The 71402-nt window shown below is 44.6% G+C and overlaps 1 protein-coding gene and 1 pseudogene across 2 annotated transcripts; one reads left to right on the top strand and one right to left on the bottom strand.

Annotated features, from left to right (window-relative positions):
* Positions 1–42440: 42440 nt before the first annotated feature.
* LOC136496460 (2-methylpropanoate--CoA ligase CCL4-like) lies at positions 42441–44880 on the bottom strand. Of its 2 annotated transcripts, XM_066492142.1 has the most exons (3): positions 44517–44880; positions 42849–44373; positions 42441–42581 (listed from the first exon to the last, which is right to left on the bottom strand). In XM_066492142.1, exons 1-2 carry the CDS (start codon positions 44712–44714, stop codon positions 42886–42888), a joined length of 1686 nt encoding a protein of 561 aa, XP_066348239.1. In that variant the 5' UTR covers positions 44715–44880; the 3' UTR covers positions 42441–42581; positions 42849–42885. The 2 variants fall into 2 exon arrangements, with proteins under 2 accessions (XP_066348239.1, XP_066348238.1); XM_066492141.1 differs by lacking the exon at positions 42441–42581 and having other exon boundaries at positions 42788–44373; positions 44517–44879.
* Positions 44881–54990: 10110 nt separating this feature from the next.
* Positions 54991–55922, top strand: LOC136496239 (uncharacterized; annotated as a pseudogene).
* Positions 55923–71402: the final 15480 nt, after the last annotated feature.

Consider the following 71402-nt stretch of genomic DNA (forward strand, 5'->3'; position numbering starts at 1 on the left):
TACTTCCACTAAATCGTCACGATTTAAGAGATCCAACACTGTTAATTTCACCTGTCAGTCATCATCGTTGAACACTGAATCAAAATTTCAGAAAACCGACAGGGCTTGCCATGGCCGACCGGCTCAGGAGCTGATCGCCGCGTGGCGCGCATGCTCGGCCAGCGCCTCCACATCGCGTGTCCGTGCTCCAGATGAAAGCCAGCTCCTCGCCAGTCTCTCTGCGTCTCGCTAGTTCACTCGCTGCCATCGTCTTCCTCCGTGAGAGCGGCGACCGGGACGCCATGGCAGCCGCCGAGCCAAACACCCACTCAACCGAGCACCATTGACCCATTCATTAGAGCCACAGCACCACCGTGAGCTCCACCACATCTGCGACCACACCGTCATCGCGTTTTCGCCTCAGGTAGAGCTCACCGTGAGCGCGGCTCCACTGGGTCGTCATGACCGCCGCCGGCCAAGCTCGCACGTGGTCGTGCTGCTCGAGCCTCTTCCCGTCCCCTCTCTCCCTTGTGCTAGGTCCTGTGAGTGCTGCTGATGCTCGTAGGGTCATCCACTAGGGCCATGACGCCGTCACCTCGCCGAAGCCAGCCAACCCGTGGCCGTGCGCCGCCATGTCCGATGCCACCCCCTCTAGCTACTGTAATCCCTGCAATAGATGGTATCCCTAGATGCGCATGGGTGAGGCAAACACCGTAGCATCGATGACCTCGCCGGAGCTGTCACCGGCGACGAGCTACGCCGTCGTCTTTCTTCCTCCCCTGCCTGTCTCTCTGTCTTGTAGGGCCTCTGTGTCAGTCGCTGAGCGCAGGCGGGAGCCGGCGTGGGCCGCGCCGTGTCTGGGCTGCGTACGCGTGCGCGTTGTGGGCCGCCGTTTTTCCGGGCTGGCCCAGCAGTAGGGTTAGGGTTTCAAATTCGTTTTGTTTTATTCTTTTCACATATTTGTGTATATATTCAAAAATATGTATCTCCTAGTTGGTAGATTCAAATGATGTGGTTCCAATTTTGTTGAGTTCATGATAATGTCTAATTTATATTAAAAATATAATTTATGCCATGTTCTATTATGAAAAATGGAGTTGCTAATTATCTCTTTTAATCATGAAGGAAATAGGGGTAATTATATCTTTTTCTATGTAGCTCCAAATGGCATGAATTTTTTATGGTGTACTGCTCATATCATGAATAGCTTGTAGTTAAATTTTCATACATTTTGAACACTATATGTAGGAGTTAGAAAATTCTCTTGTTTGCATGGATGGATCTTGTGTGAATTTTCATAATTTTTCTATAGATCCAGTAAAGGTAAAATTTGGTGAGTGCTATTATTATGCTAGAATGATGCTAGGAAAAATGTGAAATCTGTTGCTTGACACTTTTCATTAGGATTTCCTAATTATGCTAGAAATAGATATGCCATCTGTTATTTTAGATACAGCAAGTTCTGCTTGCCCAATTGCTTTGAAATTTTTATGGTAGTCTATGTGAAGCATGAGATAGCTACTGTAATTTTTGTAGATATTTTTAAATAGTTTTACTATATATTGCTTTAATCACCTAATTAACTAAATAAAATAGAAAAGGATGTTAAATAATTTATTTAGAAGTTGGAACTATACTTTCTGATGTTCCTCTGGTATGCACCACAAGTTGGTAAATTTGGTTTGGTCCAATTATGCTTTTGCATCATCACTAAATAATTAATTTAGTAAACCTGTCATTTCTGGACAGATTCTAGGTTTACTTGAATTCGATTTGGTTAACGTAAGAATCATGCTTTGATGTTTACAAATGAATTTTAGAGAATTTCATAAGCTTTTCAGAATGTCCTCATGCAAGTCATTTGGATTTGTAGAACTCTTGTTGTGATTGAATTAAGGAACTACCCGTGTGCATATGAAACTTTAACTGTTGTTTTAAGTATGCCTTTACTATTTCTAAGTTTGTGGTAATGTTCCTAGGTGTTAGGCCTTTAACTAAAGATGAGCATCTTTATCTTATGTTATGCAAGTTAGGTAAGTTGATCTTGTTCTTCAAGTTAAGATAGATACATGTTTTAAAGTGATTTGAATAGAGCTATTCTTAATCGGTAAACGAGTGTCCAGTGATGCTTTCGTTAAACACTTACTGTGATTCATTCATCATGAGCATCATGTCATTCCTTATGCATCCATCATATTTATCTTGTGCATCGGCATGCAATAGGTGTACCGGAGGGTGTGACACTGCTAGAATTCGAGGAACCGAGCGAGCAGCAGCAGCCGACACCGGAGGTTCAGAAGGTGCAGCCCTCGAGAGAAGTGTCAGACGAGGTCGCTGTTGAGTGCCCGGATCACCGTCCATGCAACTTTGTGAAAGGTAAGCCCTGGAGCATATTAAGCCTCCTAATTTCCGAAATGCAGTTAAAGTATTATTGTTACATATATATATATATATATATATATATATATATATATATTGTTGCATTAAGTTTAGATATTGGATGCAAACATTTGCTGCATTGGTTATCCAATCCTTGTCCAGATATTGATACCCTGAATCCTATGTAGCTCAGGTTTGTGTAGTGCTTAGCTCTGCTTAAACGCGGTAGAAGTCGGGTGATTTCCTGTCACCTGCGAGATATAGGAATATACATATGGCACGGTTGGCTATAGTTGCTATCGTGGAAAAGAACCTAGCTTAATTTGAATTGAAGACCGGGCAGAGGCTTGCCGGTTTGTAGTGACTCCGTCTGTGTCGCTTAAGGACTGAATCTTGGAGTCTTTCCTGTTCATGTTGAACGCATACCTCTCTCTTAGTTGGCCGGGTCTGGAGACCGACCACGAAGCCGAGTAGCTCACCTCAGGCCGAGAGTCGATAAGTATAAAGTGCGCCTCGGAAGGGAGCCGTAGGCGTGAGTCCAAGGGCAGGTGATTTAAAAGTCCTGATCGTCCTGGCAGAAGGGTAATCCCTGAGAGTGCTGGCGCTGATTGAACCCGCGAATTTGGTTCCTGAGTTGTCCCAAAGGTGACCCACAGCTACCCTTGCAAAGTATGCCAGGGTGAGAGTTAGGAATACCCCCTTAGCTGAGTTGTAATTCGATTCGAGTCGCCGTCTCTCCCGGTTAGTGAAAACTTGACGGGCTTATCTCCAAAGTAGATACACTAAATAACATAATGGTTCGGAAATAATGATATGATGATGACAGCCTTATTATACCTGCTATGGTTAATATTATTTGCTCCTAATAAGTGAGTGCTCTAGTACAGGTGCAAATCTAGTGGATAGGTAAATGATGATAAACTTGATGTAAAGTTTAAATTGGTTACTATATTCATAAGCTCTTTTATGCAACTGTATCTAGCTAGCCCACCTCATAAGCCTTGCATGACCCTTGGTGTCCTTTATTTCTGGTTTTGACGGGTAAGTCTAGCTGAGTACCTTCTCGTACTCAGGGTTTATCTCCCACCTGTTGCAGATGACCAGTTCTACTTTGGTTACTGCAAGTATTGCCTCCTCCCGGCTGGGGATGAAGACTAGACTGTTGGGCGCGGTCTCTCCTAGTTCTCGTACCTGAAGGTGCTTTTGTGGGACACGACTAAGATCTGGCAATGTATTTGAAACTATAAAGTTATGTACTAAACTATGTTGCTTCCGCAGATTTGAACTTGGTTTGTAATATTTTATTTGAACTCTGATGGATGTAATCCGAATGTTACTTGTGAAATATTGTAACAAATGAGGTGTTGTGTTGAATCACTACGGTCTTGGTTTGTATGTCGAGAGTTGGTAGAAATCCTTCGTGATTTCCGGACTACCGGGATTATGGGAGCTTAAGTACAGAAATTTGATCACTTCGGTGATTGTTTTTGTCCTTACGTTCTTATGATTTGGTCGGTTCTGTTACACCAATTTTCTTCTAAACATTAATGTCACCTATTTGTTAGTGCTATATTTAGATTTATTCAGATCTTACTTGTTCTTAATAAATATTAAGTGCAACTACGAGCAATAAACTATAGAAACAAAAATAAACCAATTATAAGTACACACACACACACACACACACACACACACACACACACACACATATATATATATATATATATATATATATATATATATATATATATATATATATATATATATATATCGGTAAACAAGTATAGAACATTTTTATAAAAAAAATGGTACTAGTTTCATATTTTTCTGATTTAAAATCAACTATCTACAAATTTTTTAGACAACAAGTCAGATTTTTATTGTTTTTACAAAATAGAAAATCACCTCTAAAACCAGCACAATGACCAAATTTATTCGTTTTTGATAATTAGAAGGTGTTTGTTACCCTGTTTCATAGTTTCAGATTGAAAATCGACTACCGTGCAAGTTTGAGGGTGAAAATAGACTTTGCAAAAAAATACATCCAATGATCCAAAGCATATATCTATAGTCATGCATGGTAAATAAAACAAGAGGGAACCAAACGTACTCGTATATGTATATAAAGCTGCTCGTTTTTATAATCAAGTGTTCTTTGGCCAGACTCAGCTTCTAAACTTGTGACCTAAAGTTTTTCTTAAAGCATAAGAACTCATAATTTGTGTGATCACAATGAACCGGTCAACCATTGAGCAGACATATAGCTATAGGCTAATTGTCGAAAGAGAATCATGAAGTTTAAATCTTGTAGTGTGTGCATATATGCATATGTATCAATGTATGCTAGCTATGTGAAAAGGGGAAGAAAGAAGTACTAGACATATAATACATACAATGTGCTGATGCCAAGAAGCATCCAAACAGCACCACGAAGAACAACGCCAGGTTCATCAGGCTGGCGCTCCCCATCTGACCGATGCTCGAGATGGGCTGACGAGAGGGGAGACGAGGAGCTGATCGGTGGGCGGGTGCTCCTATACGGCATACATATGCAGCGAGTAGTTACTCTCATGTCTATATCTCTAGATTTAGAATGTATATAGCCCGACGAAGTATATATAAATGGAGTATATCATTATACTAGACCATCTAAGGTACTATGTATGACATGTATATATATTTAGAGTATATGATTATACTTATTTTATATGCTACTATCATAGTATTATATAATATATTAAAAAATATGTGCTCTTTTGAAAAAAAAATTCAGACAGTAAAGATCTGGAGTATCTTAATATTAGTACGTCAACATACTCAAACCGATAAATGAATATGTACATATATGCAACGTAATTTATTGATTATGAGAGTAACTACTCTCGAGGGTATATAAAATGCAATATATATATATATATATCTCTCTCTTCACGCATGCATATAGCCGTCTTACATGGAAATATCTGACGCATGCAGTACGTGATCACACGGGACACTGCGGGTACGTTTTAGTTTCAGGTTGCAAATAATACCATATATACAGACACAGCTCATGTATGCTTCCTTAATTTCTTGTGATGTACTTGTATTAGTCGAACGATTCAACATAGATTTTGCATGACATGTACTATAATTATGCAATCAATTGGCTATATATTTATAACGCATTCTCTCACTCGCAGAAGTTAAGGAAAGCTGCCAACTAAGGTCGGGCTGCCACCGGGGCCACACACTCCTTTCACGCGCTGGAGACGAGCAGACTCATCGATTGCCCACTAAATTTGTTCTGAACATATTATTTCATATTAATCAAATTTGGTTACAAATTGAACTCCTGCAAGATCTTCGCTTGTCTTATAATCCGTACTTTTCAGCTTGTTTTTTTAGTTGGAACAGTATTTTTCTCTCACGATAAATCAGCTGGAACAATATTTCGACTTGTTTTTTCAGCGAAGCGAACGAAGCCCAAATCTCTATCATGAACCTCTGATCATGGATGGTGCTGATGTTGGTGGTGATGCAAGTGGGCACACTGGATGGCAGCAGTTTTTAGCGCATAATTCATTGGTGTTGAAGCACTTATGCGGGGGCATGAGCGCACAGCAGTAGCACGGTTCATACGTCGGGAAGCATATCTCATGCGCCGAGCAAAATACCAGCTTGCTCCCGCTAGTATCCTGAAGACTACTCTCATCCTGCTTCTCCGGCAAACCATAACTGATCGGAATAATACCATTGTTTAATTCTTCCTCCCCGAGAAGCTGATGATGATCACTTTCACCTGCAAGTTTTTTTTTTCACACAAAAATCCGTGAGTACAACACAACAAAAATATAGTAATATATGCAAATGCATGAATGAATGAGAATAGGTGCTTATATACATGTTCATGGCTTCATGCTTGAAAATTTAAGAGAGCAGCAGTATAAAATTAACCAGCGGTACTCAACTACTCATGGAATGTGCTGAGGTTAGGAGGCAATGGAAGAGCACAGCAAACAGGATCGCCATCACATTCGTCATGCTAGTGCTACTCCCCATCTAGGACCTATTTGGAACGCAGAAAAAAATTCCTGCTACACTATTATTGTGAAATTCCTGCGTCCAAACAGACCCCTAGAGGAGGAACTTGAGGGGTCTATTGTACAACAGTCCTGCTGTTTTATATATGAGTTTTACTCAAATACAGTTGTCTGATATTTTATTTTGTTGTCAGTCAAATTTCACAGAACATTACATGTATATTACCGGAACATCACAAAATGCATCACAGAACATTATAAAATACATCACAGAACATCACATGTATTTTAGCAGCCGCCTGAGAACATCACAGAACATTAAAATACATCACATAACATAACGGAACACCACATGTGTATAACTTGAACATCCCAAAATACATCATAGCATATCATATGTATACCACATGAACATCACGACATTATAGAACATCATGTACTACGTGAACATTACATGTATATTACGTGAACATCATAAAATACATCACAGAACATGACTGATGGTTAAGCAAACCATCAGTCACCTGCCACAGAGACAGACCCTTTATACATTGATATGACAAAGAAAGAAATTAGAAAGTAATTAATTACACTGAATATGAATAGCGTATGAAATAATTAATATGTATATATGCATCCGAAGTCAGTATGTATATATTAGATGCATAGGTCTACTGAAGTATAGCATGCATGAATATGCATATTTGTAGTTAGTGCACATTATTATCTCTACTAATGGTGCAAGTACCATATTATGGAGCATATGTATTGCATTTATAATTGACTTGCATTTTAGTCACTATTTAAATCATCTAAAAATATTTTTTTAATTTATTTAACATGCCATTATTTGATTAGTTTATGCTTGTCTAACTAAATAACGAGGCTGCATCTAGCAGCCTTTTTTCTTCTTTCACATAAGCATACGTAGTGCTACTGAACAATTTTAATTGTTATTGCTCTGAAACGATGTAATTGTTTGTGGAAACTACTGCTCTCAGCCCCTTGTTTGCTTCGGGATGTTGTAAAGTTTACCAACTTGTATGCTTTCGTTTGTTATTAATATCTCCATGCTAATCCAATTATGTAGGCCCTAGAGAATATATTCAGAAGGTGTATACTAATCAGGAATTAGAGTAGTTTCTGTTGGACTACTGTGCTGGTCTTGATTGTCCAATTCCAAAACTTAATATGTATCAATTAGATCCTGATGAAATTCGTCATATGCATCCTGGAAATGTACTGTGTTTTTAGTAGATCTTGAAAGAAAAATCAAAGGGTGTAGTAAGGAGTTTTAACAATAATGGATGGCGGCGGAAGAGAATATTGGAACCTGGAGTGTCTACTGCCAAAAAACTTTTTCGATATTATAGAAGACATGATTTAGTCAAAGATTTGAAAATGATTGAATTCAGTATAAAAGAGAATCCTGAGGTAAGAGAAATTGTATATTGTAGCTTTCAATAAAAAAAATACTACATAATTATAAATTTCTAAAATTTTGTTTTATCAGGAAAATAGGGCATTGTCCAAAATAATTTATTCTGAAAATAAGAGAGGAATAAAAGGAAAGAGTAAAAGTGTCATCGTCGAGCAAGGTGACGACAAAGAAAGGGTTGTGACCACAAAGATTGTTCTTGAGCCCCCTTGGAGTACAAAAAAAGTAATGAAGGTGACTACCAGTGACCCCTCCCCTTCTCTCCCTCTCTGTTTCCTTCCCCTCTCCCGCGGCAGCAGACCTGTTCTTGTTCCTACCTCACAATGTTTCCTCATTGAAGTAGTAGCTTTATGAAGAAGAGACGTAGAATACCTACAATTTCCTAAATAACTCTGACCAACCCCTCGACCAGGCTCCCTGGAGTCACCTCACCGGCGTTTGGTTGCTTGATGGCCAGGGTGGATAGCGAGGCTCCACCAAGATATCTATACAACATAAGCTAGGCCCAGCAAAGCTCACCAAATTGAGTGGCCTACCAAGGCTAGCACCATTGTCATGTTCCCCTCACTTTCTCTTTTTGTATCAACTCGATGTAATATACTTGAAAATTTAATAAAAATATTTCTTTATCAAAAAAAGTTGTTGTCTTGGTCAAGCACTAGAGCTTGTGTGTGGAATGTGGTGCATGCTGGGCGCATTCGCAGTGGTCTATCTTGTGGCTTAATCAGACTGTTGTGAGCATCCAAGGCCCTCAGGTGAGTGGTTTTGGTGGTTAATGACACGCTTGCATGACTAACATGGGTGTTGTGACTACCAGATTCTATTTAAGTCACAATGCATGAAGATATGAATAGGTCCTCAAAAGAATGTTGATGAAAAATCTAATCAAGGACAACTATGCATGTGTGACTAATGTATGGTCCAAACAAACAAGTGTTAGTGTTAGGTCACAATACATGGAGATGGAGATATCCCCAAGTGTTGATAAGGATGCAATCAATAATACAAGATTGAAGGTGAAGACCGTTCAAGAGTCAAGCGAAGCCATCAACGAGTCAAGATTCAAAGATTGAAGGCAAAGGATCTCCAAAGAGTCAAATATCGTGTATGAGGACTCAAGTTTGAAGACCGAAGATCTTTCAAAAGTTGTGCATCTCAATAGAAGGAGATTTGAGTATGCATAGCTCGACCAAGTGTTCTACATGCTTGGGAGTGCAAACTTGGTGAACAAATGGCCCAAAGGGCCTGGTTATCCAGCAAGGAATCGAATAAAACAAGTTTTACTTCAATCGAAGCTCATTTGGAAAAGTTTGAAGTGAAACCAATAAATAAAGCTACAAATGAGACCATGACAATTGTGATTTGCACGTTCACACACACCACCAATTTTTTAGAGTTTTAGGGCCAAGCCCCATTCTTTTAACGTTAGCCAAATAAGCTCAGGGCGTGCCTCCGGTGGTACATGGAGCTGGAGGATCGCTATTTGGCTGGGCAGGAGAAGCTCCGAGGTGCTATGGATTCTAAGAGCACCCGTCATACTGAATTGGGTAATGAATCCCCTCTCCCTCTATATATTCGTTTCTGTTCTATTGGGGTGGAAAAACTGAGCCCTTCTCAGCACACATTACTATTTAGGTCTGAAGATTCTGAATTGTTGCACATCAGTTGAGTGTCCCTCAGAGCCACATTATTTATTGATTGAATTCTCCTTGCAGAGGAACTGTTGATGCAAAAGTGGATCTGCAAACACAAAGGGCTAATACCCAAATCGATATCCAAGGCGTGCCAGTCGATTTGACCTGTTAATCGACAAGGATGAAGATACGAGCACTTTGGTCCTGACAACAGCGATACGCCCGGAAGTCATGGCCAAGAGGTACTCACGCGGAACTCGAGGATCGCCGAAGGTCACACTGAAGCGATGCAGCTCGCCGAATCAATGAGAACTCGTAAAGAGAAAATAATGCAAATTGACGAAGTCGCCAAAAAGTAAGTAGATGCAAATAGGAGTAAAAATTGGTTTTTGATATTGATTGATATTTCTTTACATTGCCCCTCACTCCATATTTATACCCTGATCTAAAGAAACCAAACACAACTAGGACACCAAGCCCATATCTAAGGAAACACGTGACTCTTACATGAATCATACTCTAACAAATATAGAAAAAGAAATCAACTCCTATCTATTTCCCTGTCCGCCTTAATTACGATGGAAATCTCACTGTCCTTCCTCCCATCGACATACCCCCTGTCTCATCAGCAATAGTCTTCAAGTCTTCCCCCATCAGCATACTCCTTGTTTCATCGGCAGTAATCCTCAAATCTCCCTTCATCGGCATACTCTCTGTTTCATCGGCAGTAGTCTTCAAGTCTTCTCCCATCAGCATACTCCTTGTTTCATCGGCAGTAGTCCTCAAACCTCCCTTCATCGGCATACTCCCTATTTCATCGGCAGTCAAAGTATACAGTAACTTTCCCCTTGCCGATTAGTCCACTCCGAACATTTTAACACGTGCAAAAAAACAATGTCAACACATGCCCCCCAATTTCGGAGTATAAAACCATTAATGCTCTGAAATTTACTCCAGATTACTGTAACTTATTCTCCAAGCCAAAACCTGATCTATTATCAAATCCAATCAAATCTAATCCTGATTCACGTACTTCAGCAAATATCGCACAATCGCCAACCACTCTTGCCTCGATTATGGTTAAGATACCGAAACAATAACCCATCGGCAAGATCTTAACATGATAATGCTGTCATTTTCAGAATTAAAATATCCTGCACCGATATTTCTCCCAAGTCATGATTACTTGCCATCAACCCATCTGTACAATCCCCTAATCATCGTGCAAACAGTTACCATATCCATCTGAACCACTTCGACCTACATGCGCGCGGCATAGAGATAAGTCCAAAATACCCCTACTCCAAGTGGCTTATAAATAGACTCCTCCGGAACACTTGTCTTCTACCCTCAGACTCCAATCTTTGACATTTCTCTTTCCGGCGGCGACTCCGACGAACCACTGCACGACCTCAACCAACAAGAACCCTTCTCCAGCGTTACCTCAAGTCTCCGGTTCATACCTTCATCTTCTTCAAGATAATGGCAATCAACTTCGACGTCCTCGCGGTTCGCTCCTCTTCCATTACCTTTACTTTGATTCCCCTAGTTTTTGTAAATCCATACAGTTGGTGATTTTTCCTTTCTTTTGTTCTCCGGATCTTTCAAACTTAGGAACTGCGCAACAAATTAGTTATCCCAACCGACCAGCCGCATGTCCAATGCCTAGGACCAATGGGCAACCCAGATCCAACCGATCTGATTAATGCAGAGGTTAACAGAATCCCCTTTAGAGCCCAAAATTGCTCTCTGAATTTATGGAAAGACACATTCTGATCTTGGCCCAAAACCACCAAAGGGTGGAAAGATTGGTACTTAAGGGTTAATAGATCGATGCAAGTATACTGGGTAGAACGGAAATTAGACCAATGCATTAGGCTATCTATTGCCGATATGCAGAAGAATGAATCGATGATGATTGCAGCTGCTTACTTCTGGTCAGACACAACAAACACTTTTATGTTTGGACATGGCCCAGCTACTCCTACACTTGCCGATGTCCACATGCTCACTGGCTTGGATATTTCAACTGCCGATGAAGGCTCCATTTATGGTAGAAAATCTGAATATAGGGTGAATACCCGCAACATCGGCGGTTGGACGGGATACATTCAAGAATACCAGAAGACTGGGACACTTAACCAGGGGGAACATGCCACATTCTTGAATATGTGGTTAGAAAAATTTATTTTCTGTGGTCGATCAGTAGGACCAACCAACGCCTTCCTCCCCACAGCTGAACTTTTGGCTAATGGCGTAAGGTTTCCTCTTGGCCGATACCTTCTGAGCTCCACTTATCACCTTCTTCATCAAGTGTCTTAGAAACTTCTGCTTGGCGAACCCATCGGCAACCTAGGAGGCCCGTGGTGGTTTATCAACATGTGGCTGAATGCCCATATGCACAAACGCTTGCAATGGGACTTTTTTGCCCAACAATTCCCACGAGAAATTGCTGAAGACCATGTGCTTGGGGATGATGAATCGGCAACACGCTCACCCCTTAATTTTGGTGAAGCCATAATTATCCTTCCCGGAACAGAGGCCAATGAAGACCAGATCGGCAGATTCTTCCAAAACTTCTACAATGGTCTTTCTCGTGATCATAGGGCCTGGGTACCTTATATTGACGAGGACAACAGATTTCCCCTTCTTTTCAACTTTGCCGATGACACCTTGAATCAGGATAAGGAACTCATGATGGCCATCATTACTCCCAGGGCAATTCCAGTGAATACATTTGGTAGCGGGAAAAACACCAACATTTCATATGAATTCTACAACCCATCGGCAGTATCCCGTCAATTGGCTTTTGGGCAACTACCAATCAAACTTTGCTTTGCTGATGTGATCAAACCCAGGGAAACAATCACCTGTGGAACAGATTGGAACAAGGTGGTACAACTCTCCCCCGATGCCGATATCACAGATGTTGATATATCCACCTGGACGCCAGTATCCTTCATCACCGAGTCATACAAGCAATGGTGGCGAGAGTGGAAGGAACAACTGTTTGTAACTTCTGCTCACACATATCGGCACATGATCGACCCTGAATATGCCATCCCTGACGACGCAGTAAGTTTCTTTTAACTCCTTTTTGCTTTTTCCCTACATATATCAGTAACTGACTCTCGCATGATAGGTTAACAACCCAGCACCATCGGTGAGCAAAAGTGGGAAACCCTTCGATCTTCAGCCTATTTCCCCGATATCACCGATCGACTACAACGCCCCCACCTTAACTGCTTTGACCCACCAGAAGATCCGTACCAAGACCATCACCTCTAAGTCTAGATTGGCTACAGCTAAGGCCACTCCCTCGGCTGCTGCTACAACCTTGGTCAAGGCATTCAAGGTAACAACCTTGTTTATTTCCACTTATACCGATTACAAACTGTATTAACATTAATCACCAGGGGGTAAGAGCTGCCACTGGATCGTCATCGGCAATTCCTCTGATATCAAGCACCACTTCTTTTGACAAACCTTCAGAGGTATTCTCTTGACTTCTCATTTTATCTGTTAAATATCATACCTTACACTTGTCTTGCAGCAACAATTGGGTACATCGGCAAGCGTACCAGACGCCCAAGCTTCACAACCAACAAGTGCCGATGCCCCCCAGCCAATCGTTGCCGATGCCCAAGCAAAGCGCAAAGCTTTAACAGATGCCGAGGCACAGCCAAAACGACAAAGGTCCATGCCGATCCCTACATCTGCCCCAACGTCATCGGTCATCATACCTCAAGAGCCAACTACTGATGAAGTCACAGAGGACATCCCATCGGCAAGCTCAACCGATCCCTCACACGACACACTCCAGGTTGTCTCTTCCAGTCAAGCACAGGAAATTGCCTTGAAACAGGTAAACCGATTAACCTAGCTGATTTACAATATTCATACTTATCCTTAACCGACCTCCTTTTCTTTTTCTCAGGAACAAGACTCCCCAAACAGCCTATTCTCCTTCGCTATTGACATCTCTGACGATGATGGAGAGGAAACAAGTTCTTCCCTTGTACTGGGAACAATATCGGCAGAAACTAAGTCCAGATTGGAAGCTCTCCTGAACTTGCTACAGCAGGATACCGCCCAACTGGTAGATGACTCGGACCCCGCAAAGGCAATTTTCAAAACAATCCGTGGCCAGGTCCCTGCCGATGTTGAAGAAGTACTCTTCCCAGCAGCCCATTTAGAGAGTCACCAATTACAATATCAACGGGCTGCCCAACGTATTGCCGATAGAGCAGCTCAGGCTCAACTCAAGGAAGAGATGCTACAACTGAAATAAATTGCCGATGAGAAGCACAAGGGCATCGGCAACTTGCAGACTTCGGGTGCTGAACTTAAGCAGAAAATCTTAGATTTATCAGCAAGGAAGATGGCTCTATTGGCTAAATTGAAGGAAATCGAGGCAGCTTTAACTCATGCTCAACAAGAAGAAAGCCAGCTACCCAACACCATCAAAACCCTTCAGCAAGAAAGAGATATCTAGGCTCGCAAAGCTTTGGCCATGAAGAAAAAACTCAAGCCCATGGAGGGTACCGCTGATGACGATATCAAAGAAATGGAGGAAGCCGAGCAAATTCGCCTGCGTGCGATATTAGCTATCCAATCCTTGTTGAACTTGTAATCTTATTTATTGTATCGGCACTTTACGAGACATTGACATCCTTGAGTAATTCCAGCCGATAGGACTGTTATCGGCACTTATACTTCTATGCATCCATCCAGATACTAGGGTAATATTTCTTTAAATATTTTCCATTTAATGCTCTAGGAAACACAACCCCTTCGAGGGTTTCTAGAATATATGCGTTACCAGGAACAGACTGATTTATCCGATATGGACCTTCCTAATTAGGAGACCACTTTCCAAATTTTGAACTTTTGGTCCCAATCGGTAAAACCAATTTCCAGACCAGATCTCCATCGGCAAACTCCTTTATCTTCACCTTCTTGTCATACCATCTGGCTACTCTTTTCTTATTTTCTTCGATGCTAACTAAAGCCCTTAACCGATGACCCGCCACATCTTCCAACTCATCCTTCATAAGAGTATTATAATCATCGGCTGTCAGCTGATCTTGAGAACATATTCGCCTAGAGCCAACTTTAATTTCCCAAGGCAATACTGCATCGTGTCCATATACTAACTAATAAGGCGTTACTTTGGTTGCACCATGACATGACATCCGATATGACTATAAGGCTTCATTTAATACTGTATGCCACCTCCTAGGATTTTCTTCAATTTTGCGCTTAATGAGTTTGATGATCCCTTTGTTAGAAGCCTCAGCTTGACCATTAGCTTGAGCATAATATGGAGAAGAATTTAAAACTTTAATTCCCATACTTACAGCAAACTCATCAAATTCTCCTGACGTAAACATAGTGCCCTGATCGGTAGTGATAGTCTGAGGAATACCAAATCGGTAAACAATATGTTCTTTCACAAAATCAATCATATTAACCGATGTCACCTTTTTCAAAGGAATTGCCTCAACCCATTTTGTGAAATAATCAGTAGCAACCATAATAAATTTACGTCCCTTACTCGATGGCGGATAAATCTGACCAATGAGATCAATAGCCCATCCCCGGAACGGCCACGGTTTGATTATAGGGTTCATAGCCGATGCAGGCGCTCTTTGAATATTACCAAACTTTTGACATCCCTGACATCCTTTAAAATATTTAAAACAATCTTCAAGAATAGTCAGCCAATAGTATCCATTCCTTCTGATCATCCACTTCATCTTGAAAGCCGATTGATGTGCACCACACACTCCTTTATGAATTTCACCCATCAAAGTTTTTGATTCATCACTACCAACACATCTGAGTAAAACTCCATCTATAGTTCGGTAATATAATTCATCATCGAGGAGCACATATTTGGTAGCTTGGAACCTTACACATCTTTCAACCTTTTTATATGGATCCTTTAAATAATCGACAATCTCCTTTCTCCAATCATCGGTATTAACTGCCTATGTTAGCACTTCCTGAATAAGTTGATACCCTGAAGCATGCTGAGCTAGTTGATTAGCTTCCTCATTATGCAATCGAGGGATATGTTCAAGACGAAAATCCCTAAATTCTTTCAACAATTGCACACATTTTTCATAATACGAAATTAAAGCTTCACTCCGGCATTCATAAAGTCCAGCCAATTGATTTATAACTAGCATAGAATCACCAAAAATTTCAACAGCATCGGCACGTATCTCCTTCAGTAATTCTAACCCTTTTACCAAGGCTTGGTATTCAGCCTGATTATTCGTCGAGGTAGCAACAATCGGCAATGAAAACTCATACTTCCTTCCTTGAGGTGAAATTAACACAATGCCGATACCTGCTCCTTCACCACATGTGGACCCATCGAAGAAAAGTGTCCAGGGAGCAACTTCCAAAGAGTCCACTGAATCATAATGCTGAGTGACCAAATCAGCCATCACTTGCCCTTTAACTGCCTTAGTTGATTCGTAACGTAGTTCAAATTCTGATAATGCTAAAATCCACTTGCCGATTCTACCACTTAATATCGGCATCGACAGCATATACTTGACTACATCGTCTTTGCATATGACCATACATTCGGCAGATAACAAATAATGCCTTAATTTGACACACGAAAAGTATAAACATAGACATAATTTTTCGATGGCCGAATACCTCGTCTCAGCATCCACTAGTCTTCTGCTCAAATAATAAATAACACGTTCTTTCCCTTCAAATTCTTGAATAAGAGCTGAACCGATAACTGTATCATCAGTTGATAAATATAACCTGAAAGACTTCCCGTGTTGAGGTGGAACTAGCACTGGAGGATTTGTTAAATATTTCTTAATTTCATCGAGGGCTAACTGCTGCTCAGCTCCCCATACAAATTCCTGATCGGCTTTTAATTTAAGTAATGGACTGAAAGCCTTGATCTTACCCGACAAATTAGATATGAATCTTCTAATGAAATTAATCTTACCGATCAAAGATTGCAATTCAGTCTTATTGGCAGGAGCAACCACCTTGTTAATTGCATCAATAGACTTCCTACTGATTTCGATGCCCCGCTGATGCACCATAAAACCCAAGAATTGACCGCCGATACACCAAATGCACATTTATTAGGATTCATCTTCAATCCATGCTTCCTTGTACACTCTAGTATCTTTTGCAGATCGGCTAGATGTTTTGTGATATCTCCAGATTTAATCACCACATCATCAATGTAGATTTCCACTAATGTGCCGATGTATTTATGAAAAATAAAGTTCATAGCTTTCTGATAAGTAGCACCGGCATTTTTCAAGTCAAACGTCATGACTACCCACTCAAACAACCCTACATGACCTGGACATCTGAAAGCAGTCTTGGGAATATCTTCTTTAGCCATGAATATTTGATTGTAGCCTACATTACCATCCATAAAGCTGATAATCTGATGTCCGGCTGCAGCATCAATCAATAAATCAGCAATCGGCATTGGATAGCCATCCATCGGTGTGGCTTTGTTGAGATTCCTGAAGTCAATACAAACACGAAGTTTTCCATTTTTCTTATAAACAGGAACCACGTTAGAGATCCACTCTGCATATCGACACTGCCGAATAAACTTTGCCTCAATTAATTTAGTTATTTCGGCCTTAATATCAGAAAGTATATTAGGGTTGCATCGGCGCGCTGGCTGCTGATGTGGCCGAAATCCAAATTTGATAGGTAACCGATGTTCAACTACCGATCGGTCTAATCCAGGCATCTCAGTATAATTCCAAGCAAAACAATCTTTATACTCCTTTAACACATCAATTATTTGCTGCTTACACTTGGAATCCAACTTAGCACTAATAAAAGTAGGTCTTGGCCTATCGCCATTACCGATATCTACTTCTACTAAATCATCTGCCGATGTGAACCCTTGACCTAATTTTCCATCATCGGCAAACCTATCCATTAAAATTCTTCTTCAGAACCGACTGCTTGGATCGGTGGAATTTCATAATCAGCAACTCTAAGGAACTCTTTTTCCCAAACTTCTCCTGATATGCATTTAGTTCGCTCATAAGTATCTGATTCTGCCGATGCAATGATATAAGAAGAATCACCAGGGACCACCTCAATCTTATCCCCAATCCACTGTACGAGGCATTGATGCATTGTAGAAGGAACACAACAATTAGCATGAATCCAATCCCTCCCTAGAAGCAGATTATATGCACCCTTGCCGTTAATAACAAAGAACGTCGTTGGTAAGATTTTGCTGCCGATGGTCAATTCAACGCATACTGCCCCTTTAGCCGGCGACACATTGCCTTCAAAATCTTTCAGCATCATATCGGTTTTGGTCAAGTCTTAATCTCCCTTACCAAGTTTTCGATACATCACATAAGGCATAATATTAATCGTAGCCCCTCCATCAATAAGTACCTTAGACACAGGCTGCCCATCAACTCTGCCCTTCACAAACAAAGCCTTAAGATGTTGTCTCTCGTCATTGGTAGGTTTCTCAAAAACAGCCATCATTGGATCTAGTGTCAACTGAGCTACTTGATCAGAGAGAACAACTTCTTCCTCATTATCAGATAGTGCCAAAAATTCCATCGGCAACATGAATACCATATTAACATCTGCCGATGGACCCTTATTTTTGTGTTTTACCTGCCACTGCTGATGACCGGACTTCTCATTGGAGGAATTTTCCTCTTGGTATAAATCCTCCTGACGCTCACGTTGCATCCTCCTTCTCTGTGTTTTTGTTAGACCCTCCGAGCACCATCGAGGAAACTTGGTTTTCCAAATCGGCTGATAACAGGTCCTAGTCGATTCCACACGGCGTATATTAGGGTCCCTGTAGAATATTTCCTCATCAGGAACTCTTGCATTTGCCATTTCCTCAAGCTCCTCTTGATTCCTCAGAAAACATCCAGCGCGTTTACCAAGCCTTTCATGTACACTATGTCTACCCCCCAGCCGATCATGTACTGATGCTCTGCTTCTAATCGGCTCATTGATAAATAAACCCCGATTGCCAGGTTGAAATCTTCTTTCTGACCGATTGACCCCATAATAACCATTGCACTCAGGGCAATTTTCAACAGTTGGCAATTTAATACCTTCTTCCCAGCAATGGATAAAAAACGGGCACCTCCAATGATCTTTATGCCGATGCCATTCTTCCCGACGTTTTTCTTCTTGCTGTTGTCGATATCGATCATTACGCTGACGTCAACCCTCCTGCTGCCTTCGATGAGTAATCACAATGCCAGGTCGAGGAGGTTTTTTGGAACTACTGCTTTCTCCCAGCAATCCCTTACTTCTTGCATCATCGGTAGTTATTCGATGTTGGGGATCCACTGATGCATTTTTCTCAGCAGCCTCGGACGTCAATACCTTGGTCTTCCCTTTGGCCTCCAACGTATTTGCTGGAAAGGGGTGTTGATCAATTTTCATCGGCCTTTGGGCATTAGAAGTACCAAACTTAATTCTCCCAGATTCAATAGCCGATTGTAACTATTGCCTGAACACCTTGCATTCATTTGTACTGTGTGAAGTTGCATTGTGCCATTTGCAGTACAAGATCTTCTTCAACTCTTCTGCTGATGGGATCACATGATTAGGTGACAGCTTAATTTGACCCTCTTGAAGCAGAAGATCAAATATTTTGTCAGCCTTGGTGATATCAAAGGTAAACTTTTCTGGCTCTTTTTTACCAAAGGAACAAGATATTGGCTTTTTATTCTTAACCCACTCAGCTAAGCCGATAACTGGTTCTTCATCAGAATCAGAATCTCCTACTTCTTCAACAAATGATACCTTTTTATTCCAATTCTTTTTAGGTTCAAAAACCCTAGTATCTTGATCGGAGATCCTTTGCACAAGATGACTGAGGCTTTCAAATTCCTGAGAAGCATATCTGTCTTTAAGATGTGGCAATAACCCTTGGAAAGCCAGATCGGCAAGCTGCCGATCATCCAGCACCAGACTGTAGCACTTATTTTTTACATCTCGTAGTCTTTGCACAAAGCTCTCTACCGATTCATCATTGCGCTGTCTCAATTTTACTAAATCGGTAAGCTTCTTTTCATGGATTCCAGCAAAGAAATACTTATGAAATTGTTTTTCTAGATCAGCCCAGGTAATAATAGAATTTGGTGGTAATGAAATGAACCACGTAAATGCCGATCCAGACAAAGATGATAAAAATAATCGAACTCTTAATTCATCTCTGCTAGCTGCCTCTCCACATTGAATAATGAAGCGATTGACGTGTTCCATTGTTGATGTATCATCCTGTCCGGAGAATTTAGTGAAATCTGGTACCTTGTACCGATTTGGGAGAGGAATTAAATCATATGCAGGAGGATATGGAGTCCGATAAGAATAAGTATTGACCTTGGGCTTTATCCCAAACTAATCCTTCATAATTTCTGCTATCCTATCGGCCCAAAAAGCATCAGCTTCCTACTGACGAACTAGCTGAACTTCTACAGGAGGTACCTGCTAATATCCTTCCACATATCTTTGTGGCCCACGATCTCCAGCAATCGGCATATTTGCCGTTACTTGTGGTCCATTAACCTGTTGGAAAGGATTCATCGGCTGAGCTGTCGATGCTTGATTCTGAACACCAGCTTGCATATAACCTTGTTGAATCCCTACAATTTGTTGATTTTGCTGAACTGTGTGTTGAACAGGTAACTGTCCTGACCAACCATTATTAGAACCCATCGGTACAAAACTCACCGATGGCTGGTAATTTGCTGATATTGTTGGATAATTATAACTAGCTTGAGGCATAAACTGAACCCCAGTTTGACTCATAACAGGGGCTTTCTGCTGTATCGGCAGTGAACTTGCCGATGGATTTGAACTAGGCATTTGAACCACAGGCATCTGGAAACCCCCTGGAGTTGGTTGCACAGTAGTTGTTGTAGCATATTGAGGCACTTGGGCCATCGGCGAAATAGCCGATGGTATAGGAGCTTTACCTACTGCGTCAAACATTTGAGGTAATCCAGGATTGAAAGCAGATGACTCTGGAGGCATACCATATCCCCACCAATTAGTAGGAATCTGGCTATTCTGAGACATAGGGCCTGACATAGCTGATGCCGATAGATCTGTACTAAGCTGAATTCGTCCTCCTGGTAGTACCGGATCTGATCGTACCGGTGTAGATTGAATATTAGGTAAGACTGCCGATACTGGAGAAGAAGTAACTTCTGTACCCACAATGGCCGAGGGAGCCAATGGAGTATTGACAGATGCCGGCTCTGGTTGGTGATAGGCAGGCCTAATATAATGCGGTGACGCTTGTCCTTCTTTGAGAGTTCGAACCATAGCATTATGAACAGTATTGGACAACACATTGGAATGATTAATCAAAGCATGATTTACTGCAGAATTAACCATCTCTTGAAGTTTACCCGGGTTGGAATCAAAGGTAACCTGCCGAGGCAACGGCAAATCTTGCTTCTGGATAACTTGTCCACTCTTGTTCAGGCTAAACGATTTCAGACAAAGCTGCCTGTATTCTTCTACGGCCTTTTCCATAGCCTGCCTCTGTTCTTCCTTAAGATCTTCTTCTGATACCGCGATAATGTTCCCCGCATCGATCTCGGAATTGAACATATTGATCGGATTGATTGGTCCCACCAGGCGTGCCAAAAGATGTGTTGATGCAAAAGTGGATCTGCAAACACAAAGGGCTAATACCCAAATCGATATCCAAGGCGTGCCAGTCAATTTGACCTGTTAATCGACAAGGATGAAGATACGAGCACTTTGGTCCTGACAACAGCGATACGCCCGGAAGTCACGGCCAAGAGGTACTCACGCGGAACTCGAGGATTGTCGAAGGTCGCACTGAAGCGATGCAGCTCGCCGAATCAATGAGAACTCATAAAGAGAAAATAATGCAAATTGACGAAGTCGCCGAAAAGTAAGTAGATGCAAATAGGAGTAAAAATTGGTTTTTGATATTGATTGATATTTCTTTACATTGCCCCTCACTCCATATTTATACCCTGATCTAAAGAAACCAAACACAACTAGGACACCAAGCCCATATCTAAGGAAACACGTGACTCTTACATGAATCATACTCTAACAAATATAGAAAAAGAAATCAAATCCTATCTATTTCCCTGTCCGCCTTAATTACGATGGAAATCTCACTGTCCTTCCTCCCATCGGCATACCCCCTGTCTCATCGGCAATAGTCTTCAAGTCTTCCCCCATCAGCATACTCCTTGTTTCATCGGCAGTAATCCTCAAATCTCCCTTCATCGGCATACTCCCTGTTTCATCGGCAGTAGTCTTCAAGTCTTCTCCCATCAGCATACTCCTTATTTCATCGGCAGTAGTCCTCAAACCTCCCTTCATCGGCATACTCCCTATTTCATCGGCAGTCAAAGTATACAGTAACTTTCCCCTTACCGATTAGTCCACTCCGAACATTTTAACACGTGCAAAAAAACAGTGTCAACAGGAACAACACATCAATGCTATTAAAGAGCAGAAAACTGCAAATTTGGACTTGACAAGGCATTGTGAGTCTCTAGAGGAGAGCTTCAACAAGAAGAAGTTTGGAAAACTAATGTGGGAGTAATCTTGTTTCACTGTTGTGTGGTAAATTCAATATATCCAACTTAAGTTTTATATGGTCAATTTTACATATGGTAGGACTCCGTGGAGTCTTTTGAGAAAGAAAAGCAAGAGACGGAATCAGCTGAGAGTTCACAAGATGTACTGAATGTGGACCTAGAAAGGGCCACTCATGATGCTAAGCGGTTTAGCAAGCAGGTAATGGTTGACAGTTTTTGAGAAATGGTGAACATAATCTCACTGAATATCTTTACATGGTTTTATATCTTCAGACCTCTTTGTTAACACAATATGTGTTGTGAATTGTTAAACTAGCTAAAAATGGTCTAAGGCATTTTTTTTAATTGTGATATTTTTTAATGCTCTTTTAGGTTTCTCAACAAGAAGCTATAAGAGCGAACGAAGAGCTCCGAAAAGAAGTGGAGTGCCTTAGAGTTGAGTTGAAGCAAGTTAGAGATGATCGTGAGTATTCAATTATTCAACTTGAGGTTTGTAGCTTCAGTTTTATACTCATCTCTGTTATGCATAACTATTTGGCTTAAATTGCTATCCATTTTTAGGAAATGTGCAATACACAACAAGAACAGATTCGTACATTTCATGAGCAACTTTTAGTTGCAACTGAGAAGTTAAAGGGTAGAAGTTGAAGCATATACTACTAGCGTTCTTTATGCCTTTACAAAACATATGCACTATTTCATTATTTGTTATCTCAAAATTGATACAATTATTCAATTATGCAGCTTGCTGAGGAGCGTTTAGCACATGCACAGTCTCAAATAGCTGAAGGTCATGAGTTACGAAAAACTACATAATAATATATTGGTAATATATCTGAAAACATGATTTCGAGCTGTCTCTCTCTCTCTTTATCGCCGGATTCGGGGGCTTCTATATTCAAATCAACATCTAGTCCGGGCATTGGTTTTGATGTCTACATAGAGAAAGAAAGGGGTGTTGGAGGGGAGAGAGAGAGCTCTTAATGGAATTGCCTGGACGCAAAGCAACTTATATAGGCCATGGCAATGTGAAAATGAAATTGCTAGATGGCGGGCAAATGGTGGCAGGTGGCCCCCCTCCAAGCTTCTAGAAGTGTGACTTACTTGTCATGGTGGAGATTGGATGTTTTGAAAATACTTGTCACGTCGGTTTGCCTTAAATGTGGGCCCATGGATCCATGCGAGTTGATCCTTCACCCTTGAGAGAAAACACAAGTGTTATCCAAGGGTGGAGAATGACTTTGGGTGCTTTGATATGGATCATGGTGACTTGGCACACCTTAGTGGACCCAAGGGTGGGTCGGTCGACCCTCCTATGTGGGTCCCACATGCTCCTTTGTCCCCACTTATCATATCCTATAGAAAAATAACTCAAGGTACAAGTGGAACTTGTTATTAATAAAAATATGCTTATATCATGTTATTCTTCCTTTGATCTGTGGCTGTCGATGATGTTTTTAGTGTGTAAATTTATGACATTTTCACTATCAACAATCATCAAACTGGAGACCATCGAGGAAACAATCAAAGTCTGCTTCGAGCTCAGGTCCATGTACATTAAGGGTGTGCTGTAGGGGAGAGTTTCTTCGAGCTTAGGAAGGACGCAACTGGATTTGAGAGGGAATGGGAATGGGGAACAGAGAACAACAGAGCAAGACGGGGAAGACGCAGTTGGGAGTTTGTTATTTCATTTTAGGCATGAGTTCTGCAGAACGATTACAACGGCTTATATGCGCCGCACACCCTCCAGCTAATGGGCTGAGCCCCTACTTCCTACTCCTCCAACTACAGACTAAGCCACCTCCTGATGATATCTGCCTTCTATAAGTGAACACGGCTTCTTAGCCACCTGTGGATACCGTCACCTTGGTGATCAGGTTGTTGACACCAGTGCTGCACTTCTAGTTCATGAGAGCATAGACCTAGACCGTGGAGAGACAAACTTTGAAATGTTTGAATGGCGGCAGAATTCTACGATCAAGCTATCAAATGCAGAATTTCCTGATGTGTTCAAGGCTTTTACAAAGCTGATTCCTAGAGTTGGGAAGCCCTTGCGACTAGAGGCACTTAGATACATTGGTGTGATCAGCTTGATGTTCATCGAGCCTAGAAGGTAGCGGGACTTCATGGAGAAGCTGTGCAGTAGTGGTGACGCACCCACTGGAACATACTGCACCATGGATTGTGACTGCTGGACAATCATACAGTGTTGGGACAGCAGATCCAAGCTTCCAACTTAGCAAAGGGAATAGACTATGATGATGGAGAAGGGATTGAAGAGTTTTTTTATCCAATGAAGAAAAGACTTAATGCGATTAAACACCTGACCATTGTCAATAGCACGAAGAATCTCTCGGTGAAGAAGGCTGAACATGCTACTCCCTCTAAAAAGAGGTCACCAAAGAAGCACCCAACCCCAAAAGGTCAATCAGGTCCTTTGAGCCAGCGGAAGGCTCTAAGGAGGTCCTCATAGACCCCGGGAGCACCGAGGGAAAAATGGTGCGCATTGGTACCACGCTTTCCTCCAAATAGGAAAGCGCGCTCGTCGGCTTCCTCCGCGCCAACAGAGACATCTTTACGTGGAAACCCTTGGACATGCTAGGCATTCTGAAGGAAGTCACCGAGCATGCCTTGAAGATCCGCCTAGGCTCCAAGCCGGTGAAATAATGCCTATGTTGCTTCGATGAGGGGAAATGCAGGACCATCAGCGAGGAGATCGTAAAGCTTTTGGCGGCCAGATTCATCAAGGAAGTGTACCACCTAGAGTGGTTAGCTAATCCTATTCTTGTATGAAAGAAGAGTGGGAAATGAAAGATGTGTGTTGACTACATGGGTCTCAACAAAGCGTGCCCAAACGATCTATTTCCTTTACCGCACATAGACCAAATAGTTGACTCTACCTCGGGGTGCGAAACCCTCTGCTTCCTTAATGCGTACTCTGGGTACCATCAAATCATGATGAAAGAGTCCGATCAGCTCGTGACATCTTTCATCACCCCCATCGGATCATTCTGCTACGTCATATTGCCGTTCGATCTGAAGAACGCTAGGGCCACATACCAGCGTTGTATGCTCAAGTGTTTCAGGGATCTCATCGGGTGGACCGTTGAGGCCTATGTTGACGACATCGTGGTCAAGTCCAAATGGGCTGACCATCTCATAGCCGATCTTGAGCAGACCTTTGCAAAATTCTGAGCAAACAGCATCAAACTCAATCCTGAGAAGTCGTTTTTGGGGTCCCGAGGGGCATGTTGCTTGATTTCATCTTCACCGAGCACGTCACTCAAGCCATTGAGGCAAGTGACATTAACTCAACCCCTCCAGTTGTAGAAACTATGGATGGGGCGACAGTCACAAAAACAAGCCAACTCTCGACCGAATCCCCACTATGCGTGGGGGCTCAAGGAAGGTTAGAGTTGTGAGGAGACTGAACGCACGGTAGCAAAATGATAGCTAAGATCCTAAGGAGGGGGTACATGCAAATATAAGAGATACTTTCTCCTACTAAGTTTCGCTATCCTCTCCCTGATTTTTAGTGACATCCGACCCCAGCAACAACAAAGGGTTGGATCTCACTCGGGGGCTGATAAAGGTATAAGTACACCTTTTCTAAAACAATCACCGCATCAGACCTCTTCCTCACACTAAGCCTAGTGGCAAGGTTTGTGGAAACAAACAACTAAGCATCCCTGGTCGGACTACAAAAAGCCTACGCCTCAGCGGCTACGGTGTCTTTGCTCACCAGCATGATCAAAGTTCCGTTCTTACACCTCGGGCCCTACGGTCTTAACAAATGAAAGGGTCAGAATACATGAGCCCTTTCTTTCACATACAAAAAGGGAAGAAAACAACTTTAATCAAACAAAACGAAGTTACGAATTTATTTTTATAAGGGTTGGCACTTGTTCACAGATTACAATAAGCGTTCATCTGATCTATTGGACTAACTAGCCCCTTTAGGGGAGAACGATGTCTTCGACTCTTCCTACCAGGTCCCACACAAGAGGAGCCACTGTCGTCTCTATTTTGTCTAGCTTGGTGGCTTCGTAGCCAGGTGCGAAATCGAGGCTCATCGTCTCCAAGTCAATGTTGTCCGCGTAATGCGAACGAGCAATCGCAAAAGCTTAGGTGATCCCAGCGCTAAGAGCTTCCCTCTCAAGCTGGCGCACCCGCGCCGTGATATCTACGACACGGGCTACAAGTGAGCTGGTCCCCTCCGACTACACCACCTCTAGGTCATCGCAGACCACTCTGAGGGCAACGCTCAGGAGATCGTGCTCATCGCTCTCCGTTTGAAGGTTCCTCCATGCCTCGGTAAGCTTCGTGGCTAGCCCAGCGGAGACACTCTCAGCCTCCAGCCTTCGGGTCATTATAGTTCCGAGCTCGGCCTAGAGGGAGCTGATCCTCTGTTGTTCCTCATTGTGCTCTCGGACAGCCTGGTCACACTCCTCATGGGCCATGCTACGCTCCGAGCAGAGCCTCCCCATGGTCTAGAGCAGCTCGTCTCGTACCTTGCATAGTCGGGCGATGCCTTGGCATCCTGCCTCGCCCTCCGCTCTAGAGCTGTGAGCTTCTCCTCGACAACGAGCTTTAGGTCCCGCTACTTCTCAGCCTCGACCAGGAGGTCAAGGATCTACTGGCGGGTCTCAGCGTCCCTCTGGAGTAGCTAGTCCTACTCCCTCCTAACTTTGGTAGCCTCCTCCTTATCTTGTCGCGCCCTCACCGATAGGGCCTCGAAGGCCTTCTCGGTCTCCTCCTCATGTCGATGGGCCTTGGCCTCCCGTAGTTGAAGATTCTCTACCTCCTTGGCAAGGGGAGTCTACTTGGCCACCCTCTGTTGGGTGGCAGCAAGCTGGGCAGCCACATCCCCATGCAGCCAGGCCTCTTCGACAAGGCGGTCCCAACTCTCCTTCTGCTCGTGAAGGAACTAGGATTTCTCCCAGCTGCGAGCGATGAGGCACTAAAAAAAGATGATGGTCAGAACACAAAAATATATGAAAAAAGGTGGCCGAGAGGCAAGATCGAGTGAATACCCAGCGGTGGGAATGATGACTTTGCGTAGGGAGCCCCTGGCATGGTCCAAGGCCTTTAGCATGGCCGCAATCCCCTTGTCAAGACTCTCCCGCTCCATGCTCTTGGTAGCATCATTGAGAGCGAAGAGTGTCGACATTGGGTCTTGTGGGTTCATCCACCAGAGCAGGGGCTCACCCCGCGTGGGTGAATAGCTGCCCCCTAAGGTCAAGGCCAGGGATGATTCCCTATCGGTCCACTCCGCTACCGCCGCAATGTCTGGGGACCCCTCGGTTGTGTCTCCCTCCGTCCAGCCCACGTCGGGCGTCGTCACTTGGGCCGCTAGTGGTGCGGGTCGCGCCGCTTCCTCAGGCACCGCCATGGCTGCGCCTGGCTTGTCGTAGTCACTACCACCTCCACCTACGTCGGTGGGGCCTCGACTGGCAGTGTCACGCCCACCATAGTCGCCACCACAAGCGCGAGCGGCAGATCCGTCCGTCTCGACGTCGGTAGGAGAATCACCTCCATCGCTGGTTGCTCGACAACCACCGAGGGCGCTCCCTCAACCCTAGCGTCCGCTTGTCCCACTGAGGGCATGGGAGTCACCATGAGTGGTGCCTCACCGGCCGGTGATGCAATCGTACCAGCATGCTCCCACCCGAAATAGGTGTGACGTTAGCCAACGGTCGCCAACTCGCCTGAAGGGCGACACTCTTCTTGGGCGCCAACACCAAAAAGTTGCCCCATCTCAGGATGTTGCAAGAAACAAAAGGCATAAGTCATGGAGAAAACAAGAGAAAATAGAGGAGTTGATGACTTACATTGACGCTGTCGGGTGGAGGATATGTTTGGGGGACGAACCCCTAGGTCCCTGCTCCACGTCATCGGAACAGGGCCGTTTTGAGGCCACCCCTACTCCTAGGTAGAGGGGCTCGCTTCCCTTGCCTCTAGGGGCGCGGCGGTGGAGCCACCCCCTCCATCAGCACCTCAGGTGTGGCAGTAGTTCCGCCCGCCCCTATTGGCTCTTAGGGCACGACAGCGGAGCCACCCCCCTCCGTCAGTACCTTGGGCGCGGTGGTAGATCCACCTGCCCTAGCTGGCTCTTGAGGCACGGCGATAGGGCCACCCCCCTCTGCTGGCACCTCAGGTATGGTGGAAAATCTGCCCACCCCTACTAGTTCTGAGGGCAGACCGACGGCTGGGCCCGTCTCCACCGACCTCGTGGACGCGCTTTCCCCTCCATGAAATGGGAAAGTCCCGACCCCTGCAAAGATGAGCGGATGCCTATCAGCATGTCCTCACTCTCTAGGCCAGCATGCTCGGCGTCATCAACTACCTCAACATCTTCTTCCTCCTCATCGTCGTTGTCACTATCATTTTCCTCCCCTCGCTCCCACACATGCAATTTCTGCTGCTTCTTCCTCTTGTCCTCCTTTGCTTTCCTCTGCCGCTCAGCCTCGATGCGGTTTATCGCCCTCACAGATAGATCCCTTGGCAATGGAGCTAGGAGATCCATGAGGATGAGGTCCCTCGGCTGGTCCCCCAATCTCAATGTCAGTATCAAGGGGTCAAAAGTTCAATTGAAGAAGAAGGCACGAGGAAGATAAAACTTACAAGGACAATGTACCCTGGTTCCGGCAGCATTGGGGGATGCCTCAGCACCGGGTACACAAAATCAAGAGGGGCGCCCACGCTGTCCCGAGAAGGCTCCATCGCCTCCTTGATGCGCTGCGTGACTTTAGAGGGGGAGAGCACCTCCTTGGAGAGCGTCGTCCCGTCGAATGACGCCCTGGGCGCCATCATGTATAGGGGAAGCACGCACCTCATCAGTGGCGCCACCCTCTTCGCATGGTAGGCGCCGATGATTCCCGACCCCTTTAGCCCCTTCTCCTTCAGGAAGTGGATGGTGGTGAGATGGGCCTAGATCTCTTCTTGTCCTTCTCCGAGACACCCCACTTCCTCTAGGAATCTAGGACCTCTTCGATTAAGCACCTGGTAAACTCCAGCAAGGGGGTGGTAGCATTGTTCTTGAGATAGAACCAATGCGAATGCCACCTGTTGTTGGAGATCAATAGCCGCATTGCTGGGTACTCGCCGACCCGGTTATTCCGAAGCTAGATGCCGACGCATCCCATCGACATATTCAGCTCCAGCCTCTTCTCCCTCTTGTTCTGGAGGGTGACGGTGAAGAAGTGCTGCTACAGATTGAAGTGTGGGCTGATCCTCAGGAATCCCCAACACAGGGCAACGAATGCCGCCATGTGTTGGATCCCATTGGGGTTGAAGTGCTGCAACTCTATCTTGTAATAGAACAGCAATCCTCGAAAGAATCTATGGGTAGGGGTGGCAAGCCTACACTCATGGAAGCGCACGAATGAGATGACGTTGCCATCGAGCGACGACGGCACGTTCTCCTCACCGGGCAGCCACCACTCCTCGGTGGTGGTCCGCGCGCAGAGAAGACCACGGTGGACAAGGCCCTCCAAGCGCTGAAGGGTGATTTCAGAGCGACACCATGGCTCCATTGGAAGATGGGGGTGGGTGGATGCAAACTTAACAATGGCTGAGACGTGGATGCAGGGAGCTTAGGTGATTGGCGGCGGAGGTGGCAGATGCGAAGGAAAGAGGCAAAGTATGAAACCCTAGGTGCAAACATTTTGGTTTTATAGGGGCGACGAATGTGAGGAAACCAACTATCCGCCTAGATCTCTGTGCCCCCCATGATTTGCCACAATGTCACGCCGAAGGATACGCGCACGCAATCCCTATCCTTTCCTTTGGGAAACTCACCGGACGTTTCGCCTCACAGGGTGGACCAAGACTCGTTATGAGTAAGAGGAATATGGGTCAAAAGCACATCTACGGCCTGTCTGGGCCTAGGAGTCCAATGGTTGGCCCATCAATGGGTCCAATAGCTGCTCCAAACACCCCTATGACAAAAGGGTGGAAAGAGCTAGGCCCCGTAAGCAGCTAGCGCCCAGGCACACAAGCTCCATAGGCATATTGGCCCATGATTAAGTCTCAGTCAGGCTTTCCCTGACTAGATCTCCATGAATGGGATACTAGGACCCCAATCAAACTATCTAGCTAAACAACCACCAAATCTCATGACCATACCCATGAAGGGTCCGACCTCAACGAAGAAGAAATCACCATCTTCAGGGCATGCCGTGGACAACAATAGAGGGCTAGGGCTCTTAGAATCCTCTCTTTTAGAAAACCCTTCGAAGGAGTATCCTACTCCTCGGTAGGCTTGAGGGCTACACCCACCGGGTGCGCTCGCGAGCATCCACTGGCAAGTCAAAAATCCCCCAGGCAATTCTACTCGAATCGCCCAGGGGCATGGGGGCTACTGTCGGGGACCAATATTAAGGGTACCCTAATGACCATCAACATTGATTCATCCATGCGATCAAGAGCGCGACTACACCACTTGTCGGGTCACTTCTCGTTCGTCCACCAAGACCATGGGCCCTGCCTCGTCTGACCCTTAAGGGTTGGCCCCACCTCAGTGGGCGTTGTGGCCACAGGCCCTGTCTTGCCCTTCCTCGAGGGTTGACTCTACCTTAGGCTAACTCCCAAGAGCTGGCTCTGCCTCGCCTGACCCCCGAGGGCTGGCTCCGCCTCACCCGACGTCTGAGGCTAGACTCTGTCTCACCCGATGTCTAGGGGCTGGCTCCACCTCACCCGATGTCTAGGGGATGGCTCCACCTTGTCCGATGTCTGAGGACTGGATCCGCCTCGCCCGACGTCTGAAGGCTGGCTCCGCCTCGCCCAACGTCTGCGCACTGCTCCTTCATAACTACGCGCATAGATAAGGCAGGGCACTTAAGTCAACCGCAATACCGAGGACCATACCCTACATGCCTGTAGGAAAGTACCATTAGGATATGACCAGAAGGGCGCTTTGAGACCTTCTAGGCATGTTAGAGTCCAAATAATGTTGTAGGCACCGACATTTGTGTTATAGTGTTGTGGGCACCGCCATTTGCCCTTGGGCACGGATCCTAATAGAAGCACACAACAACCACTATGGTCCAGGAGGAAACTCGCATCACCTATAGTAACAGACGTGTGGTCACTACACCGTCTGCTCCCCGTAGGGCCATAGATCAGCACCCTGGTCCACCACGCCGCTCGCCAAAGCGGGATGGGATGTGACAACTTGCTGACAATGCCAGAACATGGCATCATCAATGGATAGACACCCAGTGTGGCCCTATTAGGATTAGTGAACATGCACCCAGTGTAGAGCTATTCTTAACACCGCCTGCCATGTCAGCGGAGCTCGCATAGAGGAAAAGGAAGACCCAGCATCTCTGAAGGACCTACTTTGCCTCTAGTTTTCCTCTTTTCTCCTATCTATAATACCTACTTTCCCTTGGCCTATAAAAGGGAAGGCAGAGAACCCCACTAAGGGGATCGATTCAACACATCACACATAGCTGAGCGGCGACCAAGCTCTCAGCACCCATTTCGACCTTTCCATCAGAGACTTTGGACCTATCCCTCTCTTGCCCGTTTGTAACCCCTACTATGAACTTTTCAGTGCTAATAACATGAGCAGCATCCATGAACTGGACATAGGGACATTTTGCCTGAAAAAGTATAAATCTTATGTCTTTTTAGAATACCATCTGGGTCAGACACGTAATAACACAAATTTACTCATTGGTGTTTACTCGAAACACCAACAATGGTGAAGGGGAGATCGGTAGCAGTTCTACCCCTGCTGATGGGAGAAAGGTGTGGAAGACCTTATGGTCTCTTAATGCCCCTAAAAAAGTCAAAGTTTTCGCATGGAAAATTGCCAACAATGGGATTCCTACTCAAGGTAATAAGTGTTATCGACATATTGCTCCCCAAGCTACCTATGAGATGTGCGGTCACTGGAGTGAAGATTGTTTCCATGCTTGTGTGCAATGCCCTCACACCGTTGCCCTACGTCACGCTATGAGAGAGCATTGGGCGCTGTTGGCTGAGGAGGACCTAGTGTTTACTGGACCCGATTGGTTGTTAGTCCTCATGAGTAGATTCACAGCAGAGGTGAATGCAAACTTGCTTATGCTCTTATGGAGGGTTTGGAGTGTACGCAACAGCGTCTTGCACGGCAGACAAAAGGTTTCTGTGGAGAGGTCCATTGTTTTCTTGACACGATACATGGACTCTTTTCTACAATGCTATCAGGGAAGCTCGCAACATGATACTAAGGGGAAGCCATGTGCACTTGTGGGGAACAGGCGCCCCTCTATAGTTGATCAACAGGTTTAGAAATGGTGGAGCCCTCCACCACCGGGTTCCTTGAAGATTAATGTTGATGGCGCCTTCATCCCTAGCTCGGGGCAGCTACTGTGGGTGTGGTGATCAGAGATCATGCAGGTCAAGCAAAAATGGCATCATGGCGTGTGCTTTCATATTGCAGGGATGCTAAGGAGGCGGAAGCTACAGCATGCCGCGAAGGGATTACACTTGCAACGCGGTGGCCGGAGACTCATATGGTGTTGGAAACTGATTGTGCTGTGGTGGACGCAAAGTTAAAGAACACTAATCAAGACCGCTCGGTGGACTGGTCTCTGGTGCGTGAAGCGCATATTGCTATGGAGGAGTTGAGTAGTTTAGACATCATTAAAATTGGTAGGAGTCAAAATAATGTAGCGCATGAACTTGCTCATTTTGTAATTAGGTCAGGTCGTAGTGAGGTCTTTTTTGTTTCTTTCCATGAGTTTGTTTTTTTCTTGTCTGTAATGATACTCCTTAATTATTAATAAAGTTTTTGTTCCCAACCCATGATCTTGAGTTAGCAGCAGTTGTGCATGCCTTGAAGATCTAGAGACACTACTTGATAGGCAACAAGTGTGATATCTATACGGATCACAAGAGCTTGAAGTACTTTTTCACTTAGGAAGATCTAAATATGAGGCAACGCCGATGGCTAGAGTTGATCAAGGACTATGACCTAGAAATTCACTATCATCTAGGAAAAGCTAATGTAGTCGCAGATGCTCTCAGTCGCAAGAGTTACTGTCACACTTTGATCACTGAATCCGTACCACCTGAGCTCAAGGAAGAGATTGAAGATTTTCAACTTGAGATACTACTACTTGACTTGTTGAATGAGCTCCACATACAGTATGATCTCACAGATCGCATCCGTCAAGCTCAGAAAAGTTGTGAAGAGATCGAATATCTCCGTAGTCTGATAAAACTAGGCTACAAGACCAACCACCAGGAAGATGAACAAGGAACCATCTGGTTCAAGAACAGAATCTGTGTTCCATCTGACCCAGTGCTATGAGAGGAAATTCTATCAGAAGCTCACAATTCCAAGTACTGTATTCACCCTGGGGGTTCAAAGATGTATCAAGACTTGAAGAAACACTTTTGGTGGAAAGGCATGAAGACAGACATTGTGGGACATGTGGCATGATGTGACACCTGTAATAGAGTCAAGGCTAAACATCAAAGGCCTGCAGGATTGCTAAAGCCTCTTGATGTTCCTGAGTGGAAGTGGGAGAGCATATCCATGGATTTCATAGTTGGATTGCCCCGTTCACAGAAAGGCAATGATTCCATCTAGGTGATTGTTGTTTGTTTGATCAAGATTGCTCACTTTGTACCAGTTAAGACCAAGACCGATGCCAAAAAATTAGCAGATCTATATGTTGAGCATATTCTCAAACTGCATGGAGCGCCCTCTAGTATTGTATCTGATCGTGGTCCTCAGTTTGTGTTCCGATTCTGGGAAGCCCTACACAAGTCCATTAGAACCAAATTTGATTTCAGTACCGCTTATCACCCATAGACAGATGGACAGACTGAATGAGTAAATCAGATTTTAGAAGACATGCTTCGCGCTAGTGTACTGAATTATGACTCTGATTGGGAGAAATGCCTACCCTATGCAGAGTTCTCCTACAACAACAGCTACCAAGCCAGTATCAAGATGTCGCCATTTGAAGCTCTGTTTGGCAGACCTTGTAAGACATCTTTGATGTGGTCCCAACCGGGAGAAAGATCGTTCTTTGATTCCGCTAAGATCTAAGATGCAGAAGGAGTTGCTCAAGTGAAGGAGAATTTGAGGATTGCTCAAAGTCGATACAAGAGCTATGCTGACAAAAGAAGAAGAGCACTTGAGTTCAATGTGGGAGACTTTGTCTATCTCAAGGTATCCCCGCTACGTGAAACTGTCAGATTCCATGTGAAAGGAAAGCTAGCCCCTAGATTTGTTGGGCCATACAAGATCCGCAAAAGGATTGGAAAGCTCGCTTACAAACTTGAGCTACCTGAGGAATTGGCGGATGTACATCCCGTATTCCATGTCTCACAGCTACACAAGTGTTTGAGAGTGCCCGATGAAGTAGTTCCAACTGATACACTTGACATTCAAGATACTCTTGAGTATAAAGAACATCTTATCAGAATTCTGGGAAGAGATACCAAAGAGACTCAAAGCAAAACTATTCCTATGTGCAAGATCCAATGGAGCAATCACACTGAGAGAGAAGCAACATGGGAGAAAGAGTCTGACCTCCGACTATAATATCCTTATCTCTTCAAAGAGTACGTTACGCTTTAATCTCGGGGACGAGATTCTGTTAAGGGGGTAGGACTGTAACAACCCAAAAATCCACACACCAAAAATCACAACTATAAATTTTTTGTTTTAACCCCATACAATGTTGAGTGCCATATGTAGGAGCCAACCCTAGGTATTGCATGTAAGTATAACCCAAGTAGTAATTTTCATAACCATATCATGACCCATGTCATATATGAGTGTTTAAATCCCCAACACGTAAAACCTTGCATGCATAATTATTATTCTAACATGTGATTTGGATTTTTATTGCTTTATGTGATACTTGACTAACTCCTTTATTAATTAATAAACCTTCAAACAATTAATACTCAACTCAAAGGATAAAATAAAGAAAAGAGGGAGGCAGTAGCTCAGCCCAGCCTGCCTCGATCGGCCCAGCTAGCCCAGCCAAGCCTCGCATGCCCTTTCACGCGCGTAGCCCATGAAGTCGGCCTAGCGTCGCCGCCCGCACGCACATAGTCGCTGACGAGTCAGGCCCGCTCGACAACCATCACGCGCCGCACGTAGCCACAACGCGCCAAGCGCCTGACGACCCGACCCTACTTGTCAGCACAGTAGCGTCTTCTTCTCCTCGCCCACGCATTCTCCCCATGTGACCGAGGGCCGACCGCGGAGCAGATGTGGGCCTGGGGTCACGCACATCGCATGACCCTGTTCCCCTTGCGCCGTGCCTACGCTACCGCACGCGGATCGTCGGATGCGCCGCACAGATCACCACCACCCGATCGCTGTCCGCCATTGGAGCCCTTGGAGCTCGGCTATAAAAAGCCAACGTCTGTGAGCCCTAACCCTCAGCTCGTTCACCGCCGCTGCTGGTGGCACAGCACCACACAGCGTCAAGCCGAGAGAGAGGGAGGAGGGAGAAGCAAGGTGGAGAAGGAAGCCGCTGCGGGGAGGACCTCGTCGGAGCTAGGAGCGCCGCCCCGATTAGCTACAGCGACATAGCTGCTTGGCATGGCACTGCATCACCTCATCATGGCCTTGCCTTACCACCGCACCGCCATCCTACCGCCACGAACCCTATGGTGAGCCATCTTGCTGAGACCACCTCTCTAGCCAAATGGGACGTGCACCGCCATGATCGAAACCTTGCTGAAGCTTCGAGCTCCGGCCTAGCCCAACTGGTTAGCTAGGGAGACCGCCATGGCCACGCTTGTCGAGACCCAGGACACGCTGTGCGCGCTGCCATCAGCTAAAAGGAGGACCCCAGCCATGACGTTGTACATCGGAATAGGAGCACACATGCACGGGCACGCTCACCATGGCTGAGAGCACAACCATGGCGAGACCACCACGTCTTCTACGTCACGGTAAAGGCAACGTTGACACCTTGACTGGCTTCGCCATGACGAGAGACACACCACGCTCATCTTAGCCGAGGAAGAAGCCCACCGGAGCCCTACGTTGCCGCACCGCACCTCGTCGGAGCGCCACCGCCTCTGTTTTACCCCCACCACCGTGGCCGGAGCCACTGGGAGCACCAGGAGCTCCTTCAACACACCCACCATGGCCGTAGAAGCACCGTGGAGCTCACACGCTCCTCCAACTAGGCTCTCACTACCACTACAGCCCTATCCATGCACGTCGACGAACCCATGTCACCGTTCACCATGGCCAGGACCCTAGGAAGCCCCAGCCGCCACCTTGACCCCACTACTGCACTCACCGAGGCATGGGGAAGCAATTGCCTACCCTAATCGAACACCAGCACCGCGGGTAAGGCTCGCCGATGACCTCACCGCCGGTGGGAGCCCCGTCGGGGAAGAGCAGGGGATTTTCCCCTCGTCGACCACATCGACCACATTCCGAGCAGCTCCGCCGAGCACCGACCACGACCATGTCGACCACATCCTGAGCAGCCTCGCCGAGCACCGACCATGACCGCATCGACCACATCCTGAGTAGCCTCACCGAGCACTGACCACGACCACGCCGACCACGTTCCGAGCAGCTCCGCCGAGCACCGACCGCGACCACGCCGACCATGTTCCGAGCAGCTCCACCGAGCTCCGACCACGACCATGTGATGCACGTGAACCAAACCCTAGGAAAGAGTAAGTGGACCAAGTCCTTCATAGACCAGCTCTATGGTATATGGACCAATGCAGGTAGGTTCACCATGAACCGCGCCTCACCTGCACTGCAGACCACGGCCCGTTAATGGCCCAGTAAGGCGACATGGCCGCACCAGTGCGCGCCACGTGGTGGGGCAAAGCCCAGCCCAGTCGAGGCCCGGCCTATATTGACCATTGACCGGTCAATGTTGATTGTTGATCGGGGCCACATGTCAGTGACCCAAGAGCCCCTGGTCCCACCGGTTAGTAGCTGATGATGTAGATGACGTCATGCTGGCGTCATGATGACGTCAGCAGGGACCCCCACCTATCAGTACAGAACCGAGACGATGACATCATGCTGATGTCATACTGATGTCAGCATGCCACATGGACCAGTCACAGCGTGACACATGTCAGCCCTGAATTAATCAGCCTTTACTATTTTTAGAAATGGATTTAAACTTCAAAAATTCATAACTAATTCATACGACCTCAGAAAAATACGAAACTAGGACCAAAATTTATCTAAAATCGAGCTTTACGCAATGAACCCATATTTGAGTGCATTTGGCTCTTTTGAATTTTCATTGCTTCTTTGTGCTATTTTATAGACGTCGCTAACGCGATCATAATTCAATCGTATGCAGACTCAGAGGAGAACCAGACGGACGAGGATCATGAGTACCGTGAGGAGTACGGAGATGACTACACTGAAGGTGCCACATCCCACCCAACCTCATAGCACCTAGTACGCATGGCTAATATAGAGCTGCTATTGCTTTACTCACACTATGATAGAACTTGCATGGTAGTATGCTTTCTTGATGGCCTTTACCTTGACGCAACCTTACCCTTGCTCACCCTGCTATTAGGCTAGACACACGCTTGCTGCTATATTTCATTGCTTATTACTTCTACTACGCTTGTACTACATTGATGCGTGGTGGAAACTGGTGTTATCTAGACTACGGAGAGAGTGCTGCGTGTGTGACTTGGATGCGTAGAGGGTAAGGGTTGTGTCGACTAAGTTGGAGTATACGATGAGCCTGGGGCAAGTCTTGCCGTGTGGTGCTACCTAGGCACCCCTAGAATGGATACCTGTGGTGCGTAAATAGTATATGAGGTGGCCCTGGGTGTGAACCTATGATGGGAGGAGCCCGGGGTGGAGGTGTTGTGGTGGCACAGTAAATAGAAACCCCGATGAAGATATTCTGGCTTGGTCATCCCTAAGGACTTACTAGTACTCAGATTCACCGAGAAGCCTTACGTACCACTCGCCCTATATGGTACGGGACGACCGGACTACTTGGTAGGATATTACCACTACTGCTAGGTTGATAGCGGACAGTGTAAGAAGGTACGGGGCACGGAGGATTTCCCCCACACCCTTCCGAGACTTCATGGAGACCTTATGGACCCGGCTCATGACTCACAGTTTCAGCCACTCCAGACTAGACTTGGGGTGAACCAGGGCTGAATGGTAGAGTGGCATTATCCTAGGCTAGCAAGCGGCCGGAATCAGCCCAGTTGACGACGGTCAGCGAAGAAGGCAGATCTTGTGGTTATGTAAAACCTCTGCAGAGTGTATGGTTGATCGATCGATACATGTGCCGACTTGTCGGCTATGGACTTTTCCTGGGTTTCGCTTAAACTAGATAGTGAGATGAGTCTTTCTCTTCTTCCCCCGTGAGAGAGTGTCGGTCGTAGCCAGGGGCTATGGGCCTTGAGACAGTGCTGAGAGGGAGTTGGCCTGTCGACTGAGCGATGGTATGGTGATAGTGTGGAGATGGTGGTATATCGATCCCAGGATCGAAACCTAGCTCTAGATGAAAATAGGGTGAAATGTGTGTGGGAATGGTGTTAAAACTTGATTATACTATTAAATACTTTATATGCTAATACATAGGAAAACCCAGCCTTATAGGTTCCTTTTGATTATATCCAACTTGCATCCAATTTCCACAAAGCATTGCTCATAGGGTGGAAGTGGCCAGTACAAATCGTACTGATAAATTTTGGCACATAGGTTCTGCTGAGGAGTATAGCTTCGAGGAGTTTGACGGTTGAGGGGTTCGTTCCTACGCTCGGGTTTTGACGATCTTGTCTTCAAGCTGTTCTGAATGAATGCTACTTTTGATTCCACCAATGCGGCGATGTAATAATTTATGTAATTCCGTATTTGTACTCTGATATTATCGTTGTATGGATGTGGTATTCGACTGAAATTTGGGTAATATGGTCTACAACGGTCATAATACACTTCGACTCTGTGGATTTCCCTTCGCGAAAATCAGGTTGCCTCAGAGGTGGAGGTGGAGGTGGAGGGGGAGGGGGAGAAGGGCACCGGCGTCGTGGTGCAGCCGGCGTCGCCGGCAGTGGTGGGGTCGGGGCCTTCAGGGTCGGGGGCTTCGGGTTCCGCTCGGCTGATACTCAAATGAGTTGGGCGCGAATTATTTGGTCCAATGCTCCAATCACATCTGGAGTTTAGAGCGGTTGTGTTCTTGTTTGTTTCGACAATTCTACATTTCTACTTACAACGATAGACTGCATGAGTTTTCCTGCCCAGGACAAGCAGAAAGGACACAGGGGCCCAAGTGTGCTAATTTGGTTTTTGTATCTTTGGGTCAAAAAATTCCTGACGGAGATTTCCATTCAAAAATAAAGTACGAGTAAATAAATATATCAAGGACCGACATCAATTAAGAGACAATCAGCCGGCTCGCTTGGGCCTCCGCTCGCCTCTGGTCGTCGTCTCGCGCTTGGCCGCTTGCTTGACGATATACACGATAGGCCCGCGCAAGACAGTGCTTGAGGCTTTTATATGTGTACCTTTAAAAAAGATACTATATTCCTGCGTATTCCTTAAAAATTGGTCGTCACCTATATGTCATCGCTCAAACTTTTCTTTTCCCTCACACCATTCCGTCGGCATTTGCTCCTAACGGTGGGTAATAGCTCCGAAGAATGACTCAGTTGTCCTTGAACTTGTATGGACGTCTGAACTTTTTCGTTTCCCCTGTGCTATTGCCAGGCCAATTTCTTGGGTGGTCTGGTAGCAAGCGACAAGGGTAACTCTTGATAGTGGGTAGTAATTAAGCATTAATCCATACTAGAACTCGTAGCTGCATTTATTACAAACTAATGCATGAGACCTCAAATCCAGTTGACTGTAGGTCACCTCAAGGCCATGTATGCATTAAACTTAGCGCGTGTTTAGCTCCAACCCTAAAATCTAAAAAAGTGCTATAGTACCTGTCACATCGAATCTTGCGATACGTGTATGGAGCATTAAATGTAGACGAAAAAAAACTAATTGCACAGTTTGGTTGGAAATTGCGAGACGAACGTTTTGAGCCTAATTAGTCCATGATTGAACACTAATTGCCAAATAAAAATGAAAGTGCTACAGTAGCCCAAATTCCCAAATTCACCCAAGTAAACAAGGGCTTAGCACATGTTTTAAATTGCAAGTTAACTACCTCTCAATATGTATACTCGTTAATTTTCAGAACCATTGTATATCCAAATTGACGAGAAGAGCATACAAGAGATGATCTTTTGTCGTGGGTCAACTTGCAGGCGGGCTACTTCGCGGCCGCAAAGTTTATTAGCGGGCGCCGAGGGGCGGCCTCCCGAGCTGCTGCTGGCCCGTGCGTCGCGATCGGCCCTCAGCAGGTGCAGGACAGCGACGACGTCGCTCCTGCTGCTGCTGAACCTGAACATCATCATAGTCCGCAGCAGTCAGTGGCTGTGGTTGCTGGTGGTTTAGGGGGCGGCAACAGCAGCGTTCTGCCTGCAGGGACCGCTACCGCCGAGGCCGAGCCGTCTCTGTCCCTGAGCCTTGGCCTGCCGCTGCCAGCAGCAGAACCAGGAGCCGCGGCTGACGAGGAAAGCCGCAACAGCCAGCAGGGCCACGGCCAAGCATCGCCGGTGACGCTACCGCAGGAAGGAGAAGGAAACGCGCAGCTGTTGGAAGTGGTGCGCCAGATGGTCAGGGAGGAGGTGCAACGCTGGGACAGCTCGCCTACTCGCTCATTTTCGTTGGCATGGACGCGCTGTGCTCACCTAATACCTGAGCACTGCACCTGACGGCCCTGGCCAATTCTGCTACGGCTCGCGAGTCAGCGACCGGCTGGCGGGGATGACTGTCTCCAGAGCTAGTATAATAACAAAGCTGCAAGCTGACTAAATGCTATGGTAAAAAAGAAAGAAGAAGAGAAAGAAGAAGCAGGCATAAGAACTAAAACAAACTTTACGAGAGAGATATGTAGACTATATAATAAAAATAAAAAGTCTTACAGCTAGCAGCCAGCTATAACTATTAGCCTTGCTCTAAGCACCTACGCAGACGGGAACTCAAAGTCAGTCAGCAGTGTCGGTTAATTAGTCCTCGTTTAGTTCGCGAAAATTTTTCTCAAAAAGTGCTACAGTACTAATCATATCGAATCTTGCGATACGTGCATGGAATATTAAATTTAGACGAAAAAAAACTAATTACACAGTTTGGTTGAAAATTACGAGACGAACGTTTTGAGCCTAATTAGTCCATGATTGAACACTAATTGTCAAATAAAAATGAAAGTCCTACAGTAGCCCAAAATCCCAAATTTCGTGAACTAAACAAGTTTCTAGGAGGTTCTGAACCAATCCAACAACCCCGCAAGGTCAGAACCGCGCGACCAATCGTAGCATTGCTTGCGTGCGTGCGTGATGGCTGCCTCGGTCACCCAAGGTCAGTCAGAACCGCGCAATTATGTTGTTTTATAAGCCAGGTGATGCCTCCGTCACCCCATATTTTTTTTAAGTGAACGAACAGTATTTTTCTTTTACAACAAATTAATTAGTAGTACTTTCAGTCATGACTTATCAACTAAACGAACAGGGCAAACATTTCAAAATCTGAGGACCTTTTTTAATAAAGATCTGAGGACTTTTGAATGTTCCATTTTTAAAATTGTGATTTTTGAGCTGTTACCGTCATAAACTCAATCCAAAAATAAAATGAAAACTTCAATAGTACAATCTGGGTTTTCATTCATCTCCATAAAGACACACACAGTGACACAGAAGTACTGAATCCGTTGGGTCATTTTTAGTATCATATGTTCAAAAAAAAATAGTATCATACTCATACATTGAACTCGGATAAACTTCACATGGGCCTTGTTTAGATTGAGGTTAGAAATCAGTATTTGGTACTGCAGCACTTTTATTTGTATTTGACAATTATTGTCCAATTATAGCCTAACTAGGCTTAAAAGATTTGTCTCGTAATTTATAATCAAACTGTATAATTAGTTATTTTTTTATCTATATTTAATACTTCGTACATATGTCTAAAAATTTGATGTGATGAAAAGAGAATAAAAAAACTTGTAATCTAATCAAGGCCATGGTATCGATGACCACCAGAGGATGAAACGGAGACATATCTGCTGTACCGCACTATCATAAATCCTTTCCAAGGGTCGGTGAGAGGTCTCGCTAGACGTACCGTTTCAGCGAAAATCAGGCCTTATTTAGTTAAAAAACTTTTCTCAAAAAATGCTATAGTAGCTATTATATCGAATTTTGTGATACGTGCATGGAGCATTAAATGTAGACGAAAAAAAACTAATTACACAGTTTGGTTGAAAATTACAAGACGAACGTTTTGAGCCTAATTAGTCCATAATTAAACACTAATTATCAAATAAAAACAAAAATGCTATAATAACCTAATTTCCAAACTTTGCCCAAGATATCAGTATCTAACGTCTTCCGGCTGGCCGGACGAAAAATGATGAATCCCTTGCCTGCCAACCCCATGCTATAACGACAAGCTGCAGCAGAGCACATGTTCATGTCCATTTTCCATACGCCCTCGTTTAGTTTCCGGATTCGGCGGTGGCAAAATCACTGTGCAAGCACTGTAGTATTTCATTTGTATTTGGTAATAATTGTCCAATCGTTGACTAATTAGGCTCAAAACGTTTGTCTCGCAAAGTACAACCAAACTATGCAATTAGTTTTTGATTTCGTCAACATTTAGTATTTCATATATGTACCGCAAATTTAATGTGACAGAGAATCTTCTTTTTACATAGTGTCAAAGTTTTTGATTTTAAAGTAACTAAACACCCAAGCCAAGCCAAGCAAGACAACGGCACAGAGGCACAGTACTACATCCTGCTGCTGCTGCTGGCGCCCTTGTGGGTTGGCCCCATCTCCTTGGCAAGGTTTCGGAGCACGTACTTCTGGATCTTCCCGGTGGAGGTTTTGGGCAGCTCGGCGCGGAGCACCACCGTCTTGGGCACCATGTAGTGCGGCATGCGCTCCCGGCACCACGCGATGACATCCGCCGCGGTCACCGCGCCCGGCGCCCCCGACCCCGACCCCTCCTTGAGGCTCACGAACGCGCACGGCGTCTCGCCCCAGAACTCGTCCGGCCGCGCCACCACCGCCGCCTCGTTCACCGCCGGGTGGTTGTAGAGCACGGACTCCACCTCCACGCTGCTGATGTTCTCCCCGCCGCTGATGATCACGTCCTTGGACCGGTCCCGGATCTCCATGTACCCGTCCGGGTGCATCACGCCGACGTCCCCGGTGTAGAACCACCCGTTGTCCCGTATCGCCGCCCTGGTGGCGCTGTCATCGTTGAGGTAGCCGAGCATGACGCACCCACCGCGGAGCACGATCTCGCCCATCGTGGACCCGTCGCGGGGCACGCTGCGGCCGGTCTCGCCGTCGACGATGTCGACCTCGGCCATGCCGGGCGTGCGCACGCCCTGCCTCGCCTTCAGCCGCGCGCGCTCCGACGCGGGCAGCTTGTTCCACTCCCCCTTCCACGCGCAGCTCACCACCAGCCCCGCCGTCTCGGTCAGCCCGTACCCATGGGTGACCTCGAAGCCGATGGACTCGGTGCGGTGCAGCACGGCGGCCGGCGGCGGCGCGCCAGCAGTGAGGATGCGCACCTTCCCCGGGAGCGGCCGCCGCGCGGCGTCCGGGGCGTTGGCCAGCATGTTGAGCACGACGGGCGCGCCGCAGAGGTGGTCGACCCCGCGCAGCGCGATGGTGGCGTACACCTCGGCGGCGTCGACGCGGCGCAGGCACACGTTGGTGCCGCCCACCACCGCCACCCCCCACGGGAAGCACCACCCGTTGGCGTGGAACATGGGCAGCGTCCACAGGTACGTCGGCTGCTTCGGCACCGCCCATTCCACCAGCGTGTCGACGGTGACCAGGAAGATGCCGCGGTGGCAGTGCACCACGCCCTTGGGCGCCGACGTCGTGCCGGAGGTGTAGTTCAGTATCATCGGGTCCCACTCGCTGCGCGGCCGCACCCACGCGAACTCCGGGTCGCCCCCGTCGAGGAGCGCCTCGTACGTCAGCGTCCCGGGCGGCGCCGCGGGGAACTCCTTCTCGTGCGGGTCCTCCACGGGGACGACGCGCGGCGCCCGGTGCCCCGGCGGGAGCTGCCTCAGCGCATCCCGGACGAGCGGCAGGCTCGCCGGGTCGGCGAAGATGAGCTTGGAGCCGGCGTGGCGGAGCAGGACGGCGACCGTGCGCGCGTCCAGGCGCGTGTTGATGGTGTTGAGCACGGCGCCGCTCATGGGCACCCCGAAGTGCATCTCGTACATGGCCGGCACGTTGGGCAGCAGCACGGACACCTACATCGGTCGACGGAATCCACCGATAGATTCGCCAAGAGAGCAAAGCGCGGTGTCATCAGTTGCCACTTGCCACAGCAGATGGGACGGGAGCCCATCCGCGGGAATTATTGGTGAGCGAGACAGGGGAACGGGCGGCTTACGATGTCGCCGCGGGAGACGCCGAGGGAGACGAGCGCGGAGGCGAGGCGGAGGCAGCGCCGGTGCGTCTGGGACCAGGTGTAGACGGTGTCGTGGTAGACGACGGAGGGGCAGTCCCCGAACACGGTGGCCGTGCGCTCCAGGAAGCCCAACGGCGTGAGCGGGCAGGAGTTGGCCGGGTTCGCGCCGAGCCTGTCCATGCCGCCCGCTCGCGTTGGTCGCCGGGGGCAGGCCTGGCTGTTGCGTGCGCGGAGACGGCCTCCTCACCGGTCCAGCTCGCGGAGTGGTGGTTGCACTTGCACGTTGAACGCCGAGGCGGAGGCGGAGGCTGAGCAAGGCACGGAGGCAGAGGTTCTTGTATCATTGAGAGGCTGAGGCCAGGTGGTTGGCTGGCTGAGGCGGCTTCTCCTGCAAACCGGCTGCACGATGGGGAGCCGACGGCCAGGATCGAGTGCAGCGGGGCAGGTGGAAGAGTAAAATAATCTGGATTCGAGAGACCAGCGAGGTCGGTCAGTCAGTAGTCAGTCAGAAGATGCTAATCTATGACGGGGATTGTCAGTCAGAAGATGCTAATTGTCAGTCTCGCCTCGCCTCTGAGTTTTCTGAGGCTGATTCAGTCAGAGCAGCATGTTTTTTTCTTTTTCTTTTTTTCATTCAAAGGGGAGCAGCAGTGAAAGTCGTTGTAGGATAATAACAGCACAGTAGTAGCTGACCAAGAGGCCAACCAGTCACCAGGCTGTCATGGCGTCACAAAAGAATCTCTGCATCGAACCCATCGAACAAACCGTACTCAATTTCGCTTCTATGTGCACTAAGGGATAATTTTTTTGAATTTTTGTCCTTGACTATACATGTATATGATTTTTTTTTCATTTTTGTATTTTTTAGAAATGATTTTGCATACCAACTCTTGTATGTGATTCCATATACGTATACACTATATATGTGCCAAGTTTCGAAATTCCTAGACTTTATAATTTAAAATTTAGTTTTACTTTTTTCACCGAAGGTGCTGTGGTTTTCGTCGTATATCTTTTTCCGTCCCATGATGCAGCGTGAATTGGAGGTTGGAGCACTGCCACTTCACTGTAGAGAGTGAAAGCATGGGTTTTGATTCTTCCATGGTATCTTTTGTATTATTGTAGTAGTCAAAATTATTATGTTCTAGTATATAAGGGTCTATTTGGAATGCTCCCAAAGCAACTTTAAGATGAATCCAGAGGACCTCTCCCAAATATTTTTTTCTATTAAAAAATGATTCTATGCTGATTACGTGAAGTGATTTTTTGAAATGAACTAGGAGGCCAGGAGCTGAAAAAATAACTTCTCCTAATTTACTCCACACACGAGTCATTATATGCATAGAATTTACCTTAAAGAATCATAGAGGAAACATCTTTAGTCAGAGAAACAACTTTCACAAAGAATCTGAAACAGAAGGAACTCTACCAAATATGTCCGAATTGTTCTAAAGATGAAAAGTTCCTAAGTTTAAAATGAGATAAAATGTTTTAACCTTTGAGGTACTATCTACTTTGAGACTACCATCTTTTGGGGGCCATAAGAACAAAATTTTAGAAGAACAAAAAAAAAGATTTCCTTATTTGTCTTTATTCTGCACTGTAAGGTTTTCAAAGTGTAACCTTTTCAAAACCAATGGACGTCAGAAGCAATGCCCACATATAGTATGGACATCACTAAATAGCATATCCTATATAATAATTTTATACGTAGTCACAATGACCTTTCCTTTAGCTTTTCGGCATTGGCAGCTCGTGTTATTGTGCTGGTATATTTTTGTATTATTTTAGTAGTGAAAATTTCCAATTTAAATGAATAATGAACTGCTAATAAACTATATAGTTAAATGTGTGCAAAGTGAACACCAACGAGTATCTAATTTGCAATGTCATTTGGAAAAAATAGAGAAATTTGACAATTTTGATTGGATAGTAGACAATAATTATATGGATTTTTTTTGTGAGGGTATGGATTATGCACAAAAACTATGTGGATGAGGCACCAACAAATTGTTGGTAGCGAGTACCAACACAGGAAAAACAAGATTTCTTAACAAGTAAATTATGGTGCACTTGGTCAATAATGCGATTTCTTCTTAACAAGCATAACAAGATTCCTTAACAAGTTTTTTTTTCAGTTTTTATTGATCGTACAATGTTGATAGGGGGGCTAGAACAAATAAATTGTTGTTTTTATGGTTTATTTAGGTGGCAGCACCGTCCAGGTTTAGGAGCATTGTGGTGCAATTGTCAAAAGTAATAAATGGCTTAAATTTTGTAACTGAATGCATTATTTTGGCCGGTAAGGCATCAACGTTAAATGAGCCATATCCATATTGTCTACCTCTTGGTTCCAAGATTTCTTGACATTCATTATTTTCTTACTTCAGATTGTAATCTATCTATCTATCTATACTATAAAAGAGTGAAGGAATTGAGAAATACTTGTTACCCAAAAGTTTCTTAACCATCTTACCTGAGAACCATTGCATGACTTGGGTCTTTAAATCTAATGGTACTAATTAATCTTACTGTGGGGCCGTAAGATGTCTTACACGCGATCTTACGTTCCTACCACTCAATCCTGTGTCTGTCACCCTCCCCACGGTGTTTTTTTTCACCAGCGATTTGTTTACCCGCGCACGCGTACCCACGGGCCACGGTCCATGGTGCGGTTACGATGCCTCCCTTCCTTCCGCAATCGTGGAATCGGCGCCTCGCTCCCTTCTACCCACCACCATCAGCGATGCCCCATAACGAGCCGGCGCTGCCTGCTTCGCTTCCTCCAGCAGGCGACTCTCTCCCTCCCAGGCGACAGTGGCGGCGCATGGGTATCTTCCTCCAGGCCGGCGGCACTCGCGCGCCCCATCCTTGCCCTCGCCCCTCGGCTGCACATCATCCTTATCTCCGGCCACAGGTGCAAGCATACGCTGCAGCAGGGGACCTGTTCCGTCTTGCTATCTACTGGTAGATGTCGGCTTCTCCTCATGCTTCATCCCCATGTGCTCTCTCAGATCCATTAATTTGACAATGACTAATCTGACTATAATTTTATGGAAGGAGTTCACTAAGATTGATAACATAGACATATTTACATTGGTCTGAGAATCTAAGTAGATTTTGAGTGTTGCAGCAGCAATAGTGGGATTTAAGCCATTCTGTTTGCTTTCTAGTCAGGCAATACGTTCGTCAGTGTCTCAATTCTACTTTTATGACCTGCCAGTCAATACATACATATTTGGACCGAAAAAGGTGAAAATTGCCTCCTTTCCAACTTATAGAATTTCCAAGGTGGTTGTGCATACACAATATCTACCTAAAAATTGAGACAAGTACTGCCACTTCGTTACTGGGAATGGTTTTGCACTTATAGGGAAATTTCACTTTTATTATGTTTTGTTTAGGTAATTATCTCACTGAAAGAGCAATAGTAGATTGATCATCGATAAATCATTAGAAAACAGAACAAACTAACATCGATTTTCAGTTTTGAGTTCCTGAATCTGAATTGCACTACTGAACCGTATTTTCTCCCATGTGCCACTTTTTTTACGGGCCTTGAAAGGTTCACAGAGAAAATGTAATTAACCATTCACCTACCTCATAGAAAAATTCTAATTCCCTGTCGGTCAATATACAGTATACTCAGGGCGGTATACAGCTGAGATATTGGAATTATGTCCTTTGGCACTGAATGATTTAGAATAGTTGTACATCATGCTCATCCAATGCAATATTTCAAATTGATTTGGCTATTGAACTTTTATATTTTTCCAAGGCGATGACGGCGCCGGATCCTGATCTCCACCAGTAGCAACAATGACGGAGCCGGATCTGCAATGGTGGTGTTATTGAACCTCCGATGGTTAGTTATTTTCCCCTACAATCTAGATTGATATTATTGACGGTTATTCGATCTGTCTTTTTGCCCTGTCTCTTTCAATTTGCACTCGGTTTACTTAGACGGACATAACCCAAATTGATGTTACACTATTGACCAAAAATAAAGTTGAAGCTGTTACCTATATTTCTATATAATATGTCACCACTTTAACTATTGCAGCCGTATATTATAGAATTGCTAAGGAAAAAAGTGGCGTCCTTTAGCCTAAATAAGAATTCACTGGATGTCCTATTGAACTGCGTCAGATTACATATCACATAAAAATACGTATTTGTATTTGGGACTGATAATTGGTCAGATGTTAAGAAAACTGTCGAATTACTATTTTTATTTTGTGCTGTAATTGACATCAATTTTAGCATTGAACTTTAATGTAAAAAACGTGGGTGCTTAGTTTATGCTCTTTTCTCTTTCGGCAAGCAATCATGGATATCAAGTGCAAAGTCACACGTACATATGTGACTATTTTAATTTCCTTTAGTATGGATTTCAATATCAGGATTAATTCCAACCACTTGCTATAGATATTATATTTTTCGAGTTTGACAGCCTTTATCAGTATTCTTTTTGGCCTCTGAAGTCTTCAGTGACAGAATCATTTGTGCTTTGAAACCATTGTGCTTAGCTGCTGTAGTTTTTACTATTTTTCTTAATTTAATCACTGATTTCCGTACATGTAAATGCTCCTACAATTTCTTTGTAGATCATCTGAAGTTTTACTTTGTCTGCAGATTTGCTGGAGCCACAGGGTTCCAGAACAATGGTTATTAACGTATTGTTTTGGTAGAAATAGGATTCACTTGTGTTGTGTTTTCCATTTATGTTGTTCAATGCTATTAATTTGAGTACTCAACATATATAATTTCTATGTTCAAGCTAATCTGTGGTGCATGCATCTGCTTGGCACCCTGATTTCTCAGGGGATAAATGCAGGAGACACGAAGAAGCTGTAGGATGCAGGGATTTACACTTGCAATGGCCTGATGATGCATAACAACATGGTTCTGAACTATGCATCCAAATACCCAAATCTTTGTTCTATCTGTCTGAATTATTGTTGCACAATGCTTAAATTGATATCTTGTTTGTGGGACTTGCATGCTGCTTTCATTTCTTCAATGTTCTGAACATATGTCTATTGTTCTAATTTATGATTGTGGAAATTGACTTTGCACATTTGAGGATAAGCAATACTGAAATATTCTTCCTGGTAATTACTATATGGAAGACATCCTCATGTAGAGGAGGGAAGGATGTAACAATTATGTTTTGTATTTTGGCTAGAGGTTCCCTGATGTAGCTATTCAAAATTCATATGCTGATAACCCATAGTTTTGCATTGTTGTGCCACATTCATATCAATATAATCCAAATGTCACTAAAACTTTCAGCTTGGAGTGGCCTTGCTGATTTCTAAGAACCATTTTATTCATGACGAAGCTCATATGTGACTGAATCCTGATGTTCTCTTCCTAGCTATGGACTGGCATCATTTTGTGTGAAAAAGTTGCAATGGAAAATGGATATTGCACTATAACTCATTAATGAATTTTGCAATTCTCCAAATATTTTTTACATGGGTTTATGGCATTTGTATATCTCTTAAAAAGAAGGAATTTGAAACTATGAATGGCTATCACATTGGCATTCAACTTACCTTACTCAATAAATAATGAAAATGTGCTCAAATACTTTCAGCATGTTTGGTGGCGCTCCGTCTCTTGCTCCGCCAACGGATTCGGCACTAGAGCCAGAGGAGAAGCACTTCACGTTTGGACGAGCGGGAGCCCTTCTCACGTACGTACAAGAAGCCATGATTCGCTGCTCCGGTATTGAAGCCTGCGGACGTGAAGTCGTGCCAAAAACACCCTTGTCTTACTACTATGTTCCCGTGATAATTATTTGGAGAAAGACGGATAGGCCAAATAGAATTATAAACGTGACTCAAAAAAAGAATAACGATTTTGACAATTATATTTTTTATATGATATATGTTGACTTCTCCTAAGTTTCGTTGTCATTATTATTGTTTGATATAAAGATTATTTTGATAGACACGTGCGACACGCACGTGCATATTTACTAGTGTAGAATTAAATTCCTCAAAGATTTCTACACATTTATTTTGTGTTCTATGGCTTGGACTTTTGATGCGGTCTGTCAGTTGGAGGATTCTTCGACTTTAATTTACAGAAAAACCCGTTGCATTGCATACTATAAATAGCGTGTTCGTTGGTCGGTGCTGGTGCTAGTTTTTTATGAGAGGAAAACATTGTTGGCTGGTTGAATAAGCCTGGCTGAAACCAACAAGCGAACACGGTGATAGACGTCTCTGAGTAGCATCAATATTCATCATTTCCAGGGCTAGCACATATATAGGAACACTCTTTGTTCCTATAAACCACCATACTAATCTGCGATGGGTATAATAAAACTAATCCTCCAAACCATGGTCTTTTTTCTATAGTTTTTACCATGTTTGCAACACAGCGAGCTTGGGGCGAGCGAGACTGTTACAAAGAGAAACTTGCACTTCTCTTCAATTGCAGGCAAACCCTCGCTCGTGGTACGGCCTATGAAGACCCAAAAGAGACATGGCGTGCCACCGTGAAACATCGAAAAATTGACATGGTCTGCATCTGTAGCATAATTACTGCTAAGGACGAGCAAAAGATAAGCGTTGAAAAGCTTCTTCACCTTGCACGCGAGTGCGGCAAGCCGCTTCCAGCTGGAAGCTCATGTGGAAGTAAGCGCCTAATGATATGCATCTTAATTTGTAAGGGGAAAAGATCATATTACTATTCTGTCACTAATTTTCTTAGTGATTTTCAAGTAAGAAAAGCAATAATATCTCAAGCTAAATCATCTACTGATTTTTTTTCTCAGCTTTGATCGTCCATGCACAACCACTGTCGCCGCCACAGCCAAGGGCCACCCATAAGGGTTGAACAAGGCGAGGAACCAATCGAAGATTCGTGAAATGGAGAAATAAATGTGATCTCAGTTGGGTTCTCGATAGCGTGTTCGTATTTTGGCAAGTTAATTAATGAATAATGTTTACAAATAATAATAGTACATTGTCAAAAAATTAAAGATAAGGTATACTTACGAGCATGAGGACCGGCCACGTAGGAGGAACCATATAGCCTCCATTCCAGACCGTGTCAGCATATTTGCCTGGTCCACGTAGATCCCTAGCACCATCGATTTTGAACGTCAGGGGGCTGGATTGGCTTGGCTAGCCACTCTGGCTTTTAATCTCTCATCTCTCACAACTAAAGAGTAAAACGTGGACACCATCTTCGTGTGACAAATGATCGCTACGTCGGTCTGCCGAACCTGCGATCCACGATGGCTTTGCTCGCGCGCGCCCGTTGATTTGCTCGCTTCCCGCGCATAGGGTGGACCCGGTCCCGGACACACCCGGTGTCACACACGCTCGCGAGATCCAGGCACCAATCACGCTCCCTGCCCATCGCACGCGTGCCTCTCCTCTCTCCGCGCTCGCCCACGCCGCCGCCGCGCCCTCCCCCTTGGACCTTCCACTCACTTCGCCCCCGGCTGCCCGGCCCAGCAGTCGTGCCTCCCGGCAATCACGTCTAGAACCCGCAACAAAAAAGGAAGGCCCCAATCTTCATCTCCTACCAACCCCTCGGGCCTTCGGATCCGTATCGGAGGAGTTGCAGTCCCACCTCGATGCACAGGCCTCGACACGGGTTAGCGTCGCCGCTGCGACCTCATCGTGCGGGCGGGCTAGGGGGCGTGCACCACTGTCGCGTCAGGACTCAGTGGCCGAGGGGGCGGGTGCCGCCATGGCCTCGACGCATGATGGACGATGGGTGGCACTGTCGCCTGCAGCAACTGTGACTCTCGACACCAGGTACGGTTCGATTTCACCATCTCTTCGATTCTCATTGGTTTTTGAATAATTGTGGACAAATAACTAGACACTTCCTTTTTTGAATTAGGTGAAAACTGTATCCACCGTCATGTCTCCCTGTATTAATACCATGAATAATTGTCACGTGTCCATTCTCACGAATCGAATTGCGCATTGCGGTGGTGGAAAAGCAGCGGCGTGGAGGCCACGATCGAAGCATACGGAGTCTGCGATGAACTCTTCTATGCGTGCCGTCCGATCTGTGAAATTGGACACATGGCAACTATTTATAGCATGTATGCATGGAGACACAGTGGATATGGTTTCCACCCAATTTTTTTCCTGGTTTTGATGGTGATTTGTTCGTTGATGTCGCACTTCATGGACACGTCGGCTAGAAGGTCCTGTGGTAGTGACTGTGATCAGAATGGTAAAAAAAGCGATGCCATTTGTCTCGCCTCGCCTCTGAACTTTCTGAGTCTGATTCAGTCAGAGCAGCATGTTTTTTCTTTTTTTCATTCAAAGGGGAGCGGCATGTTTTTTTCTTTTTTTCGTTCAAAGGGGAGCAGCATGTGAAAGTCGTTGTAGGATAACAGCAGTAGCTGACCAAGAGGCCAACCAGTCACCAGTTTTACTCTAACCTCCCCGGCTGTCATGGCGTCACCAAAGAAACTCTGCATCGAACCATCGAAGGAACCGTACTCAATTTCGCTTGTATTTGCGCTATAGGATAAATTTTTTTAATAACTTTTGCTATTTATCTGTTGATAGATTTTTCTACTAAATCTATCAGATTTCTATATATTTGGTTCTGCTTTAGAATTTGTGCTACAACTACCTACTGGGTCGCATATATAAAAAATCTAACAGCTACATAAAATATGTGGACAAATAACTAGACACTTCCTTTTTTGAATTTTTGTCCTTGACTACACATATATATGATTTTTTTTCCATTTTTGTATTTTTTCAGATATGATTTTGCATACCGACTCTTGTATGTGATTTCGTATATGTATACACTATATATATGTGCCAAGTTTCAAAATTCTTAGAGTTCAAATATAATTTTAAATTTAGTTTTTTTTCACCGAAGTTGCCGTGGTTTTGTCGTATATTTTTTTCCCGTCCAATGACTTAGCGTGAATTGGAGGTTGGAGCACTGCCACTTCACTATAGAGAGGAAAAGCATGGGTTTTGATCCTTCCATGGTATCTTTTGTATTATTGCATTAGTGAAAATTATTGTGTTCTAGAAAATAAGTATATTATAAGGGTCTGTTTGGCAGAGCTCCTAGAACAACTTTTAAGATGAATCCAGGAGAAGCTCTATCAAATATTTTTTTTCTATTAAGTGATTCTATGCTGATTATGCAAAGTAATTCTTTGAAATGAATTAGGAGGCTAGGAGCTGGAAAAGTAGCTTCGCTGATTCACTTCACATATGAGTCACCGTATGCGTAGAATTTACCTTAAAGAATCATAGAGGAAACATTTTTAGTCAGAGAATATGAAACAGAAAGAGCTCTACCAAACATGTCCGAAGTTCCAAAGATGAAAAGTTCCTAAGTTTAAAATGAGATAAAATGTTTTACTACCTTTGAGGTACTATCTACTTTGAGAATACTAGCATCTTTTGGGGCCATAAGAACAAAATTTTAGTACAATAAAAAAAAGATTTCCTTATCGTCTTTATTCAGCACTGCAAGGTTTTCAAAGTGTAATCTTTTCAACGCCAATGGAGGCAAGCAATGCCCACAAATAGTACGGACATCACTAAATAACATATTATCCTATATAATATTTTATACATAGTCAGACCTTTCCTTTAGCTTTTCGGCATTAGCAGCTCGTGTTATTGTGCTGGTATATTTTTGTATTTTTTTAGTAGTGAAAATTTTCAATTTAAATGAATAATGAATTGCTAATAAACTATATAGTTAAATGTGTGCATAGTGAACACCAACAACGAATATCTAATTTTCAATATCATTTGGAAAAGATAGAGAAATTTGACAATTTAGATTGGATACTAGACAATAATTATATAGATTTTTTTTGTGAGGGTACGGATTATGCACAAAAACTGTGTGGATGTGGCACCAAAAAAATATTGTTGGCAGCCAGTACCAACATAGGTAAAACAAGATTTCTTAACAAGTAAATTATGGTGCACTTGGTCAATAATAATGTGATTTCTTGTTAACAAGTATAACAAGATTCCTTAACAATGTTTTTTTAGTTTTTATTGATCATACCCCGTTGATAGGGGCCTAGAACAAGTAAATTGTTTTTAGGATTAAGTACACTTTTGGCCCCTGAACTCTCATGTCGGTCTAATTTTTACCCCCAAGTATAAAACCGTCTGATCTGGGCACCGGAACTTTAAAACCCGTTCAGTTGAAGCCCCTCGACGCGTTTGAGGCGGTATGCGCTGAGATGTTCCCGGTTTTGAGTGGCCACGCTGGCGTCGACGGACACGTAGGATCAAGGCGCGGGTCAAAACACGAGCCGGGGCACTCAGCTCTGTCTCGCCCTCTCAGTTCCTCTCCCTCGAACCCTAGGCGCCGCCGCCGCCTCCATCGTCGTAGCCGCATCCTCTCCTCCGATGCCTCCACGTCCGCAGTCTCCCCTCCGCCTGGGAGTCCTCTGCCGCCGCCTTCACAGTCGTATATGGCGACCTCAAGCGGATCCAGCCAAAGTTTGGGGACCCAAGAGTCACGATGGCGTCGCCATGGCGATTCGTCCTCACCCATCCCCTATCGTGAAGGACCACTGGAGTATACCCCAGCTGTGCTATGCAAATGCGGTGCAAAAGCTGCTAGGTTCATATCTTGGAGTGATTTGAACCCAGGATTGCAGTATCTGAAGTGTGCACGGGCTCGTGTAAGTTGTTCTCTTCGTGATTCATAGTCTATAGATGCATCAGTGATTGAGTGTGTCTCTGATTTGTTGATTATTGGTTTGTTTCATAGGATGGTGGTTGCGACTTTTATAATTGGGTGGATCCATCAAACAGTAGCTTCAAGAAGCAACTTCAGCTTGATTTGCGAGATGCAGTGAAGTACTAGAAGCGTGCAACTGGAGTAGCTAAACAGAGTTTGGAAGATGCAAGAATGGAGACTGCAAGACTCTTGGAAGGTGCAACAAGGGAGAATCAAAGACTGCAGCTTTAGCTGGAAGGCACAACAAGGGAGAATCAAAGACTGTAGCTTGAGCTGGAAGGCGCTGTCAGGTATAATGAAGACAGAGGGGCCATGTTTGTTGCAGCCAGGAGAGATGTGGCCATTATGCAAGCTGAATTGTAGTTAGGAGCTGAATCTAGGGTTGAGTTAGAGGTGAGGATAGGGACATTGGAGAAGGAGAGGAAGTTCTTGTTTGATGCTCTATTTGTTTGTGTAGGATTAGTGGCTGCTTTCTGGATGCCTTGGATCATGTATGTCAATGTGGTGTTAGCCTTGGTGTAGTTGTAGTTAGTAGGATCCATGTTGGTACTGAAATCCTATTTAGGTTGTATTATGGGTTGTGTATCAGCTTAATGCATGAGCATAATGCTCAGGACCATGTATGAGTATCAGGTTAATGCTCATGCCCTAATGTTTTAGTGAAATGTGGTTGCATGAATCCTTTTATATGTGTAACTAGTGAGCTTTGTCAAAATTTTTATGGCGTCTGCACAAAGAGATGACTAAAGTTCAATACAACAGTCCCAGATATGATTGCAGCAGTTGCCAATGTTTCTTTGCAATTCTTGTAGTTCAATGTGTGTTGTTGTATTTAGACTTCTGAGTCTAGACCTGAGTAACCAAGAAACTTCAAAATATATAGTTCAGTGTGTGTTGTTGCATTCTGTTGTCAAATTGACCATGTTGTAAGCACCAGCAAGCTGCAGCCTTAATCTTAGTGCTTTCTCCTGCTCTTTATTTAGAGCACACACTTCTTTCATTTCAGTATTGATCCATTTTCTGCTAAAACTCCATAGCCAACTAAATCATACAATGGCTTTCGTGCAGCTCAACTTCAGTAACCAGTGAGCTTTGACACACATGAAGTAAGGTAGAATAGTTCATTACAGTAGTTCATTACAATAGTTCCAGATAGCATAGATAAGACAGATCTAAGTTCATTACAATTGTTCCACCTAGCCTAGATAAGACAGATCCAAGTTCATTACAATAGTTCCAGATAGCATAGATAAGACACAGACACAAACATGGGCTTAAGGATTTGGGCCTGTCAGCAGTAAGGTAGAAGGAGTGGCTCTCTTGTGATCAGATGTACTTGGTCTTCCTTCCTCTAGATAAATCTGCTTGGCTGGTCCTACAGCTGACACAGCAACCTTGGAGGTAGAAGCACCTGAAACTTGGAGGCTTGCTTTACTGTGATTTCTAGACATCCCTGGTATAGTGGCCTCTAGGGTGACCTTAGCCCGAGCCCCGTCCTTCAGCGTTGTCTTCACTCTTGCTGATGACTTCATAGCTTTTTGCCCATCCTGCAAGACAAAGGAAGTATATAACTAAGACAAAGAAAGTATATTACTATTAAGGATGACCACATGGAATAAGCAGTTAAACTTACATTGCAGTGTCTTTTGCTACTAGCAGCAGTAGATGAAGGGCATGCCTTCCTTTTTGATGAGCCTCCTTTACCAGACTGTGAAGCACCATCACCTCCTCTAATAGACTGTGAAGCACCACCACTTGCATTACCAGACTGTGAAGCACGACCACTTGCATTACCAAACTATGAAGCACCACCACTTGCATTACTAGAACCTATCTTCCTGCTACAAGTTGTCCTATTGTGTCCAATCCCTTTACATACTCTGCACCTTATAGCCGTTCCTTTCTTGGATAGCTTACCTTGAGGTGGCTTCTTCTTCTCCCCATCTTGCCTTTTCCTCTCCTTCTTTGGTCTTACAGGCATCCTTACATACCTGGGGGGTAATGGCTTTTCTCTATTTGATACTGGCCAGAAGGCCTTGCCTTCCACTGGTTGCAGGCAGTGTGCATGTCTTGTTGTACTCGTCTACAGAATAACACTTTGCTATGAATTCTTTTAAAGGCCTAGATGCATAGTAGATGTAGGAAATAGCATGAGGGCAGGGCAAACCTGACAACTGCCAGAACCTACAGGAGCAAGTTCTCTCATCCAAATTCACAGTGAATCGGTGATCCCAGTAGGTTACTTCATAGCAATTGTTGCCATTACTGATAGCATGGCAGAATCCACTAGCTGTGACATATGTCATCAGCTTCTTGTAGGTGTTTGGACAGATGAGACTTATCCACCTTTTTGCCTTGTTCCTGTTCTCATGGATTCTTACCATAACTTGGAGCCTTATACCTTCAAGCATACTTATGATTGGAAGGAACCTTGCTTTCAGAATCCAGTGGTTGAAGCGCTCACACATGTTATTGTCCACATAATCACAGAATGACCCAATTTTGAACCATGCTCTACTCCAATGCTCAGGATCAGTTCTCAAAATAGCATCAGCCCCATGTGGTGTCTCTGCCCTTAGCTTGTTCATGTTGTAGTTGAATAGATTCATTGATGAAGACTTTGCACATCTCCAAAAAAGCTTCTGATACTTCTTGTTAGTGAACTTCTTCCTCCAGTTAGCATAGATATGCCTGGCACACATCCTATGCTCCACCTTAGGTGCCCACTTGTTTAAAACATTGATGAGCCCCTTCTGTTGGTCAAAAATGAATACCCAGCCATCACCATCACCAAACTACAGGTCAGTGCTCAGCAAAGATAAGAAAAAGTCCTAGGACTCCTTGGTCTCCCTCTCTACAACTGCCTAAGCTATTGGGTACATTTGATTGTTGGCATCTCTACCTAGTGCACAAAGCAGTTCTCCATTGGTTAATCCCTTAAAAAACAACCATCCAGTCCAATAACCTTCCTGCAACCAGCAAGGAACCCCTTCTTGCATGCATCAAAGTAGACATAAAACCTCATGAACATGGGTTCAAGTTCTTCAGTGTCAAGCTTCACTACTATTGTACTCCTAGGATTGCTTCTCAGCAGTTCAAGCTGGTAGTCAAACACCAGAGCATACTCCCCCTTAGTTGCATCCTACATCCTTTGCATCACAATTGACTTGGCTCTCTTAATCTTTGAAATACTGACATCTGCAAACATGTCCTCCAAAATTGTTTCTCTCATACTCTCAACTAACCACTGTGGGTTAGCCAATATCAACTTCTCATATTTATTTGCTATTCTCCTTGATGTCGCTAAAGAGTTGTCTCTCCTTGGTGGGCATGTGTGCACATCTTTACATGTGGCTATAAGGCAACTACTTGCCCTTGATGTCTTTGACAGATACAAAACCCAAGGGCACTTTGGCCATGAACAAACTGCTCTACACCTTGTGCTCTCATTCTTCACAAACTTAATCACCTTCCTTTCTACAAGCCCATACTTGATGACAGCCTCCTTGAATGTTGACTTATCACTAAAAGCCATCCGAACAGTGAATACTGGCACTGGAGCATTGGCATCAAACTTGGGGAATTTCTTCTCCTTCCTAACCAACTCTTCATTAGATGTTTCATCATATGAATCATCCTCTTCATCAATATCCATAGCATGGGAATCACAGCCATCCTCTTCATTACCACATTCCACATTGACTTTATGCCTTTCCTCATCAACCACCAACATGACTCCATCATTTAATTTCTTCTTTAACTCCTTTAGCTCAGCTCTAATCTGGATTACCTCCTCATCCTCTCCACTGCTCTCATCATCACCAGGCAAGTAATCCTGGTCACTGGAATCATCCATATCTGAACTGTGTTCCTTCTGTACAGGAGCCTCTACATGAACAGACACTTCTTCTTGCATAACTAACTTCTGTATAGGAGCCTCTTTCTCTCTAACCCAATGCAAATACTTAGTAGCACCTGCTAAGTCCTTCACTTGTTTTGGTGATGACATGTTCATTATAGCCAAATCCTCAACCACCACATTGTCTTCATGAGGTGTTTCCATCCTAGTGCTTTCACTGTCTGCTCTTTCACTCTCCATTTGAGCATCTTCCTCCCAATCACTACACTGGTCCTCCCCATCCTCTTCCTCCTCAGTCTCCATGCCATCAGCTTTCACTTCAATAAGCTCAACAAATACATCTGCAACCCCTCCATCAGTAACACATTCAGACATGTCCAAACAAGCCTTGTCGTCTACCAAAACTCTGAGCCCATTCAGTAAATCCTTGCTAGGGAACAACCAATGGAGAAGAACAGGCTCTGAAGCATTGTAATGGTCTTTAAGATGTCCAATTACTTCAGGCAAAGATATTTTGTCATGCTCGATGAATGACATCTCCTCATTTCCACCTAGATAATGAAGCTTCTTCCCATCATTGAAAAACTCGCTACCAAAGTGAAATCGAACACAAACAAATTCCAAAGGGTCCATTCCTACAATAGATAGTAGAGTTTTAGGACTACGGATCCGAGGTAACTAACCTAAGAGTACTTTCATCCCTACATCCAGAAATGCAGAAGGATTCAATCGTACCTAACCGTGTTCGTTTCAATCCTCCAAGCCCATACGACTGCGAAGGCGGCGGCGGAGGACTCCCAGGCGGAGGGGAGACTACGGACGTGGAGGCACCGAAGGAGAGGATGCGGTAGCGGCCACGGCGATGGAGGCGGCGGCGGCGATGGAGGTGGCGGCGGCGTCTAGGGTTCGGGGGAGAGGAACTGAGAGGGAGAGACAGAGCTGAGCGCCCCGGCTCATGTTTTGACCCGCGCCTTGATCCTACATGTCCATCGATGCCAGCGTGGCCACTCAAAACCGGGAACATCTCAGCGCATACCGTCTCAAATGCGCCAAGGGGCTTCAACTGAACGGGTTTCAAAGTTCCGGTGCCCAGATCAGACGGTTTTGTACTTGGGGGTAAAAATTAGACCGACATGAGAGTTCAGGGACCAAAAGTGGACTTAATCGTTGTTTTTATGGTTTAGGTGACAGCACCGTACAGGTTTAGGAGCCTCATGGTGCAATTTTCAAGAGTAATATAATGTCTCAAATTTTGTAACTGAACCTACTATTTTGGCCGCTAAGGCATCAACGTTAAATGACCCATATCCATGTTGCCTACCTCTCGGTTCCAAGATTTCTTGACATTCATTATTTCCTTGCTTCAGATTGTAATGTAAAATTAATTGCTAACTTCTTAAATATTTCTACACATTTATTTTGTGTTCTATGGCTTGGACTTTTGATGCGGTACTGTCAGTTGGAGGATTCTTTCACTTTAATTTGCAGCGAGACTCAACTCGTTGCATTGCATTACAAATAGACGTCTCTGAGTAGCATCAACATTCATCATTTCCAGGGCTAGCACATATATAGGAACACTCTTTGTTCCTATATCACCACCATACTAATCCGAGATGGGTATAAAACTAATCCTCCAAACCATGGTCTTTTCTCTAGTTTTCACCATGTTTGCAACCCATCGAGCTTGGGGCGAGCGAGACTGTTACCGAGAGAAAACTGTAGTTCTTGGCAACTGCAAGCAAACCCTCGCTCGTGGTACGGACTATGAAGGCCCAAACCAGCGATGTCGTGCAACCGTGACACATCGAAATATTGACATGGTCTGCATCTGTAGCATAATTACTGCTGAGGACGAGGAAAAGATAAGCGTTGAAAAGCTTGTTCGCCTTGCACGCGAGTGCGGCAAGCCGATTCCGGCTGGAAGCTCATGTGGAAGTAAGTGCCTAATGATATGTGTATCTTGACTTCTAAGGGGAAAAGATCATATTACTATTCTGTCACTAATTTGTCTTAGTGGTTTTCAAGTAAGAAAAGGAAGAATGATCTCAAGCTGAATCATCTACCAAACTTTTTTCTCAGCTTTGATCGTCCATGCACAGCCACTGTCGTCGCCACAGCCGAGAGCTCGCCCATAAGAGTTGAACAAGGTAGAGGGACCAAACCAACATTCATGAAATGGAGAAATAAATGTGATCTTAGTTGGGTTCTCAATAGCATGTTGTATTTTTGGCAATTTAAGTAATGAATACTGTGTACAAATAATAATAGTACATTATCCAAAAATTAAAGATTAGGTATACTTATGAGCATAAGGACCGACCACGAGGAGGAACCATATCCTCCATTCCTAGACCGTTTTGGCAGATTTTCCTGGTCCACTTAGATTCCTAGGACCATCGATTTTGAACGTCTGGTGGTTGGGTTGGCGTGGCTAGCCACGCTAGCTCTAGTACTACTGATTTTGAAAGTCTGGTAGTTATGTTGGTTAGAGTCACAAGCCACGTCGTGAAGTAAACCGCTCCCCTATTCAGTGTCGCTTTAGGAGTTCCATGGTGTACTATGATACTAGTAACTCGGTAGAAACTGCTCGCGCAATCCCGATCTTAGGCAAACTCTCCTTCTGCACAGCCACGAGGGGTCGGCGATTTGTCAGGACAAATTTGCCTAGCCATGCAGCAATTCAGACAATTTTGAGTGTTTCGTGGACAGAATTTAGGCTTCATTTGGTGTAGCTCTCGTCAATGGGCTTCGGTGATGGAGCCGAAGCCGCCGAAGCCCTTCGGACAGAGCTGTTTTTTCCCGCTCCATCTCCGTACTGCAAAGCGGCTCTAGCTCCGTGTATTTAGCGCCACAAACGCTTCTCTAGATGGACTCGTTAGGTGTGGCTCTGTCCACTCTGGTGTCGGAGCCACGCTAAACAGGCCCGTGTATTATCTTGCCTCCTAGCTAGTGTCAGCGTGCCAGGAACAACAACAAAACACAATAAGCAGGCAGAACTGCAGGGCGAGTTCTCGGCACGGACAAGCCCCACATCGCGTCGGTTTCCTAAGCAGTTTCAGATAGCGGTTGTTTATCATACAATGCATGTATATACTAATTATTTGCAATATCATTTGAAAAACAAAATAGAGAAAATGACAATAATTGGGTAGTAGACAATAATTTTATGGATCATGCACAAAATTGTGTGGATGTGCACAAAAGAAAATTGCTGGTAGCGAGTACCAACAAAGGTAAAAACAAGATTTCTTAACAAGTAAATTATGGTGCACTTGGTCAGTAACGTGATTTCTTCTTAACAAGTACAACATGATTCCTTAACAAGGTTTTTTTGTTTTTTATTGATCGTACCGGTTGACAAGGGGCCTAGAGCAAATAAATTGTTGTTTTTATGCCTTATGGTGCAATTGTCAAAACTAATATAATGACTGAAATTTTGGATGTGTTTGGTTTGGTGGATATATATCTTGGATGGAAGATGGCGGCGGTTCATAGAGACGAGGATCATTTGGTTCGTGGATGGAGAATATTCTCTATAGATAGTGGATAAGCTCACCATAAAAATCGATTGGACAACCTTGTTCGTGTTTTGTAATCTTTGTTGTTAGTAAATAAATCAAGGATTATTAGTATATTTTATTATTACTTAGTAATTATGATGATAAAATTAATTTTGATGAGTGCTAATACGTTGATTAGTGCATGTTTTGTGTGCTAATTAGGGTAGTAGTGGTGCTAACTAACCTATTTTATTTTTATTTAGTAATTGTCATGATAAAATTAGTGTTGATGCATTTTTTTTATTAGTATCTAATTAGTTGTTATTATTTTTAAATAATATATATAATTAGTAAACTATTCTCATCTCATTCCACAACTCTTATCCATCATCCAATCAAATAGAAAAACAATTTGTCCATCTATCCAGCATGGATAACTCCATCTCAAATAAAATCTATGGATGGCCATATCCCATCCAAATTTGTTCTCAAACTAAACACACCCTGCTAACTGAACATACTATCTTGGCCGCAGGCATCAACGTTAAATGAGCCATATCTATGTTGTCTACCTCTAGGTTCCAACATTAAATGAGCCATATCCATGCATGTTGTCTACCTCTCGGTTCCAACGTTAAATGAGCCATATCCCAGTACTACTGGATGGATTTGTTGTCCCGGACAGTAACAGTCTTTAGTCCCGGTTACCGCGCCGGAACAACGATCCTGAGTTTAAAGGTGGAACCTTCAGTCCCGGGTCATCGAGCCAGGACTAAAGAGGGACCTTTAGTCCCGATTCGTGTTATCAACCGGGACTAAAGGCCCTCTAACCGAGCAAACGTGGACGCACCCTTTAGTCCCAGTTGGTAACCCCAACCGGGACTAAAGGTTCCTTTTATTTAAATTTGTTTTTAGTTCAGTAACACATATTTGTTTAATATATAATATGTTTTTATGTACGTATTCTACGCTGCTAATATAAATACACACACGCATATAATTACATCTAATTCTCATCTCGAGCATTATTATATTTGAATAAAGTATGAAACTATATATATTATAGATATATATGTATATACAACACTTTCATAATCTTGTTCTCGAAAATAACGATATCAATAAATATTTTATTTACATCATTTATTCCTTAGGATCAAAGTAGAACTCGCCGTTGGGATTTAACACTTTTTCTAGAAGAAATCCTGCTATTGACTCTTGAACTGCTTTCAGATGGTCTTTTTGCATGACCCTTTGTTTCAACCATTCAGTCTTGTATTTGAAATAAAAGGAAAAGTATTAATACATATATATATATATATATATTCATTTAAAAATAAATAAAAAAATTGATATATACGTACTCTGAGGACATCTTCAGGAGTTCTTCTTATGTGTGCAGTGATAAATTCATAAACGTAGTATCCACACAAGTTATTACCTGGTTCCTGCCGCAAACACCACTGTACGAGAAGAAGATTATTCTCATCATCTCACACGTAAATTGAAGTACGATATAGTAATTAAATACGTGGGGAAGTATATATAGTACAACTTACTGGTATTTCAACTACATTAAGTGGTGCCTTGCAATCCTTGCGGTGTTGCCGAATAAACTCTTTCCAAACCCAGTGCGACCAATAATGTACGATCGTTAATAAATTATGACAAAGTCTATTCAATAATAGTTGTGCACGAGAGATCGAAATTATCTCTGGATAATGTCTATCATATCTTGGTATAGTGCCCGCTCTTTTCTCAATGAGTCCAAGATTACTAACCGACTTGAGTTTAACTCAATGACAATGAGTATCCAGTGAAACCTGCATTGGTTTATACACACATGTACATGCATATAAGTTGTATTGATATTACATAAAATGTGTAGACTACATTATTATTAACACTTACTCAAAGTTGTACGGGAAAAGTATTATTGTCTTATCGTGCTGCTTCACGAAGAACCTCATGATATTTGTCTGTGCTTCAGATACCCAGTGCTCCTTGACAATAATATCGGTTTTGAATATGATATAAGGATCAATGAAGCCAACACTGGTGTCTTGTATTCTTTGGAGCTCTGACATCTGGAATCTGTATATAAATATAAGTTACATGTGAGGATAATTATATACACGTACGCATGAAAGTGAGTTTATTAAATAAAAGTAAGAATCACTTACAAACAAAAGGAGCTAATGATTGATTTGTCCAGAGTGTCCAAGTGGTATAGTTGATGTAATTCTTCGAAACTAATATGTAAGATGTCATCGCCACGGAAGTAATGATGGTCTCTAAATCTAACAAAGATCCACTGCTCACCCCTGCCACACGCCTGCATGTACCATTTGTTGAGCAAGTACATTTGCGTACCCAATTCATTCAGAGTCGCAGGGTTGTACAGACTTTTGCCAAATTTATAAGTCTACCAGGTATCAACTTCTAGGTTCTGGATTGGAGCTTTGCCTGTCAATTAATCCAAGGTTAAACCAGTTAGTTCAAAAAAAGCATTAAGGTCTTGAACCGACACTTCTCCAGAGTTGTCTGGTCGATAGACTTCTATGTTGGAACCATATTCATTAGCAACAACAAGATTTTGCATTGGTTGCTTCTGTTGTCCGAGCTGTGGGACATCCTTCCCTGATGCTCTTTTCCTTTTCTTATGTGCATCATGTGACTTTACGAGGGAGCGGTCATAGTCTGATAGTGGCGGAGGCTTACGAACTTCAAGCATCTTTTTCTTGTGAGCTTCGACCTTCTGCCTCAGCTGATCTCGTGGTATGTAAAAGTACGGCTTCTCCTTAAGCTTCGCTTGTCTCTGCTTTTGGATATCTATAAAAAAATCTTTCACTTTTTTGTCTTCTTCAGCTGCTATTTGCTCATCAGTCTTTTCAGGAAGTATTTCTTGAGAAATAACTTTTTTTCGGGGTCTTCTTTGCCGCCGGGACCTTAGACGTCTTTGTAGTGCGTCGCTGTGGAGGGGTGGGGGCGGTGTTGGAGACCGGCGTGGAGGCGATGAGGCCGGTGTTGGAGTCCGGCATGGAGGCGTTAGAGATCGTTGTGGACGCGGTGGGGCTGGTGTAGGAGTTGGAGATCGTTGTGGAGGCGATGGGGCCGGTGTAGGAGTTGGAGATCACCGTGGGGATGAAGTCATCTCGCCCCCCGCGACGCTATGATGAGATGGGGAATGAATGATTGGGCTAGGCTGGGGGAAGACCCTGCTACAAAAACAAGTTGTGCGTTAATTATTTTTGAAGCCAATATAAAATTAATTGAAAATAGTATTGCATTCACTTTCATTCGTACCTAGGGTGAGGTAGGGGAAGCGGTGACGCCTCAGGAATGATGATGAAGCGTTTGCGCCATTGAATAAATGTCTTCTCTGCTTCTCCTAGTGTCTTCTCCCCATCACCGCCTTCAATGTCAAGAGAAACATTGCTGTAACCTTTGAGTACTCTATCGACCGAGATGCTAGCATATCTAGGTTGAATAACTGACCCATGGATTCTTGGTGTCTTCGTTCAGTCTATTGGAGATACAACCCCGACAGCCACCATGATTGATGCATTATTACCATCTAGAATGTGAAGCTCACATGTTGTTAGAGGCTCGGTAATGTCATCAACAGGGAAGCGCAACCCAGCGTCACCTTGAATAACTGGCAGCTCCGTGGAAGCACAACTGCTTTGCATCTGACCAACGGGGCTAATGGTGACTCCCGGCGTTGATTGCGATTGTATTTGATTCATTGCTAGCGACACTTGCCTCTTGATCTCCTCCTGCATTCTTGCCTCAAGAGATTTTTCTCGTTCACGTGATTCAAGCAATATTTGTTGTGACTCATTAACAAATTGCTCCAATACACGGATTCGGTCTGCCTCCTCATCCTTCTTTCTCTGGCGGCTTCTGTTGGTATCCTTGTCTGCTGGAAATACTTGTAGCCACAGAACAGCCCCATAGCCTCTTGTTCGACCACCGTGTTCGAAATTCTCTAGGGCATATGTCAATTCATCCTTTTCTCTGTTGGGCTTGAAAACAAACTAAAACTACAATGCACTTCAGTAACATAATTATTTCATGACCGTACGCCTAGCTACAACGTAAGTAATCCCAACTATCACTAAACAAACTAAAACTACAATGCACTTCAGTAACATAATTATTTCATGACCATACATAACTAAAACAGACAAATCATTCTTCTGTTGAATATCAATAAGCTTCTCCTGCTGGCTCACTGCCTCATCATCAGCAGCCGCTACCTCAAGCGCACCCGAATTCTGCACGTATGTAGCATAATCTTTCTCCCAGTACCAACCATCGCACCCATTGCCCTCCCACTGAAATTAAAGCCAAAAAATATTTAGTCAAAAATATTTAAGAAAAGCAGGTCAATTAGCCATAATAATCAAATGCGTAAAAAACTCACATCGCGATCCGGGCACTTGTAGAAAACACGACCCTTGTTGGGTCCCTGTCTCTTGACTCGGTACTCCATCACAATCTTCTGCTTATACTTGCCGCAGATAATAAGAGGGAGTTCTAGCCTCAGTCGTTTCGCAACCGAACGAGAGGCCGAGGATCCGGTACCAGTTGTCATCTACTTTCTATACTTATTTTTGCAAACTAGTGTAAATTTCACATTTTTTAAAATAATATATTTAAACAAAACTAAAATTATTTATTTATCTAACTAAACCATGAAATATGTATTATGTATAATAGTAAAATACCAAACTATCAAGTGATTTTACTATATCATGTGATTTTGAGCTAAAAATGACATAGAAATCACATAGCTCAAAAACATGTTTTAATAAATAACCATCCGTACTAGTTGATCTTGCTTACGTGATCATCTCGGCGAGCATTTCTCCATAGGACGGCACCGTACTTGGCTAAGGAAGAGCTCCGATTCTACGAGGAAGGCAACACGGTCTTCCACGACCGTTGCCGCTCTCCCTCGTAGAATCAAAGCTCCTCCTTGACGTCCATTACCGCTCGACAGAGAACATGCTCGCCGAGCTGAACACGGTCCGCAAGTTCAAGTAGTACGGATTTTCTACAATTTTCTAACTATTTTCTAAGTTTTTTATTTTATAAAAAATTAATTCTAAGATCACGTAAGCCGCCGGGGACGAGGATGACGCGTGCTCCAGCGAGGACGAGCGAGACGTGATTTTGATGAACTAATTTAACTTTTGTTTATCCAAACATATATGCAAATCATCATGTGATTTTAAGCTAAAAATGACATATAAAATCATAATAAAGTCAAACATATAAAGTTACACATGCATCTACATCGCAAAATAAGATAAGCTACTGATAAAACAAAAGAGGATTAAGTTTGTTACCTCCAAAATCAAAGAGCAACACCAATGGAGGGGAAGAGAGCAAGAACAACAGCAAGCTGAAGAACAGAGGCAGTGAGTTTGAATGGAATGGCTCAGGCTCGGGGAGGAAGAAATGAGCTGGTCTATAGGCCGGGATAATTAGTCCCGGTTAGGGGGGCCAAACCAGGACTAAAGATTAATCTTTATTCCCGGGACATCACCCAAACCAGAACTAAAGATCCCTACCCCACGGACGACCGTTGGGCAGAAACCTTTAGTCCCGGTTGGTACCAACCGGGACTAAAGGATCCTTTAGTTCCGGGGGCAAAAAATGCCGAGGCTAATGCCAAATTGGGACATCGTTCTAAAGTCTGTTCTCTAGTAGTGTCCATGTTGTCTACCTCTCGGTTCCAAGATTTCCTAATAACATTCATTAATTGTTTCCTTGTTTCAGATTGTATAATGTACAATTTCTGATCTCTCAAAGATTTCCACACATTTATTTTTGTGCTCTATGACTTGGACTTATGGGGCGGTACCATCAGTTGGAGGATTCTTCGACTTTAATTTGCAGCGAGACCCATCTTGCTGCATTGCGCATATATAACCATATAAATACACGTCTCTGAGTAGCATCAATAAGTCATTTCCAGGGCTAGCACATAGAAACATCTTGTCCATGCATGTGTCTACCTCTCGGTTCTAACGTTAAATGAGCCACATCCATGTTGTCTACCTCTTGGTTCCAAGATTTCTTGACATTCATTATTTCCTTGCTTCAGATTGTAATGTAGAATTGTTAATTTCTCAAAGATTTCCACACATTTATTTTGTGCTTTATGGCTTGGACTTTGGATGCGGTGCTGCCAGTTGGAGGATTCTTCGACTTTAATTTTATAGCTAGTGAGACTCAACTTGTTGTATGCATACCACTGTATAAATAAACGTCTCTGATATGATTAGTAGCATCAGCATTCATCGTTTGCAAATTCGTAAAAAGGAAAAACATCATATCGTTTCCAGGGCTAGCACATAGGAACACACCTTGTCCCTACATCACCACCGCCATACTAATTAACCTGCGCGATGGGTATAAAAGTAATCCTCCAAGCCATGGCCTTTTGCTTAGCTTTTACCATGTTCGCAGCTCATCATCAAGCCTGGGGCGAGCAAGACTGTTACCGAGCGAAGACCATACTTCTCCTCAACTGCAGGGAAACCATCGCCCACGGTCCGGGCTATGTAGAACCGCACCCCAAGTGTCGTGACACCATGAGACATCGGGAAGCTGACATGGTCTGCATCTGCAGCATCATCAACGATGCGGACGAGCAAAAGAAAAGCGTTGAAAAGCTTGTTCGCCTTGCACGCGAGTGCGGCAAGCCGCTTCCGAGTCATACCAAATGTGGAAGTAAGTACTATTCGGTCTTTAATTATTATTAAGCAATTATTCTTATTGATTTTCAAGTAAGAAAAGCTAGAATGATTGTCTAGCTAATAAATCATCTACCGATTTTTTTTCTCAGCTTACACCGTCCCTGCATAGCCACTGTCACTGCCGCAGCCGAGGGCTCGTCCATCCATAAGAACAAGAGTTGAATAAGCAGGCGATCGAGAGGAACCAAAAGAGGAATCATGAAATGGAGAAAATAAATGTGATCTCAGTTGGGGTCCAATAGCATAGCAATAATGCTTTTATGTTTGACAAGTAAACTAATGGATACCGTGTACTGGTATTGCAGTAGAATTGTCCAAAGTTAAGGATGAGCTCCACGTACGAGCATGCATGTGGACCGCCGGCCACGGAAGACTGGAGGAGGAACCCTATCCAGGTATCCTCGATAGTCCACCCCAAGAGCCTGTCGGCAGATCTGCGTGGGACCATGCAGGCCTCTAGAACCGTTGATTTTGACTTTTTGAGCTGCCGATTGAATTGGCGTGCCTAGACCCTACTGGTGCTAACCGAGCGTCTAGCTGGCGGCCCTGGGCGATGATCGAACGTCACAAGCCGCGCCGTGAAGCAAACCGGCCCCTACTCGGTAGAAACCGTGAATTGAAGCGCAGTCACGGTCCCGATCGCTGTGATCTATCAAATACATGACTTAATAGATTCGTCTCGTAAATTAGTCGTAATACGTACAATTAGTTTTGTAATTAATTTATTTTTAATACTCCACCTGAGTAGGAACCAAACACCCGGCGCGGACAAGCAAAGCCCTAAAGTTTTCCAAACGGGCCAAGCCCGCTGGGTCGACACGAGCACGGTACGAATTGGCCCGGTACGAAAACAGCCCGGCCCGGCAGCTACCGTGCCCGTGCCAAGCACAGCATGGCCCCGTGCCCGTGCCTAGGCCGCGATGCCAGCACGATGGCACGGCACGGGCACGGCCCGCTTCAACGGCCGGCATGGGGGCGGCACGGCCTCGAGCCGTTGGATGGAGCCCCCCCGCCTGCTGACCGTTGGATCTAGGGGTCGGGTGGGACGGCTTTATAAGCCAGCCGCCGCTCCTGGCTCCCCACCTTTCCAAACCCTAGCTCATTCCATCCCCATTCTAGCTGCATGGCCGTATCGAGCTCTCCCATCGACTGAAACCCTAGCCGCTCTCCTCTCTTCTTCCCGCCGTCCGGTGGCTGGTTAAGGCGGCAGTTGCTGGCACGGGCACACGACACTTCTACACCACTCTTCCTTCTCCCTAACCGTCGATGTAGCTTTCTCGTCGAGATCCACCACCGTTCGTCTTCGTCTCTGTCTCGTCGCTCTCATTGACCTTGCCAGAGTCCGGCATCATTGGGGCTCCGCTCTGATGCGTTGAGGTACCAGGGTGTCGGGTCTCTGCGACGTCATCATCGCCATTGTCTCTGGTGCTCCGTCAAGAGAGGTGAGCCGTAACCCTAGATCTGTTCGTTTTTGTTCTTCTTCTTGATTTCTTCATGATCTTCTATTAACCCTAGGTGTTCTTGTTGTTCTTGGTTTTGGTAGGCGTTGGCGTTGAGGGACCGGAGGCCGGCGACGACGAGATGTCGGACGAGCAGGAGGACATCGCTCTCTCCATGACCATCAATGATGAGCTGCGCCTCTACGGGATGACCGGAGACGACGAGGACGATGTCGCTGGGGATGCCGAGGAGCTCTTCGGTCGTCGTGCTGCCGAGGAACTCTACGGTCGTACTGCTACTGACCTACTTCCCGTCGACGACACTGACGCCCCCAACACTGGCGGCGCCGTCTAGGACGACACCGCTGCTAATGATGGCTCCAGCAGCAGGCCTAACCGTCCTTCTGCCTCAGTATACTGGGAAGATTTCGAGAAGCTCACCAAGAAAGTAAATGGTAAGGTTGTCAGGTATGGCGCTCGGTGTCTTCACTACCATAAGGAGTATTCTGCGTACTCTAGATTTGGGACTGGCCACCTTCTCCGTCATCAAGACTCTTGCCCTAAGA

Source organism: Miscanthus floridulus, chromosome 12, assembly GCF_019320115.1.
Source record: "Miscanthus floridulus cultivar M001 chromosome 12, ASM1932011v1, whole genome shotgun sequence".
In the NCBI taxonomy this organism is placed as follows: Eukaryota; Viridiplantae; Streptophyta; class Magnoliopsida; order Poales; family Poaceae; genus Miscanthus; species Miscanthus floridulus.

What these genes read in the sequence shown, in the direction of transcription:
- LOC136496460 (XM_066492142.1), bottom strand. Translation starts at nt 44,714, where the DNA reads ATGGACAGGCTCGGCGCGAACCCGGCCAACTCCTGCCCGCTCACGCCG. An exon ending in GCGTCTCCCGCGGCGACATC is followed by an intron (nt 44,374 to 44,516) that starts GTAAGCCGCCCG and finishes CGACCGATGTAG; the next exon opens with GTGTCCGTGCTGCTGCCCAA.